This window comes from Cavia porcellus, unplaced genomic scaffold, assembly GCF_034190915.1.
Source record: "Cavia porcellus strain 051 isolate PalLab524CR breed Dunkin Hartley unplaced genomic scaffold, mCavPor4.1 scaffold_9, whole genome shotgun sequence".
Taxonomy (NCBI): Eukaryota; Metazoa; Chordata; class Mammalia; order Rodentia; family Caviidae; genus Cavia; species Cavia porcellus.
Window position 1 is genome coordinate 17,287,198 of NW_026947492.1, and position 60,948 is coordinate 17,348,145.

Here is a 60,948-nt window from a genome sequence, read left to right on the forward strand (position 1 = left end):
ATGACCTCAGTTCCTTGGTACCAATTCTGTATACTTGTGAGCTTTCTCACTTCTGTGGTAAAATATCTGACACAACTTAAAGGAGGAAAATTTTGTTTTGGTTACAGTTTCAGATGTGTCAAGTCACAGTCAGCTGATTATGCCAAAACATTACGGCAGAAAGACATCTAGGAGAAAAGCTACTCAACTCAAGGTATTTGGGAAACAGAGATATGAGAGAGGAAGACTAGCAGATGGGACAAATAACACTTTTCCGGGTCACATTCCCTGCAACCCACCTTCTCCAATGGAGCTCCTCCTCATAACAGTACACTGAGTTATAAACATCAGTGAATCCACTGAGAAGTACAGCACCTTTCCCAAAGTCTCACTACTGTACACATACATGAGTCTCTGGTGGACTTTACGGACCATACTGCAATACCCACACCATTGTTCTGCGCTGTGAGCCTGCAAAGAAATCTAAATATCAAGGCCAAATTTATAAGTTCTCAGTTTTATCATAAAGTTAGGGAGGAGGAGAAAGGCAATGGCTCCACTTCTATCTGTTTTCTGTCCCTGAGATAAGCAACCTGATATGCACAGCATAAAAAATGAAGTATTTATTTTGGCTCAAGATATCAGAGATAAGAGTTCCTAATTGCCTGGCATCAAAACAAATACTTAGTAGTGAAAAATCAACTCAGAGGACATCTTGTCGCTTCTTGGCATTGGAAGCAGAGCAATAGGCAAGAATCAGAAAGAAAAGAAGACAAACAGTACTCTTCAAAGCCATGTCCCTTGTGACCTACTTTCTCGAACTTTGCCCCATGTTCTATTAGATTCATCTATTAACTTATGAACTTATTAATAGGTTAAGCCATTAAGGTGGTTTGCAAACCTGTAAACTAATAATCTTCTAAAAATTTCATCTCTGAACTTATGAGCCTTTGGGGGAATATTTTTGATCCAAATCATAGCAAGTTTTAATTAAAATAATTTCATAAAGTGTACAATGAAAAACAAAAAGAAAATATTTATATTTTCTCCCTACCTGATTATTATGAAATTTGGAAACTCTCATTAAATTTTTTTTATTTTTAGGGCAAAGTGCATATTTTCATTAGACGATAAGAAAATATATTATGGTAGCCATTGTTGATTTCCTATTATCCTGCCTCAAAATTCTGTTCCACTGCAACCACTTTGCTTTGATTGGCTTAATTCTGTTTTGTTATGTTAGGTTTTATTCTCTTTAAAATAAAAAAGTGGGGTTTCCATGAGCCAGTTACTCTACATAAAGAAAAAGTATTTGCTCTCATAATAGGGCTTATCTAGGAAATCCTTGGTTTTGCTTTTCAGTGCGGGGAGATTTTTAAAGGGTTAGTTTGAGGTTTTTTACTACCAAGCAACTAAAAGGAATCACAGGGTTAGTTTTAAAAAGTCAGTAAACCCTACTAGCATTAATAAATCTTTGAATAGTGTCTCATTTAAACATATCCATAGAATTAACATACTCATTGAGATATATATATATATATATGAATTTTAATGAGCTGACTTAATTTTTAAAAGGATTAGCCTTATTGTAATTATTTTTGAGAAAATGAAAATGACTGTATTTTAATTAAAATTAAAAGTATATCTGTTAATCAAATTATAGTTCTATTTATGGGTTTTCATATTTCCTCATTTTACTCCAAACCCAGCACACACACACAAACGCACACACACACACACCCATGGATAATTTCATTTTCATCATGTTTTCAATAGCTCTTATTATTCTTAAACCATGAAGTTAAGCTCTCTTCCTGTAGCATGACCCATGCCTTGTGAATTATTAATAAAAATGCCACTATCCAGTCACATTACAATTGTGTAGATTTGACTGGAATTGATGAAACAGTGAAAGTATGGGGTTATTACTGTAAAAGTTCCAAATGGCTATGTATTCCTTTCACCTCTAAGAATATCAGTGGAATTTGCTTATTGTGTTTTAGTGCTCAGTCCCAGTTTTTTCCAGCACATGGAGGGAAGCAGAATTGAGCCCAGGCAATTAAGCTGAGCAGCAGGGCCAGGAGTGGCGATTTGAAACTTGCAACGAATTTCTTAAGGGAATGCTGAAGGCTCAATTTAACAACCCCACAGATTTCATGATTTAAATTAGCCTTGTATTTGTGCTCTCTTTCCAGATGGGAATTCAGTTAATACATACAACACCTCATATGAATGCACCCACATTCTAAGTGTTATATATACTTTACATTCTTTGTTACTTTCTAGGCTTATGGATTATTTACCTCATTTTGTCAAGTTTAAAATACATTAATTCAATATAGCATAGCAATAAGTGCATTACAAATTAGTGCAAATAATACTCTCAACAACATCAGTTATACATATTCTAAGAAAACTGTAGAAATGAGAGAAATACAAATGAGATATATTTTGTATATGTTCATTTATATGAACGTATACATGTTTAATCTTCTGAAGTGATAATGTACTCATGTGGTAAACAGAGAAATCTGTAATGAGAGGTAAACTGAGGACCACAAGATTGTGCCATCTGCTGGGGAAGAGAAATGTTCATTTCTTTTTCCCCATTTTTCTTCCTAGACAAGTTCTACAGGTCTCACTTTGAACAACTACCAAAGGAGTACTCAGCCAAGATGCATGCATTTCTTTTTTTTTTTTTTTTCAGATATATGTCAGTCTATTTTATTATCCTGTTATCCAGCACAAAATAACAGAGACCCTTTTGTTTTTTACAGTGAAAAATATATTAGTTGAGCTCATAATTTGTTCAGACCTTTTAAAAAAAAGCTTTATTGAGATATATTTAAGGTACAGTAACTTGCAGCTACTTAAAGTATATAATAAGATTTGGCATATGTTACTATCCATGAAAATCTTTACAGTTGAGAAATTTTTTTTTTATTTAAAGAAAAGGAAGCGAAAAAATACATGGAGATTTTTTTAAAAAGGGTAGAAATAATACAAAATTACAGACAAACAAAAGGTAAGAAATTGCCGGTTGATAAGTTACACATTGTCATCTTCGAAATAGCTGTTCAGGTTATAGAATTAAAGTATTTAGAATGACATTCAAAAAAGTGACCCTACAAACCATTCTGCTCTATGATCAAACAAAAGTTCAGTAATATGATTATCAGTCCTACACATTTGTTTTACATCTCAAAGAGGGTAAGAATAAACATATCAAAACAGAACAGAACATTTAAAAAAAATAAAAAAACAATTTAAAGAAATACAGATTTCAAAGCAAGTCCACTGGAGATCTTCATTATCTAACTGTCTCTAGCTTCTTACAAATAGTTGTCCCTATCTTCACCCACTTTATATACTTATTGCATATTATAGAACTAATCAAATCATTACAGGATGATGAAGTCTTTTTAGGTCCTCAAGTTCCAAATTAGGGAAGACATAGCAACTACCATTGCATCTCTCATTCTCTTTGTGATAGCCGTCCCCATCTCTGCATATGCTGAAGTTGAACTGAAGAAACCAGTCCAATGTCATTCTAATCAGCAAACAATAGATTGCTAGAATTTATATTATAATGCTACAAAATAAGCCTCGGGTTTCTCAGCGTCTCTTCCTCAGAGTATCTGTTCCTTACATCTTGCAATATATAATCTGTTCCCGTAAATAATTTAAAAAAATCCGTGTGTGAGTTTCTACCTATATATCTATCCTCTCTGTATTATAGGGAAAACCAAGTCATAGCAAGACAGCAAAACAATTTCCTAGAAAAACAGATGCATGCTATTCTTAATGAAAGCACTTCATTTCTTTATGGCTACTGGATGTTCATTCTTATATACAAGATATAAAAATATTTATTTTATACACGCATGATCCCTCAAACATGCACATATGTGTACATATATAATATAGTCAGAGGAAAACACTATTTTTAACAATTGAAAAGTAGAATGACTTGCATTGCTTTAAATAAAATGTAAGTCCTTGAGGATAAACAATAAAAAATCATCTATGTTAAAAAAAGATAAATGCTTATATGCTTTGAGATGTGAGTGCATGTAGATAGCAAAAACCTTAAAGCCATGAAAATCCATTAGTTTATCTGATGAAACAACAGATCTAACAACAAACAATAAACACAAAATAACATCAAGCAGGAGATTAAATGAGGCAATTTGTTATTCCAAAAAAATGAATTATAATTTAAGTCAGTATAGAAACCTTTCACTGGTCTTGTCTAGATTAGAATAATATTTTGTTCTCATCTCTTTACTTATGTTATTGCAGAAGCTTTGAACTCCCCAAGAACAAGCACCATGTGCCTGCATATGTCACCTGTGATTAATCTCATCTTTGGTCCCCCTGCAGTCATTCAGAGGCTGAGCATGTCCATTGGAATACTGAGTTGGATATCTCCTTGGAAATGTTGTCTTTATGTAGTGGCCTTTGGCGCTTTTCCAATTCCAGTATTTATAGAACTATTCATAACCACTTGGAAGCTAATACTGAGTAGAATTAAAGAGAGCATTTTAGACCAGACACTGAAACATAAGTGGCATAAAGGCGCAATGGTTGCACTTTACTTTTGATTCATGATTATAAAACAGAAGCTTTGAATTATAAGGGCCTTGAGGGATGATTAATGAAAACACAGCTCCTAAGAGTAAGAAAAATCTCCTACATACTGAACTATAGAAATGAGTGTGCAAAATTGGGAGTTCTGCATTCCATCAAGGATCTGAAGTCCTAACTAAATTTCCAACTATTTCTGCTGGCTGATATTTTAAAATAGCAAACATTCATTGAGAATATGCTGTGATACTAGGGTAAGTAGGAGATGTAAATCATAAAATGATGAATCAGGCAGAGCTGTTACGAATAACTAGGAAACAAAAGTGCCCTGATAGCCAAGATGATGTGTGGGCACCCTACTTTCATGAAACTAAGGAGAATTTGACAGAAGAAACTCAGTAAAACTCTGGAGGCTGAGCTTGATCAAGGTCAGCTTTCCAGTCCAGTCAGTGCCAAGAATGCAGAGGGAAGGTATTGTATTCAGGGTTTAGAAGGCAAGAAATTTAATACAGAACACATGATTTATAGGAGTATTTTATAATGTTCACCCAAAGAGTCAAATGTAAAGAGTGCACGCAAACTCTTGACACACTAGAACCCAGTGAATCCAGCTGAGGTCCTAAGCCACATGGCACCATCCTCCATGATCCAGCTGGAGGTGTAGAGCCCAGGCAATACCCTGTGAAAGTCAGTATCAAGTATCTGCAGTTGGAAGGCCTGAAGATCAGTGGCAAAAGTTAGAAAGTCTGCACCACTGGTATGAATGAACTGTGAGAGCAGGCTGAGGGGTCTGCCCTGGAGCCAGGAAGCAATGCTCAAAGTTACTGCCCCAAAGAGAACTGTAGTCATCCTCAGAGACGTGGAGGGCCCAAGCTCCTCCAATGATGAGAGTGGCCAGGTTCATCTCAGGAAAGCCAGCGTGACAAGCTTTTCAGGAAAATCAACAGCACACTGTCTTCCCCTTCAGTTCTCTCTTTATGCTGCTGGTAGCAATCCTGCGGTGGGCCTTTCACATCCAGAACCTCCCTGATTCAGTTCTGCTGAGTGTTACAAGTTGACCATTGGTTAGTCCACCACAGAAGGAAACTTCATTAATTATTAGAGAAGCCTCTCCTTTCTGGTAATCCTGGGGAAGTATAAACCACCACCAGTCTTTGTGTCACTAGACACAATCCTTACCAGCCCAGCCACTCACTTCCAGTGGTAATTTCTCATGCACTATCAGAGGTCAGGCAGCACCTCATGGTTGTGCTGGGGTTGGATCAGCTCTCTAGTGTCTCTGTCCTAATTCTATCACGTCTCACTAACTTTCTGGTTTTTTTTTTTTTTTGTTTGTTTGTTTGTTTCATTTTGCAAATGTGAATGAATGCTGCTCTATTCTCTTATGGGTTATTATGTACAGCCATATATATTATACTATGTGTTAGATCTAGATATGTTCTAATCGTGATTAGGTCCCCTCCTCAGTGTTGGTGTTAATGCTAGGGACTCCAGTTTGAAGGGTAAAACCACAGGGGAACTGAGTGCCCACCATTATTAACATATTCTCTCAACCAAAAATAACCCCCACCACAGTGGACAGATATTGGCTTTATTGCGCAGAATGTCTCTGAGTCAGCAGGAAGGCGGTGGACACTGTTGATGTTGCAGTACAAGTCAAAACAAAAACAAAAACAAAAACAAACAAACAAACAAAAAAAAAAACGTGCTGTGTTTCCAAGTCAGCTGCCACAAACCCAGTGATCATTATCACTGAGCTTCTTTATACCATCTAACCACTGCAGTCAGGGGTCTGAAACCACTCTCCAATTCATCTATTTTGTCTACTTTATTAAAATTATTCTTTACAGTGTTCTCCAGTACATAACCATGATGACTTTTTATAGCTATATATTCCTTAAAATGCCACATTAATTATCCTCTGCATGTTACATCAGGGTTTTTTCTGTGTCCCTGATTAACCCTATAGGACGTTTGCTTTATATTTTAATACTTGATTAACTCCTTCAAAATCCATTTAATGATTTGATTTTAAATAGAAGTAGTAAAGATTAGAGTGGTTTATGTTATGAAAAATGCTATTAAGGAGGATATTTTACAGTTTACAGATAGCTCAAATTTTTATGTATTTTTAGAATTTTTTCTTCTTTAATGCTATAGACCACCCTTTCAACTTTAATATATGTTATAATTATAGTTAAAATATTTAAAATATATATTTTGTGTTGTAGGCTTACCAACAGGTGCTCTGTTATACTTAGTGAAACAGTTACTACACTCAAATTTAAAAAAAAAAACATGACTTATTTTTGATTATATAATAGAAATCTACTCTCTTGGTGCACTTCCTGTGTGTGATACAGTCTTATTAACTACAGTTGCCATGTACAGTAGATGTCTAAAGCTACTTATCCTAAATAATTGCAGATTTTTGCCCTTTGACCTATATCACTCATGTTCTCCATTCTAAGACCTAACTTTTTACCATTTCTGTCTGTTCAATACTTAAAGTTTGACATATTAGTGAGGATGTGCTGTGTTTTGTTTTTGTGCCTGGTTCTTTTTCTTTCTTGTCCTCTCACCTGTATTAAAATAATAATGACAAATGAAGCATAGTTTCCTAAGAATATCTGGAGTTAAAGCAGTCACATGGAGTTTGCCTGTGATCTCTGGGTTTGTCACTCAGTTGAAATTGTATAGGCTGACATTGATTGGAACAGCATACCAAGGTTTAGGTAGCTAATCTATGTGCTCAACTGGTCTCTCTCCATCTTGGATCATATCCAGGACACTGCAGATTCTTCTAAAAAAGAAATGACATTAGGACTATAGCCACAGAAGGAAGGCCTACACTTATGATTGCATATGTAACAGGAAACTAATTTTTGTGAGTCACAAATGACAAAAATATATCCAAGAAGATACAGATAATGTAAATAAACCCCTAGCCATTAAAGAAACTGAAATTATAGTACAAAATCTTTCCACAGATCCTGTTGAACTCCAAACTAGTTGCAGAGAAAAAAATGTAACATTCACTGTGTTTTATCTTTTTTTTTAATCCATAAAACAGGACTTAAAAATTATACGACATCCTCACAGAAATTCATTACAATTAATTGGCACATAGGAATGTGTTTATGTAAATACCAGTTCTATATAAGTGAGGGGAAATTAGGAACTGAACAACCTGACAATTTGCACAGCCTTTTGATGCAAAACGTTGAAGTAGTGTTACACACTGCTTAATCAGAGGGCACTTTCTGAGAAGTGTGACTGTCATACAGCACACTTACACTACCTGATGGTTGCAACATGACCTAATGAGATGATCTTACGGGGCCAGCCTTAAATACATGGCCCATCATTGACCAAAACGTCATTATGTATTGCCTACTTTATATGCTGCTTATGACATAATGAAACTGCATTTTTCCCTTGAAAGAAGAGTTTATTTCTACACACAGCTCCTTAGTATGTAGAAGGTGTTAGAGATCATCTCATGCCCTAAAGTTACAGACTCGTGCCTACTTCAGATGAGTGGTTATTGAATTACAACAAAGATGACAGAATGAATCTCCCTTCCCTGCCCTGAGAAACAAGTGCATCAAGAGCAAGAGCATGGATCTGTGGATGGATGTGCCATTGTTTGTTGTGCATACTAATGGAACTGGCTTTAGTTCAATAATAGAGAAAAAGACAAAGATGTCATTTATGTGTGGTGATAGATACTAAGAATAATTTAGATTCAGTGCAACTAGACTCATCCTGATTTTAATATATACCCTGGAAAATTGAAGTTTTAACATAAACTTCAATTTTTTCTTATTTTTTTCTTTTTTTTTTTTTTTTTTGTCTTTTTCATTTTTTATCGGTACTGGGGATCAAACTCACGACCGCCTGCTTGCAAGGCAGGTGCTTATGTCGCTGAGCTAAATCCCCAGCCCCCGTTCTTATTTTTTTTTTTTTTTTTTTTTTTTTTTTTTTTTTTTTTGGCTTTTTTGTTTTTTTTACCGGTACCAGGGATCGAACTCACAACTGCCTGCTTTTGAGGCAGGCACTTATGCCGCTGAGCTAAATCCCCAGCCCCCTTATTTTTTTCTTAAGGATGAAGTCAGTATTTTCTAAGAAGTTGAGAGAAACAACACAACTTTATAATTCTCTCACAGTTCCTGACCTCTTGATAGCTCAATGAAGGCACTGAGGTCTCCTTTTTGTAGTTCAATCCTTGAAGAGGAGTCTTGGTCTCAGAATCCGGCTTATTTTGGGTCTAAGGACATTCCAGAGAAGAGACTTGATGTGACACATTATGGAGGATGGACAGTGGGAAGTTCCACATTTAATAATGTATTTTTAAAACGCCTTCAAATCACAAAAAATGAGAAGACCCGAGTGAGTCTTGTTTCTAGGCTGAGCTGGAAATCCCCAATCAGTTTTAGCTTTTACAAGCTTTCCATTATTCCTGCTTTGGGCGATGAAAGTCTTTCTCTTTATTTATTGTGCCCCTTTGATGGGATTCCATCAATGTCATATTTGTGCACATACGTTTAAGGGTTCATATGTTGTATTCAGCTCCAGTTCCTATCGATATTTGCTATCTTTACTCAGTATTATATGGCTCACTTTAAGATTGGCCATTGCTGACCTGAAATTTGCCATTTTAAGAAACTTGGTTTCCAATGTCTAGTTCCCATTGATGGGTTTTTGTTCATTCATAAAATATGAGTACAGTGGTTTCAGAATGTCAACCTACTGTATGGGAAATGACTCATCAGCAACTTTGTCAACTGGAGTGCAGTGGTTGTACAGTCCATATTTGTCTTTAATCCTCTGAGCTCTACTCATTTAGAAAGCTTTTTAGGTCAACACCTTTCATGCTCAGTCCTTTCGGTGAGATTATTCCATAAAGCATCCTGAAAACTCCAAAGAGCAACTTCCACTAATAATTGTCAATGATCAACTAGTTCTCCAAGGCTTGCATAAAAGAAATGTATTTAAATATTTCAGAAATAATTTTTGTATAAGAAGTTGCTGTCATTAAATCCTGCTAGAATCATGTCTGTTAAGTCTTTAATTTCTAGCCCTCAGCCAAATGACTGCTACCACCTCAAGACACCCAGACAATTATACATGAGCGAGGTAATGAGAATGTCACAGAAGAATGGAAAAACAAAATTCCTGGTGAAAGGAACTCTTGAGGTAGCATCGATCTCTGTATTTTTAAGATCACTCCGATTTGGAAACTCTTCATAAATATGCCATCATGTTATCCCTAACCCCTTGGGTAGTGATAGAAAGGAAACATGAGAGGCCATGTGACATTTAATTGACAGAATGTATATAAGCTGCTCAGAGCTTGGGATCTGCCTTTAGATCCACTAAGAAAAAGTATGCTCAGGAGTCTCTGTTTGGAATTTACATCAGTAACATCATCCAAAGTTCTGTCCCTTAGAAAGCAGTTACTCTAAACTCATGTGTGACTTGGCCTGAGGTATCCAAGCAGAAAAAGAGTGAGTATCTGAACTGTGACTTTCAACCGCAGAGCACTGAAGATGTTTCACGATTCCAGTGCAGGATGCCCTAGAGCTCCCTGAAAAGCACTACTTACACATTGCCATAACATAGCTCGTGACACAATATTCTTTTTAATAATTCGACACATGTGACTTTCAGAAATATTTATTGTCCCAGGTTTGTGGTAATGTGTCAGAATGCACCTCACCAACTATAGTTTCACTCTCATAGAAAGCACAAAGCAAATTCAGTCTTCATTTGTATTATTAGTCCCATTGAAAGTAGGGGTAAATTAGTTTTATCTAAATCTTCATCTTCCTGGGTAATTATAATTTATAACCCACCATGCTGACATGTAGCACACTCTCCTCCAGGTTGCCAAATTTGGCCCAACCCATCAGATGCTTTAATTTTGTCCACCTGGAACTTCTCTAATTTTGTACAATCTTTTAATGAGTGCTTTGAAATTATTGGTGTTTTGATTGTTTTTTTCTGGATCCATATTTTCTGAACATGAAAAGCTGATGTCAGTGATTCATAATTTGAATATTGTAAAAATTTAGCTTGTTTCTACTTATTCTTCCAGATTCAAGCTTTTCTGAAAAACCTTCATTAACCTCCTTTCTAAACTAGCACCATTGCAGCTGTGTTCCTGTGTGCCCTCCCAAGCATGGCATCCATTACACTATCCAGTGTGTGTCTCCTTCCCCTATAGACTGTAATACTTTGGAAAGCATAGATTCTGTATTATTTATCTCTCTCTCTTCAACACCCACAGCAAACCATTTGCCTTACACTGTTAAATGGATTTTAATATCAGTCCACTTGAATGAACAAGCATTACATTCATAGATCAGTATCAGTGTACACACATTCACTACAGTTCTCTGTAAATATCATGCTTTCTTCTTCCTTGACACAATCTAAGTTCTTGAAAGTATGCCTGTTTTTCAATACAAAACTAATTTATAAACTATTATGGAATAATAATTCAATATTTCTCAATTAGTGATTGGTCTTCACATGTTCTGTGAGTTCACCTAACTATGTTCACTTATAGCTTATAACTCTGCCACATGCATAAGGGACTTCAAGACACTGAACAAATCTTTCACTAAAATCAGTGTAACTAAGGACTACTTCATTCTTTTATTCCATTAATCTAATGGAAACAAAAATTCTGGGCATAGTATAACAAGTTCACAGTGGTTTCGAGTCATCACTGCTTACTTTCAAAACTGTTTATCTTCCCAAAAGGAAACCTAAAGATATGAAATATATGGGTGGATCCAGAGGGCAGTGTACTATGTGACATGAGCCAGTTACATTGGCACAAATGCTGCATGACTGTTTTTTATCTGATATCTCTAGCAGTTAACCTTGGATTACTGTGTATTTTTATTCTGAATGCTACTCCACTGTTAATTCAATTTAACGAGTGGTATTTTCTCTGCAGAACAGAGAGAATTACACATAAGGCAGAGAAGGCTCCGGGGTCATTCCATCAAAGTTATCCTAACAGCCTTTTGGGTGTTCATGGGCTAGAATACAACTAATAAACAGGCAGACAGCATGAGGCACAGCTAAGAATGAACTCTGTCTGGGGCTTACTGACATGTCCCATGTGTGTGGGATTCCAGGGTCACTGGCAGTCAACACAGAAGGGAAGCTGGAAGAGACCTGGGAATACATGGTTGAAAAGATCAGAGTTGCATAGTTGATTGTTTCATGGGCTAGTAAATGCCAGCATCAAAAGTTTGTAATTGATCGTAAGTAGAATTCCTGAAGGAAGATGGGAGAAGTGAATCATTCCCCGTGACTGAGTTTATCCTTGCTGGATTAACTGAGAAATCAGAACTGCAGTTGCCCCTCTTCATCTTCTTTCTAGGAATTTATGTGATCACAGTGGTGGGGAACCTGGGCATGATCATACTGATCGGGCCCAGTTCTCCCCTGCACACCCTAAACTACTATCTCCTCAGCAATCTGTCCTTCATTGACCTCTGCAGTTCCACTATCATCACCCCCAAAATGTTGATGAACTTTGGGAAAGAGAAGAGCATCATCTTGTTCTCTGAATGTATGACTCAGTTCTACTTATGCTGTGTATTTACAATTTCAGAGTGTCACCTGTTGGTTACAATGACATAAGACCACTTTGTTGAGATCTGTGACCCCTTGCTTTACCATGTCACTATGTCTCCTCAAGTCTGCAGCTGAAAATATTTCAAATTCTTTTTTAAGATTTTATACCACACTGAGTTCTCCACTTGAGCAATTGTCTGATTCTCTCCTCAACAGACTTTTGCTTTCCCAGCAAATATAAACAAAATTGTTTTCTGTAACAACAGCAAGAATACACTTGGCAAAGCAGTTAAAGGGTACAAGTAATACAGAATTTCAAGTAAAAAGATATACAGTAAGTAATCACTAGTTAATAGGTTACATATTGTCTTCCTAGAAACAGTTGTCCAAATTATAAAATTAAAGCATATAAAGTAGACATTCATACAGTGATACTGGAGATAGTTCCTTTCAACGATCCAAAACAAGCTCAGCAATATGGTTTTCCATCCTACACACTCAAACATACTTGCCATTATATACCTTAGTCCACCTTCCTTTCATCTCTTTTTTACAATAACAATTACACTTTTTAGGTTTTATTACTCCCACAGTTCTTATTATTTTTTTGGAAGAGAATAAAACCAAACGTGACTAAGCAAAACAGAATCAGTTAGAAGAGAATGGTAGGCGCAAATATGCAAAAATGATGCAAAAATAGAATACCAGGTGATCAAAAGTGGTTACCATTGTGCCTCTTGCTATTTTTAAATTGAGTTGCCTATATCACCAGGTATAATAGAATTGATCAAAACAGTACAGATCAAGACCAACAAAACCTACTCTGGACACCTTACAGGACTTAAAAAAAAGATAATATTCCAATCATAATGGGTACCATAGCACATCTTATTGCCTTCAAAGTGGTTGCCTATACCCTCAAACTTGATACTATCAAACAAAATAGAATATAGAAAAGTCAGACAGAACAAGATGGAGAGAGCAATACTGGGGTTCAAATCAGGTTAATAGGAAAATAAGTTACTATAATATGTCCCACTATTTTTAATTTAGTTTTCCCTTAATTAAAAAAATGAGAGAAAATAGATTAATTTTTTAAAAGGGGGCAGATTGAGATAAAAAAGGACATTGTAACAGAAAAACACAGGTCATAACCAAACAATTTAAGCATCATTGTGTTTCACTACCAGATAATCTAACATAATAGTAATTGCCATTGAATTATTTCCTTGAATTTTTTGAGTGTAATTTCATATGCTATAGCATCAAGATATTTTACAATATTTAAGTGGATGATGCTTATGTTTATATGGTTTAGCATTGCATCCAAGGACTCTAATGTGTTCAATGTAGTTAAAATAAAATGGATAATGCAAGAGAAAATATGAGATACATTATTCAATGTTAAGACCCCCACAAAAGTGGATATCCTGCTGGTGGGCAGAACCCGTAGTATCCTAAAAATTCTTTGCTTTTTCCTATAGCTTTGCCATTGTCTTTGATTCTTTCTCATTCTGAAATGGCTTTTGTCGCCATTCGCCAGTCTCATCTTCCAGTAGCAAATACAAATTTTTCATTCTAATTCATCTCTCACCAATACAGGCTCTAATAAGGCCCGTCCCAGGTTCATCCCTGTCTATTCTGATGATGTCTTCATTGATATATTTACAATAAATAAAAGCTCGAGGATGCAACACTTCGAAAACTCATTGAATTCTTGAAAACAGTAATCATTCCATGACAATCTTATTTCTAGTTTCCAGGGTAATTCATTATTGATGAGTAAAGTGTTTCATGACATTTCTGGATTATTCTGGTAGTATGTGTTCACACTTCAAAACTTACAGTGTGTAAGTAAAGCATTTTGCAAAAAAACAAAACAAAACAAAGCAAAAATACCTAACGCACTCATTAAACTTCACTTCTAACTGTAAAATATTCCAAAGCAAGTTTGCTAAAGAAAAATTGTCAATTACTATTTAAATTTATATAACATTTGATAAATGTTCAGTAAATACATTTATACTCGGAAATTAGTCTAGTATGAAATTACTTTCTATAATGCATGCTTCAACTGTCTGTTAGCTTACTTCTAAACTTATCGAAACAATTTGTGAAATATATTATTTTTCAACATTTCTCTTAATGTTTAGAGGATAATTGAACTATTTTTCATTAACTTCTAAAGCATACCTTGGTTGAGTTTTGGTTGCACCTACATTATTTTGTCTTGAAAGCTGCTTTTACTCAGTCTCTTAGTAAAATATTTCAAAATGGACTGTTTTGTGATTGTTTCGTATTATGTTAGTATGAATAGCATAGGTCAATAAAAACAAAAACTTTCAAATATTACAAACAACATTTGATGTTTTTGCATTTTTGTTTTTTTTTTATAAATCGCTTTGCACAATTCATTTATGTTCCCTAAATTTTGAATATTTTAAATTCCTTTTATGAAACTCAGAAGAACTCTAATGATATCATTCATGTTGTTCATTTAATTCATAATGAAACAAGAATGTGGACTTAAATATGTGCCACAACACTGAACACTTGAGAACCAACTGGGTAAAATCTAAGTGTTCATTTTCCCCAGATCTGATGCTTAAGGGACAAGATTCTACTGGGAGGTTATTAAAATTGTTTATTCCTAATCAGACCCTTATTGTCTATACCCAACATATAAAACTACCTATTGACCAAGATTTGCAGAGGGCCAACCTACACTGGGCACCAGCTGTGTCAGAGAACTGGGTTAGTGATTCATAGCTGCACTGAAACATTTTAAACAGCAAGAATTCTATGGAAGGATCTCTATACTGAATGCCCTCAGGGACCTTTCAAATATATTTTCAAAATTTTTGGGTCAGGGATTTAGCTCAGCATCATAAGCATCTGCCTGGTAAGCATGAGGTCATGAGTTTGAACTCCAGTACCAAAAAAGCTTCAAAACCCAAAAAACTATGTTCTGCTTTCATAGAATTATTAATGAGTTAAGAAAAGAATAAACATAATATTCAGTTTCATTAAAAGTTTTGGCATTCTGCTTATGATTCACTTATGTCTAAAATGGACCTGAATAAAGGAAGCTCAGAAAACTGACTCAGAACAAGTTATCTGGAAATGGACACAAGGTCAAAGGCATTCAAGAATCCAGGTGTAGCTCTCAGAGCAGAATAGGAAGCAAGGGAAGGAAGAATTGGGCCATTCGGAGTTCATGGGGAGCTGCTCAGATGAGATGGGTCAGAGTCCCACAGGTGCTGTCAGGATTGAAAAGACAGGGCAGGCTGTGGAAGGAGGAGGAGTTAGTGGGATGGTTTGCAGTGTGTGTGTGTGTGTGTGTGTGTGTGTGTGTGTGTAGAGGCTCTACATTTCTTATAAAACTCTAATGAGCACATTTGTCATAAAGACACAGAAATCCACCATGTAAAACATGGGGGTGCGAGGCTTCCAACTGGAGACGAATTAGTATGTTCTCATAGAAAGTTTTGTGGCGCATTTGGTATTATTATTATTTTCTTGTGGTTTTAACATTTATTGCACATTTTTACTGCATTGTAAGTGACATGCAATTCAGTGCTTTCAAGTTTACAGATCAGTAGGGGGATGGTAAATTTATGGGGTTGTACAAACATAACTGTGTTCAACTTGCATTTTCCATACCAAGCCATGTAGAGCTCCACAGCTTTAACAGTCCTATCCAGTGTGTCCTTGCCATGGCTGCTGGCAATTCCCAGCTTGTTTCTAACTCTATAAATTTGCCTATTCTGAATCAAACACATGAATTCTGACAATGGACAGGTCCTGAATGTGGTTTCTCTCCTCTCAACTATTTTAGGTTCATTTAGGCTGTGGCAAAATTCATTAATGTATTCATTTTATTGCAGAATTCTGCTTGTTTGATACTCCACATTTTGCTTCTCTGTCACCACTGGATGAGTATTATATGGATTCCTCTGTGGCTGTTTTAAGCAATGTCATTTTATATATGCACGTACAATTTTTGTGGGGATGCACGTCTTCTATTCTTTGATTAGCTGTAAAACTGCTGGACCACATCCTAACTCTGTTTTTCAAATTCTGATGACTACCAGTTTGTATCCTAGCAGTCTGTACCATTTTACAAAGGCACAAACTATATAATGGCTACAGTTTCTTCATCTTCTTGCCAACACTTACTCTCATTTATCTTTTGATTACAGTCTCCCTGAAGGACATAAAATGCTCTCTTACTGTGGTTTTGTTTTGAATTTCCTTAAACATCAAGGCTGATACAGGTGTTGTCACATACTTAGCAGCCACTCACATAGTTTAAATGGAGCGGTGTTTATTCAGAGTCTCTGAACATTTAAAATATTGGTCATTCATCTATGTATTTATTTAATTCTTTAGGTTCTGAGAATGGAGTAGTGGACGTGTACTCCCCAGGCAGGTGCCCTCCTGCTCAGGTGTGACATCCCTGGGCCCTGTCCTTCTAATCTCTGGGTTGTAAAAGTTTATTTTTAATGAATACTAACAATAAATTATTTTCCAGGTACAGCATTGAAATCATTTTCTTTTTCTGTGTGTTTTGTTTTCAAGATCTACATACTGTTTACTAAATTTTCTAATTTTCATGTTCAATTTCCTAATACTTGTTCTGCTTCTATTGTATTTTCTAAGACTTCTTTTCCAAATAAGGGATCTCATGTATCTCAGTCTTGTGTCATTATACTGAAATGATTAGAAAATAACTCTTACTTTTAGTTCTATGATCTATTTGGGTGAATTATAGGGAAGCATCTGTGAATGTGATTCAAATTAATTTTTATATCTTCTTTGCTAATTTTCCACAAATATTTGTTAAAATAAATTATTTATTCGCAGTTGAAATATGACATTTTAGTTCATTACACATGTGAGTTTATATTTTGTCATTGAGTTCCACTATGACAATGTCTTAATCAAGATAACTCAATAGAACCTTTCCAAAAGAGTAAGTATGAACCCTGTAATTCCAATCTTCTATTTCAGATCAGCTAGGATTACACAGGGTTCCTTATGCTTTCATTTATTTTTGTCACTAGACCCTCAAAATTTTTTATAACATGGCTGGGATTTTTACAGGGTTTCACTGAATTTATAAATCAATTTCAGAAGTATTAAAATTTCTCACTATTTTATATTTTCATACATGTACATGACTGCCAATTTATGAAGTTTTACTGCTAATTTCAAGTGTGTAATGATAGATTTTTGCTATAATTTTCTTCTACTACCCTCATTAACTTTTCCCTTACTTGTCATATTTTTTATACATTCCTTATATTTTCTATTTAAAGTTATGTTATTTAAAAATAGAGCAACAAATTATTCTTGGCTTTTGTAATCAGAAACAAGACATTACTCATAACAATGAAAATATAGGTAAATATAAATAGCTGTATATGATATTTATTTGCTGGCCTCATATTTCTGATATCTAAATTCTTTCATGGCTGAACAATATCAGAATCTGGCTGAGAACTAGAGAAAAGAAGATAAAAATGATAAAATTACGTTATACATTTCATTGTGTGCTATAACAATACCAAAGTATCATAATTCTTTTCTATTTTTCATGAAATTCCCAGAAGAAAATGGCAAAACAAAATCATTCCACGGTGACTGAATTTATCCTCACTGGATTAACAGAGAAACCAGAGCTCCAGCTGCCCCTCTTCCTTCTCTTTCTGGGAATCTATGTGTTTACTGTGGTGGGGAACCTGGGCATGATCACACTGATTGGGCTCAGTTCTCCCCTGCACACCCCCATGTTCTATCTCCTCAGCAGTCTGTCCTTCATTGACCTGTCTTGCTCTACGGTCATTACCCCCAAAATGTTGGTCAGCTTTGTGACAGAGAAGAATGTCATCTCCTACCCTGAATGCATGACTCAACTCTACCTCTTTGTGTTTTTTATTATCTCAGAGTGTCACATGTTGGCTGCAATGGCATATGACCGCTATGTTGCCATCTGCAGCCCCCTACTTTACAATGTCACCATGTCTCCTCAAGTCTGCTGCTGGATGGTAGCTGCGGTGTACAGTGCGGGTTTGGTTGGTGCCACGGCTCACACAGTCTGCATGCTGAGGGTGGATTTTTGCAGTGCTTATGTAATAAATCATTACTTTTGTGATCTCCTTCCACTACTGGAGCTCTCCTGTTCCAATACATTTGTTAATGAGGTAGTGCTTCTGTGCTTAAGTGCTTTTAATTTTTTCCTGCCAACACTGACTATGCTTTCCTCCTACATCTCCATCATAGCCAGCATCCTCCGCATTCGCTCCACTTCGGGCAGATCCAAAGCCTTCAGCACTTGTGCCTCCCACATCGCAGCTGTAGGTGTCTTCTTTGGTTCTCTTGCATTTATGTACCTGCAGCCTGCATCAGTCAATTCCATGCACCAGAGTAAAATGTCATCTGTGTTTTACACTATTATCGTCCCCATGCTAAACCCCCTTGATATATAGTTTGAGGAATAGGGATGTAAAAATTGCCTTAAAAATGTTCTTTGAAAACAAAAGTATACACCTGAATTAGTGAGGTTTTTGTTGCTGTGACCATAACATTTAGAAATGAAGGTAACTCACAGGATGAAACATATATTTTTACTTCATGGCTGCAGGTGTTTCTACCATGGATCACTGGTTTCACTGCAGAAGGCTCTGATGTCAGAGAGTGGCTGACTACGCTGCTCACCTAATGGTCCTCAGGAAGCAAAGTAAGAAAAAGAACAGGAGCGAAGGCTCACCTTCATAGGCTCACCTTTGCTGACCTACTTCTTACACCAGTCCAAAGTCACAAAAGATCATTTAGCAGTGACCCTGTTTGTGGTTCATCCATTGATGGAGTTAGCACCGTGCTAATCCAGTAACCTCAATTGTTATCCGTTAGTTGATTCTGTTGATAATCAAGTATAACCATCATATATGACAAAAGGAATAGTCTGATTAAGTAAAATTTCATAATTTCTGTGAATCCATGGGGGAAATATTCAATAACCACGTATGTGTGAAAAGTATGATTTTTTCCCCCTGTATTAGGTTATTTGGAGAACAATTGTAAGAATAGGACTTGATTCACAGGGTCTGACACAGAGGATGTGACTTCCGACATGTCCCAATATTCATTCACCCAGGGTACCTTTGAAAATTGACAACCTGTGTGTTTCTTCATGTGTCTAATATTGTTCCATTTATGTAATATTTATTTATCTTATTTGAGGTGATAAATGCATTTGGTTAGTTTCCTATGATAATCTGAATCTGACTATCGTGTTTATAATATTTTATTTTCTTTTCTTTTTTTTTTTTTTTTTTTTTGTCTTTTTCCTTTTTATCAGTACCGGGGATCAAACTCACGACTGCCTGCTTACAAGGCAGGCACTTATGCCGCTGAGCTAAATCCCCAGCCCCATTTATAGTATTTTCTAATCTAAATTATTATCAAACATTTCTGAAAATCTGTACTTTAAAAATAAATATGTTGACCATTTGGAACATATAAAATACAACTCAGAATTCTTACTACTTGTATAGAATTATAAAAAGAAATATTGAATCATATGATAGGTGGTAAGAAATTTTTTACCCACAAGGAGGTAACAACATACTTGACAATGTTTACATTGTTAACCAGGGGTGAATGCAATAGATATGTTTTAACATATGTTTACGTAATTCCTTTCCAAAAGTTGGGGATGATTCCGCCTTCTCATTTTCCTGTCACTTCTGGTTTTAATTTCTCTTATTCCAAAGAGATCATATTTTGTTTTTCTCCCAATTCAAACTCAGTTTTAACATTGGATTTCTTTCACTATTGCAATTAATGTGAGTTCTTTACTCTTAGTAAAGCCAGAGATGACAAATTCTTTTCTGCTTTTTTTTTTTTTTTTTCTTTTTGGCACCAGAAATCGAACACATGGCCTCACTCTCTTCAAGTAGGCACTGTGGCACTGAGCTACATCCCTGGCCCTCCTACAGTAACTTTAAAACTAACGAATCCTGTGCTAAAATTTATAAAGCAGTGTGCTGCCCTTCCTTTCTCTGTATCAAATGAAAACTTAATGTGCCACTGTTGTGTATGACATTAACAAATAATATACTATATGAGACAGAAGATCAGAGTACTCACAATATCCTTTCTTTGCTGAGATAAAAATCCAAAAAGTAATACTTTCATTTAAAATTTGATAAACTCTCTCAAATTAAAGTCCTTGAAGGTGTCTTTCCTGCTGTGAATGAGCAGAATCATCAATTTCTCCATGATTGCAGGAAATTTGCAAGAGATTTTTCCAGTGATTGTCTCCTCGTATAAAGATAATTTCCATGCAATCGTCCCCAACTGACACATATACATATGCACACACAAGGATAAATACATAAGTCAATTTTTTAAACAAATAATGTACTCGCAGTGATGAGGAATCAGTGATTAGACTCAGTTTTCCCCTGCACATCCCATGTACTATCTCCTCAGCAGTCTGCCCTTCACTGACCTCTACCATTCCATAATCTTCACGCCCAAAATGCTGGTGAGCTTTCTGTGAGAAGAGTGTTATGTCCTACCCTGTACGCATGTATCACCTCCACTTCTCTGCATTCATTACTGCAGTGTCACATGTTGGATTCAGTATCACGTAATCACTATGTTACCTTTAACCCCTTGCTTTCCAGTGCCATCATGTCTTATCCTTGTGCTACTGACTCCAGCAGGTGTTTGTATTTGGGGTTTCACTGGATCTACAATTCCCATAGGCTTTATGTGAAAACACATTTTGTGTAAGACCAATGTCATTAACTACTGTTTCTGTGATATGTTTTCACTATTAGAACTACACTTCTCCAGTGTCTTCATCAGTGAATTACTGGTTTCCTTCTTAAGTACATCTAACATCCTGACACCCACCTGACCCATTCTTATCTCCTACACCTGCGTCACAGCCAGCATTCACTCAACTGTCGGCAGGTCCAAAGCCTTCAGCACTTGCAGCTGTCATATCTCAGTTGGTTTTCTTTGATTCTGCTGCATTCATGTACCTGAAAGCCTCATAAAAAATCAGTTCCATGCACTGACAAAAAGTATTTTCTATGTTTCATACAACCTTTGTATGTATGTGGAACCCACTAATCTATAGCCTGAGGGGTAAGAATGTCAAATGTGCCCTGATGAAAATTCTGGACAGGTGAGCAGACTCATGAATAGAATAAACGTTACCCTGACATATTAGACATGAGCCTCTATTTTTTCCAGGTATTTAACTTATGTTTATTTTTTGAGGATTTTAAATACTGTCAATGCTTGTGTATTTACACAACTCCATAATCCCCTCCTGATAACTTTCTTTGAATTTGTATGCAATCAATGTATCAGAGTAAATACAAAGAATAAAAGCAAAGATTCTTGAGTATCAAAGAAGACGTGGTTTTATGTTTCAGCAACGACAAACCAACAACAAGAATAAGATGATAATGATAGAAATAAGATACTGTTGAGATTTCATGAAATGTCAAGAACTCTGTTTAGAACTATATGGGCCACTTCATTTAATACTTAGATTATCCCTCAGGGATTGTTCTTTAAAACATTACATAATTGAAGCTTCTTTGAGTGTATTCCCAGGATCTTCAACATAAGAAGACATTAAATCTATGAAGTTTGTCTCCAGGAGCTGTGATATGATTCAGGGTGACTCTTGGCCCAGATAATTTTGGAGATCTCTAAAGTATCTTGAGAATCCCCTTGTACACACTGAACATCTAGTTTCCTACATGATCGTGTTGCTATTTTCTGGATAAATTTCACATTTTCATTGTTACTTCACCCAATACCATAAAAATGGCCAAAAATCCACACTTACGGAAAATAATAGGGCACAACAGGGACTACCATTTTTCTGTTGCTGTCTCTCTCATGTGTTCTAGTGTCATTGGGTTCCATGAAGCTTGATTTTTTCTGATGTTAGGATTGCTAAATACAGGCATGGTCTGATTTGTGTATCAGCATCCACAGGTTGCATGTTTATAATTCATTTCTGCTGAGTTTATGTGATCAACCATTTTTTTCCTGTGATCCTCCTCCATTTCTCAAGCTCTTATCTTGCACATATGTCAGTAAACTGATAATCCTATGTAGGTTGCATCTACATAGGTAGATGTAGGTTCCTTTGTCACAGGAATTCTCAGTTTATGAACCTCAGGAGCAGTTCACCACTAGGCTACTTCTGTCGCTCATTGCTAAATTAAATGATTTATTAAAAAAAAAAACGAATTTTTGCATTCTAACTGTTACATTCCAGGACAAAGAATGAACAAGATGCCAGAATCTGTATTGGAAAATGGACTTATCAAGAATATCAGAATTTAAACTTACTTCCCCAGGAGACTCCTCTTTGACATTTCACCTAAATTGATTATGAGGAAATGACTGCAACTTTTTGCAGGGCTGCTTATGATAAGTACGTAAGACTTAAATATTCCTTGCATTTTCCCCACCTCACTGGACTATAATCTCTGGTGGAACAGATAAATACTCAAATAGGTTTTGATGGGTACACTAGACTTTTCTGGTTTCCCTGTTTTCCTCAGACTACCTTCCATTCAAAAGATATGAGACAGATAACTACTGCTGTAAAAACAGGATTTTACTATAAATTAAATCATAAGCCTTTCTCTTTCATTCCAGAAACATCTCCACACTTCCAGTACCCAGTTAGCCTTTGAACAAGTCAGCAGGGAAGTTCTTGTCTTGGTGTTTTCAGGAGGTTTTGGCAAAGCTGAGTTTCTGTTTCCCTTAGAAACTCCTCCACACCACACTTCTATATTGGCTTTCCCCAGTTCCTAAATCTGTAAAACCTCCTCAAATCAAAGGATTAAAGCTTTGCAACTCATACTGTAAAGCAATTTCTAAGTAAATTCAATTATAAGTACTGCAATTATTTTCTCAAAATTATATTTTTGACAATGTTTTCCTTAAGAACTTTAAATTTAATTTTTTTATTTCTAAACAAATAATCTTGCATAGAACCTAAAGAACTTTTGTAATGTATACATTTGCGTTCTTCCTCAGTATTCCATATTTACTTACTTTTGCGCCGATGGATTGAATATATGATCTCAAGGGGGCCAGTCAGGCAGTTGTTTTATTTCTAGAGGAAAACGAAGTCATCATCTCTCTTATTAGTGCGTTAAGGACCACTGCCAGTGGCTACCACAGCTCTCATTCTATAGCTACTATTCCAAGCATTTCTCTTTGTGTGTCTCTGTCTCAATCTCTCTGTCTCTTTCTCTCTCTCTCACTCTTCCAGCTATGGGTCAAACTTACAACTTCACATGCTGAATAAAGACTGTGAGCTATACCCTTAACCTTGCATTCCAGCTATATGATAAATCAGGATATTTAATAGACTTGGTGGAAGTTGATGAAAAGTAAAATTTTGATATAAATGCAAGCAGTGAACGGACTATACTCAAGCATATTAATTGCTTCTTGTTATTTATTTAGGGTGATAAAATCACTTACTTAAATATGCTCTCTTAACAAATTTCTGTCATATCACAATGCTAACCGCAGCCACCCTTCTTTGTCTTCCTGTTTATCTGTCCCCACTCATGCCTGGTATGGCGTGTTCATTAAAGGAAACGACACTGAAATTTTAACTACATATTTTAAATCTGACAGGCACTATGCTAAGTGAAATCTGTAAAAACTGAAAACATAAACCCAGTAAGTAATTTACCTTGTGTGTGAAGTCTGTGATGGTAAAGAATGTCCTAAGGACTTGTGTGGTGTCTCTTTCAAAGTCGAGTGTCTTACCTGTCACTGTCTGATCAATCTTCATTTGCTATCTTTGCTATTACTTACTTACCTGATATAGAACTTGCATGCTCTCTTTTATTTCTTTTATTCCTGTTTTATACGTAAATCACAATTTTTATCTGAAGTAGATAAATCAATAAACATGAAATCTTTTGAATCATTCTTAGAGAAAACCTAACAGCGAATGTAGTGACTCAGAGCAGCTCACTACTATTACCATACAGCTGGCCAGTGTGGAAGCCCAAATCCATCCTCAGTAGTTAGCAAACTGTCAGAGCTGGTTCCTTTGGGTCCTGGATGGAGGTGTCCTTTCCATGCCTTCATCAGCTCCAGAAGCTTCTGGAAGTCCCCTGAGCTCTGCCAAATTTCAGCCACGTGCTGCAGTCTGTGTATATCACACCTTGTTCATCCGGCCTCCCTTTTACTGGAACTCCTGGGATACATGAGTCCCAACCAGATAATGAGCTTCTCTTTATCAGCACTTTAAACCACCACACCTCAAAGTCCCCCTTACTATTTTCTAAGACGTTTGCACAGCCCTGGTTGGACTCCCTGGTTATACCAAAAGCCAGCTTAGGGAAGTCACCTCTAAACACCTTGTGCTGCTCACGGGTAAGCACAGTCACCTGGGTCTCGGGGACAGTGACATGGGGTCCTCCACAGGTGCTAAAAGACATTCATGCTCCACTGAGTTCCCGATTCTCATTCATTCAGCAGGCTCAGGTAGGAATCAGCCAGAGTCTACTGCATAAAGCAGTATGGGTGACTAAAAGTATTCTCTAAAAGGAAGCCCAGAATCCTGCCTGTACTACAATTACAAATGAGTCTTTCTGAAGCTTTGGTGTGCTAGGACTTGCTAGAATATGAAAATATTATACACTAGGCATATGTAAATCTAGAGATTGTCTAACATATTACTCTAAAAGAGGCAGTTTCCACAGGTAAGCAGTGTAGGTAAACTTCAGAGTGTGCTTACAAAATATAATCTCACACACTGTGACAAACCTGTAACCTGAATTCAAGTACAGTATTAATCAGAAACTTAAATGATTCTCTTCACAATAAAATTTAAGAAGCAGTTCTTTATGTTTAACTAACTTTCATATATACCCCTTGACTTACAGATTTTGGCTTAAATTTGTATTGCTTAGCACGAATATGAAGCTAATGACTTCATTCTCTTTAAAGATAAATGACTCTTACTGATTTATACCATTCTTTAGGGCTCATAATATGACTTTCCCAGATTTATTCAATTTATTTGTTAATATTTAATCAAAAAATTATTGAAAAAGAATGAAAAGTTATAAGAATGTGAGATATATTACATGTGTAATTATTAAGTAATTCTTTAGATTATAAAAACCAGGAATCAGTACTGAGATAACAAAAAGCCTCAATAATTAAATATGATACCATTTTCCCCAATGCTAATATTAGGATTCCTAAAATATAATTTAAGGTGGAGATTTTTAATTCACAATTATACCAGAGTCCTGGAATCTCTCATTTTGGACATGGGGCATGATTTCAGTTCTGGGCACGCTCCCAATGAGATTTAAATTTTCATTTCACTTTCATCCTAGAAATTAAACCTAGTTGTCAAACAGGCATCTTCACTCCCGTGTTTACTGCAGCACTATTCATGAGAGTTGTGAAACAGAAAGAGAATAGTCTTTTTTCTGGTGACTGGAAAAAGTAGATTCATTGTACATACACAGTAGAATACTAATCAGCCTTTTAAAAGAAATACTACCTTTTATGACAATACAGATGGCCCTGGAAGACGGTATTACACTGAGTGAAATCAAGTGGACACAGAGACAAAAATATTTCATGATGTCACTTACATGTGCGGAATCACACTGTAGTTCTGTTTTTACCTTTTGGAAGAACCACTGTACTCTTCTGTATGTTGACTGTATTATAGTAATTTACATTCCCACCAGCAGCATGCAAGGGTTTGCTTCTCTTACACCATCACCAACATTTGCTCTTTTTTGCTTACAGCCATCCCTAAAAGAATGAAATGATATAAAACTGTTGTTTTACTTTGCATTTCTCTGATGATTATTGATTTTGAACATTTTTTTCATATGCCTGTTGGTCATTTACATTTTGTTTTGATAAATTTTATTTTGATTCTTTCCCTTGTTTAATCATCTTCTTTTCTTTCTATTTTAATAAGTTGATCACTTATTAATTAATTAATAAGTTGATCACAATCATGTTATGACTTGTGCTTTTCCAAATATAGTTTTATTAAGCAAATTATTGCAAGTGTTGCCTCCAAATGCTATATTTAACTTTTTGCATAAAACTTTAAATATAAATTTTCTTTCCAAGCTAGTCTATACATAAACCCAAGATGATCTGTATCATGTGTATGTTTTAGTTAGTCCTCAAAACTTTAATTTTTAGAAGAAACAAAAGTCCTCATTTCTCCTTGTTTACAAGCTTAGGAAGTCCTTGTATGTTTATGGCAGTATCTCCTAGAGGCTCTCATTCAGCCACCAGGTTAAAGTTTCTCAAACCATATCACTGTGTTATTATATCACAGCATTTTGTGTAAGTCAGGATCAATGGAAATAAATATGTCCAATCCTTAACTAATGCATCTACTTAGTGAGTTTGTATCCTGAAATTCTGTGGAATTCATTTATTAACCTTAATAGTGTTTTTGTGCATAACTTAGACTTCTCTGTGTGTAAGTTTGTATTCTCTGCTTGCAGTGACAATTTTATTTCTTTTTCTTTCCTTATATTTTTATTTTTCCTTGATTGGCCTAGCTAGAACTTCTACAACTATACGGATTAAAGTGACAGAAGTGGGAATTCTTGATCCAGATCTTAGAAAGCTCTTAGTTTTTCTCCATTAAATATAATATCAAGTATCGGTTTATATTACATGTTTATTTTGTTGAGGTATGTTCCTCTTATACCTAAATTGCTCAGCAATATTTTCTTAGAAAGAGTAAAATTAGCTTTGTTCTGCCATATTTGAATTTATCCTCCCCCCCCCAAAAAAGTAACAAGAACTAAGGAGTAATAAAATCTAAAATGTGTAAATTTTGTTGTAAAAAGAGAGGAAAGGAAAAAAAAAGAGCTCTAACGGATATAACAGCAAGTGTGTATAGGGGTGTTGAATAGCTGACTATATTAATGTTTTTGGATCATTGAACACAGCTGTTTGTAGTCTCTCTGTTTGAATGTCTACTTTGTATTCTTTGATACTGTGATTTGAGCAACTATTTCCAAGATGATAATATGTAATCTATTAACAGGTGATTTCTTACTGTTATGTTTTTTTTTGTAGTTCTGTATTATATGTAACCTTACACTGCTTTGTTTTGTTTTGTGTTTTTCTCTTTTTCCTCTTAAATAAAAAAAAGTAAAATTAAGTTGAATTTTATCAAATGCCTTTTCTCCATCTATTGAAGAGATCTTATGCATTTGCCCTTGATTATGAGGAGGTGATTTTATCACATTTATTGTGTAGAGTGAATCGAACCATCTTGGCATCCCTAGGATGAATTAACTTGACCAAGGTAAGTGATCTTTTTAATATATTATTCAATTTAATTTGCTAATATTTTGTTAAATATCTTTGTATGTGTATTGAAATTCCGAATTTTTAGTTATATAGATATCATTCTGGAGTCCTAACAATGGCACATTCTAGGTTCTAACTCATAGTCAGCCAAACAAACAAATAATAGCGATGAGAAATATTAAGTAACAGGAAAAAACAGCAATAAAAGAAAACCTTGTTTATTTTCCCACGAGTTGATAATGTGGGGAAATGATTCTGGCAGGAAGTCATTATCATTGTGCTTATAATAAATTCATACACTTTATACTTTGAGCATATTTGAATATTTATGTTTGAATATAACATTATACCCAGTCAATCTTCATAGACGATTTGTAGTTCTGGGACAGTAGCTTTATTATGTGTTCACACAAATGACTCAATATAATTCTACAGGAAATATTAAGCTCTGATCCCATCAGAACCAAAGAACCTTGAAAGTTCAGTATTCAGTTTTCTCTTCTAGTATTCTCAACTGCCTTTAATCCCACAGTGGAATGAAATTCCATATAACTTTGCAGAAATAAGAAGAGGTTCATCTGTGTTCTAATCGCTGACTTTTATAACCTTGGGGTCCTCTATCTGACCTTCCCTGCCAGGGCACATAGTGATTCACATGGTTATTTATACCTACCTGCCCACATTCCAGTAGTGACAGAGTCTGATGATGACTTGTTCCCTTATATTTAGCATGTCCTGGAATATTAAAGGAGGTACACACTGCATGCTTTCTCATTTAAACTGAAATAGGGAAAAAGGTTTTGTTTTTAAGATTAAGCTAACACTAACTTATCTGTAAACTTCTTTCAGAAATTCCACGTAACTTTTTTATTGAGACTTTCTATATGCTAGATACTGGTAGGCACGATATTCAATTTATAGTCCAGTGTAAAATTATAGTCAATATTTCATGACAATAGAAAAATTAAATAACTATTAAACATAAACTTGAAAAGTGTATTGAAGAGTACATAAGAAATGGTTTGTTAAAACTTTTGTAGCTGCTCTTTAACTGTTAAGTGGCATTTAACAGGATGGAAAGTTTGGAGAATTAGAAAATCTGAAAGAAAACAAAACTGAGAAACTTCTGAATGACTTCTTATGGTTTAGCCAAAGAATGGGATATTTGCTGAGCTATCAGATATACTCTAAATACTCTCTGTTAGATTACAAAAATTTTTCAAAGGTAGAAAGATTGGTTTGTTCTGTATTTGGGTATCATGAAAAGATGATGATTTTTAGGTTGATATTTGGTAAAAAATATCCTGAATTTATTGATATTAAAGGGAATTAAGGTAGATAGGAGTTTCAAGGAATAGACACAGAGATAAATCAACTACCATTGCTATTTTTGGAAATGAAAATGTTTGAGAAATGAAAGATGTTTCAGGTAGAAACACAATGATTTATAATAAAAATAACAATTATAACATTTGTTAAGTTCTTACAAAGAGCAAAAAGATAATATATACCTTGCAAGCATCATTCTATTTAAAATTCATGATTGAAAATACTTACATATTTTATTTTAGCTGGAAAAATATTAAAAACAATGAATGAAAATTCAAAACAAGACAGTAGCAGAGTAACAATGGTTAATATGTTGCTTATTGTTATCTTTAATGCAGTTGCTCATATTACAAGATTTAGGCATGAAAGATTGATCAAACATAAACACAAAACTTTCTTTTCAGTGAACAAGTACAAATCAGTAGTGTAACTATCTTAAGTATGTTGCATGTAGGTGTGTGTGCATTTGTATTATTATTAATCAGATGCAAAGTGAAAGTAGTTTTTCTACAGCCACATAGCAAATACGAGTTAGAGCTGATGTTTGAACATTGGTTTGTCTATTTTAATAAAAGTTGTTGTTAGTAATTTTCACCTCATGAAATAGAATTGCAAGAGATTTTGAAGATGATTTAACTACCACCCACCACTCTGTACAATGCCCTTGTTCATCATCGTCTCAGTGATTGCTATCAGTTGGGCTGTAACATATTTGACAGTAAATACCTAACACATATTAAGATATCTACTTCCATTCTCAGTTAGACCTATTGGTAAGATCTTTGTTGTGAAATAAGGTAAGTCTTCAAATGTTATTAGCAGCTTGTATTGTATCAGTCTTTTAGATTATGAAAAAAAAATGGAACCCAACTAAAGACATCATACTTCAGTGACATATACATACTAATGTTTATGACAGCACAATTCATAGTAGCTAAATCTTGGAGTGGTAAGAAAAATGTAGTACTTATATACAGTGTAGTGTTACTCTGCCATAAAGAAAGCTAAACCTGAGTCATTTTTAGGAAAATAGATGCACTTGGAGACCATAACTTTAAGTGAATTAAATTAGGCACACAAATCTAAATAGTGCATTGTTTCTTTTATAGGACAAATTCAAAGTATAAATAGAGGATAAAATATGTGATAGTGTACAGTAGGGAGATAGATCTTTTTTGGAGTGGAGGTAGATCTTTCTAAATGGGAAAAGTATCAAGGGATAGAAGGAGAGGGAACAGAGAAGATGAAAAAAGGGGTTAAGAGGTGTTATGTACACAAACTCCACACAACAAACATAAACACTAATGTACTTATAAAAATGAAACTAAAAAATAAAAGAATATGTTAAACATTGATGGTAGTTGCAGCATATTAAATGGGCTGTATCTTTGTTAGCTAAATTAACTTTAGTTCTTCCAACCACTCTCCAAATGATAAGGTTTCCAGAATATTTTTTCTGGAATTTTTAAGTTTTTCAATCTCACATAATTTATCTTATTACACACTGAACATACTAGTCCTATTATTTCAACTGTTAAATCTATGCATTTCTTTTTTCTAAAATCAATTATTTTGCACATTATAACTACAGGTAATATGCACTGTCTTCTAAAGAGCAGCATCATATAGTTGACTAGAGTTAAAATAGATTGAAATTTCTAATTGTATCTCATACAAATTTCACTAATCTAAAAGTTATCATATTTTTAACTTTCATAGTAATACACATAAAGTATAAATTATTAAAGACAAAAGACACTGATCCGTATAGAAGATAGCTAGAGTTCATTTTGTGAAACTCTTTTAGTATTTTGAGAATTTAAGCTGCTCTGACTTCAACCATGAAATCAAGTTAGCATATATGAATCATAATCCACTGCTGCCCTGGTCAGAGTGGTAAAAGTCCATGAGTTAAATACAGGACATTCTGTTACCTCCTGTGACTACTCAAATTAGCAAGACAGTTACTTGGTATTGGAAAAGTTATTAATAATACACATGAGAACCACATGTAATCTTTTTCGTTTGTATCGGTACCAGGGATCGAACTCACGACTGCCTGCTTGCAAGGCAGGCGCTTATGCCGCTGAGCTAAATCCCCAGCCCCGAACCACATGTAATCTAATTAATGATTTTAAGATCCTCAACCCAATTGCCAGTACAACATAACTTTCTAGTAAATGGCTTGCTGCTGTGAAATCTGTTAGTAGCTAGGGATATAGTCTAGTGGCAGAGTTCTTGTCTTGCAGGCTGAAGCTCTTGAGTTTGATCCCAGAACCACACACAAAAATAGAACAATCAAACATAAAATAAAACCTGCTAATCACAACATGTTTGAGAACCTTGACATCTTCTAGGAGCTGGTAGCCCATATAGTCTCAAAATCTACTTAGACTCATTAATTCAGGGCATGCATTTTTAGAAAGTCCATGGCTGATCTGTATGTAGAAGTCTTTATTGTAATTAACAAGTTAAGATTCACAAGAATCCATTTAAAGAAATAGTAGACAATTAGAAAAATTTAAGTTGCAATCCCTTCTCATTCCCTTCTTCCCTGACACCAGGGGCTTTATTCACAGGAAACAAAAATCGCTGGAGACTATTTCTCTCTGTGATATATTTGGTGCCTGGATTACTTAAACCAAGGACAAGCCTTCAAAACACAGCAATCAGAACTTTTCAGGTGACTGTGAAAGAGGGGAATGTTTAACAACATGAAGATGGAAATGTGCAAATTGAAAATTAAAGCTCAAGCTGCTGACTTGTGATGCAGATAGGATTAAATACTCTGGACTGAGGCCAGACCATGCACTCACTGCTCCAAACTGGGTGCCTGGGACTCGCACTAGCCGCGTTCATGACATTCTCCTACAGGGCAAAGAGAGAAAACTGCAAGCAAAATTTGACATTAAGGCATCAGACAGACAAAGGTGAGTTCTTTACTCTGTGGCTCTGATTTGGAACTATTAAGTAGGTCCAGAAATAACCATTGTGAAATCTCAGGCAAATGTTCCTGTATTTATTTATTTATTTATTGTTATTTTTTACGCTCACTGTTATGTGTCAGAAGTGTAACTGATACTGGAAAGACATAGGAGGAAATCTCTGGGATACCATCAGCCTTTAGTTGCTGCTAGTTACAGACCTGGCTCTTGGGAGACTGGGACAGGAGGATCACTTGAGCCCAGGAGTTTGAGATAAGCTGGGACATCACTAGAAGAGCCCCTTAGGGAAGAAAGTGCTGTTTAGAAATTAAAGCAATCAGAGCAAGTAGCTGAAAGGCCCAATCAAGGATAACAAGGATGAATATCATTTTAGATGAAATACAAAAGGAAATAAATATTTACCAGACAACAGAGAAAGTGTCTGTTAAAATCATTTGGGGTACAAGGAACAGGAAATAAAAAATGTGAACAACAGAGTAAATGCGACGTATTACAGGAAATGAAAGAAGCCAAAATTGTCATTGCAAAGGAAGAGGATGACATCTTGTGCTATGTAAGGTTGGAGAAGTGATAGTCAGTATTATTATAAGATCACTTAAAAATCTTTTTTCCCCATTTTCTAGTTGATTATCATTGTTTGTTTTGCAATATCTTCACCAGTTTCTCTGTATGCTTTGTCTTATCAGTGTCCACACATACAAATAAATTCATAGCTGAAAATATAATACACTATGCTCAGCACAGGTCTTGCTAACCTCCTGCATGCATGGGAAACAGTAATACTTATACCAGTACAAATACTGTGAATATTGGGCATATCGTGTAAGTAGTAAACAGTTTATGGCAAATATAATAGTTTTTGGGTGTTACAGGTACGTCTTCTCTAAGAGCTAAGGAAAACAATTCCATGACATAATGACATATTGAAAGAAATCCAATTCTATGGCACATGGTTTTGGAAACTAAGTTATAGCTTATGGCAATTATTGTGCAATAAAACAAACAATTTAGACCATCCACTGTAGTATATTTTTAAATGAATTCCAAATTTCCAATTTTTTTCAACATATTGTTTTCCATGGACTTCATTATATTTCATAACATGAGCAACTACTTTGAAGATAACAATACCTAATGTACAAAGCATTGTTACTCTACTATGATCTTGTTTCAAAATGTTGTATGATTGTTATTAAGCTCTTTAAAAATGAATAAATAGAAGAAGGAGAAGGAGAAGGGGAAGAGGAAGGTGAAGAAGAAGAAGGAAAGGAAGAAGAAGAAGAAGAAGAAGAAGAAGAAGAAGAAGAAGAAGAAGAAGAAGAAGAAGAAGAAGAAGAAGAACAAGAACAAGAAGAACAAGAACAAGAAGAACAAGAACAAGAAGAACAAGAAGAAGAACAAGAAGAAGAAGAAGAGATGCTTTTATGTCTTGTTGCTTTTATGTCATGAGGTCCCTGTTCTCTGTTGAGGCAGAGTTGGGCATTGCAGGTCCCCTCTGCCAGGCTCTGGTGTCTGCTCTGTTTTATCTAACTGCTAGTGTCTGGAGCTTATCACAGACAACATCCCCCAATGCTTACCACTCTTTATTTTTAAAGGACCCCTGTTGCATCACAAGGAGTCAGTACAGTGGAGGGGCCTCCTAGACTGAGAGGTGCTCAGAGTGCTTTTTGTAGAGCAGCTGCAGGCCTGATTGGCTCGGGGATCCAGGCCAGGCTGAGCTGCCCTGGTGGGATCCTATGAAGGGGCGGAGTTGAAATCAGGGAAGATTCTGAAATGCTAGCTGGGGACAGGGAGAGATAGGAATGTTAAATATGGTCCCAGGTATCTCCCTCCCTGATCTTAGCCACACCTGGCTGCCCCCTTGTTTCTTTAAAATGGCAAGACTAGCACCTGAAATGGCAGGAGATGAGGAGGGGAAAACTCAATGACACTGCACCCATGCTGAGAGCCAGAGTGGAGAGGACTGGGCTGCCAGACAGCCAGGGAAGTCATAGAAGGCAGGGGCTGCAGCCCACGGAAAGGCAGAAGAGACAAAGGGAGGGCAGGGAGAGGGAGTGACAGCTCCAGTCCAAACTACTGCTCCTAGAAGACAAGGAAAACAGGAAATCAGGCTCTTGTCTGTCTTATTCTATATGAATTATCTCAACCAGGATGTATTGTTTGTAAAGAATTGTTATTTAAACTAAATTTAGAAGTTAACAAGTATTTTTTGTTTGTTTGTTTAGTTTTAACTTACTTGTTTCATGAGTAACAAAGTGAGAACACCCTAACTACAGTGTCCCACAAAAAAAAAAAAAAAAAAAAAAAAAATGAGCCCACTTGAGTAACTTAGCTAACTCAAGCAGCTAAGCCAAGGTTAGAGATACAAAGATAAACATAGAAAGAAGCAATATAAAAAGGAGAGGAGAACCCTTTCTCCTGAAAGAAGCTATGCTAAGCTGTTTGACAGCCCTTCCCAACCTCAGATTTCTGGACTTCCAGTGGATTTTGAGACAACATTTGATATGCAAGGGTATTAGTTGTCTTTTGAACCCTTTGAACTCACTTCTTTTGAAACAAGTCCCCATGCCCTATGTAAAGACAGGACAAAGAAAATATTTTGCACTTTTTCCCCCTCATTTTTTAAAAAATTTTTAATAAATATCCTCATAAATTCTACCTGTTGTTCTCAAATGTATTCTTCACTTTTGGGAGGCAAAGAACTTGGGTTTATATAAAATTAGCTGTTTTTCTATGTGAATCAATCAATTAGAGCTGTGGAGATTATCTTTAGAAATAAAAACAAATGACCAAATTCTACAGAGATGAAGTTGTCTGGGGAACAGGGCCAAGAGAAGTGATTCATAAACCCTTTTCATTTATAAATGTGTACCTTTCACCATGCATTACTAGATGCAATAATCTCCATGAGACACCCTAATTATCACCTATCCTGAGAAATCTCTGCTGTAATATGTTGTATTTGTTTTCAAATTTATTCCACATCTTGTTGTAAAACAACACTCCCTCTACCTTCTTCTAACCTTAAAAACCTGTATCAGTTAATTGGGTGAAATGAAAATAAACTCTGTCTGTGTCCTATTCACACTGAGGAACTAAAATGTTGGCTCTGTCATAAAATTCCTTTCTCTGGAACCTGCTGGCTGTAGAAAGATGGGCATTTACTAATCTTATATATGATGTTGATCCAAGACAGAGCCATAAAACAGGGTTTATGGTTCCAAGGACATCACATTATTACACTCACCTGTTCTGAAAGCCCAATATTAGTAAATTTTTGAGAATCAACATTTTGATTCTTTAGCAACAGTAGACTAAAACTACATTTTTCCATAAATTCTAAAAGCTAAATGATTCCTTCAAGATTCTACTATTGGCTTAAGGTGTCGGTTGAAAGGCTTGTTGACCCACCCTGGACACTGTAGCCAGAAAAAGCCTCAGCCAGAATTAGAGATCTCCTGTCTTCCCTGCCCCTAGAGATTTACCTATAACCCTTATACCCCTCACCCTTCGGACGGAACCTGCCCCAGGCGCCGAACGTGTGCCAATGAAATACCTGTGCATCTCTAATGGCCTTAGGGCAATGCCCTAAGTTTAGGCTAATTATATTCCCCCATGCCATGTGTACCCGTGAGAGAGATCGCCAGATTCCAGTGGCCAGTCCTCTTGATCCCCTTGTTCCCAGAATAAAGGCCTCTTTTGTTTTATACTCCTTATCTTTTGGAAATATTTTTCATCCTCTGGAAATAATCCTATCATCGGTTATCTGTTGAAGTATTATATCCAGGAATAATATTTGAATCTAAACATGTGTTTGAAGATCTTAATGTCTTTATAATAATGAATCTTTTAATCCATCAATATGGTGAATCTTTCCCCTTATTCTTTCAACTTTGACTCAAAGTGATTTAAGTTTCTGTGTGTAAGCCTTATGTGTATCTTGTTGCTTTTATTTCTAGGGCTTTGATGCTAACTTGTTAATACTTTATGTGACACTGTTTTAAAATTTTCTTGTCATTTGATTGTAGATTTTTTAAAATGTAGTTTAATGTAAGAATACAAAAATTCTAATGGGAGATAAGGAATGGTATGCGACCATTAACTAAAATGAGTGCTGTTATAAATTAAAATTAGAAAAAAATACCTGTTAAACAAGACACATTGTCAAATATAAAATGAGCTATTTCAGAATAACAAATGGTTCAACCTAAAATTTGAATATCTGAGGGAGAAAATAATAAGGAATTTTAGAGGTATATTTAGGATAATTTGATGAATAATTATTGCAGCATCAGATGAAAATGTCACAAAACATACAAGCATAATTGGTGAATTAAGAATAACAGAAATAAATACACCAACACATATATGTGTGTGTGTGTGTATATATATATATATACATATATATATATCCTCATAACTAGACAGTATAGTCTTTAAAATGAATTGGAAAATGTATAAAACCTGGTGATTCTGTATTAAAAAGTAAACCTCAGGAATTGGCAATATTATAAAATTTAGTATGTGCCCATTGACCACAAAGAAGTTGAGAGATTTTTAAAACAGAAATAGGAAAAAAAAACCTATAACATAAAAAGTTACTAGTTCTCTTTTACATAATACATGACTCAGTGAAAAAATAAAAAAATTATACAATATTTTGAACTGAATGATATTGTAAGTTTAATACATAAAAACTTTTGAGATGTAACTAATTGAGACTGACAAGGGAATTGATAATGTATACGAATATAGAAAAAAGAAGAACACAAAGTGTGAATTTAAGATTGCATTTCAAGAAGTTAGGCAAAGAAGACAAAATCATAACAAAGAAATATGTAGAGATTGGAATGAAATAATTATAAGTAGCTATTCCATATTTCATCCTGTTTAACATTCAAGTTTAAATCACTTGGAACTTTATTGTTGTATGATATAGTTAAAATATCTATTTAATGTTTAATAGAAGAGAAGACCAAGTTTATAATTTTAAAAATTAGATTAAATATATAATCATAAATGATTATGATTCTAATACTTTCCTAATCATGTGTCTCCATGTTCTATGTTTTCTAATTCACAACAAAAAAATAGAAATACTAAGATTTTTCCTTCTATAATTTGGAATCAAAAAGTGCCACACTTTCTAGTTGGTACAGTGTTAATGTTTATTAATGCAGTGACAATTATGTTTTCTTTCTGCTTAACAAATCTCTTACCAATTATAAAATACTTAATACTGTTTTCTTAAAGATTTAAAAATCATGAGGCGAGCAGGGAATTTTACTGGTCCTGTGTTATCAATGAATTAAAGACGAGGTTGGGATGTGAACACAGTAGCTTTGACTTCAAGACTTAGATATTAAGTGAATAGTCCTGCTTCCCTCAAAGGAAATCCGTAGTAGTTATTATATGAAACAACCACAAATAGCTAAGTGTGGGTTACTATAGCCTGATAGATTTGTACAATGATTGTTGCAGGTGTTGATTCTTTTTAATAATATTTGAAGGGCACATTATTTTATGCAGAAACCCTAATTTCTTAATATTGTATGAAAATGGAAAATTTCAAAATAATGAGATCTCTGTTCACTCTTACCAAAATTAGTTCTCTCTGTTTAACATTGTGGCCAATAGAACTTATTATCATCAGTTCTAAATCACTATAATTCATGAACATTTCTACATATTTAAGTTTGCAATACTCAAGTCAGATATATTGGCTTGAAATTATTGAAATGTCCAAGCCATAACAGTCTGACGATTCTGAATTTTTACACACATAAGGAAATTATGTTATATAAAAACTCTATTACATTTGAAAAGGCATATTAATAGACATTAAATTGATACAAATTCTGCTTAATTAATTGACTAGACTGAAATGATCATATAGAAACCAAGAAGGCACCTTATCCCCCAAGAGGTACAGCAATCACATCCCTCCAGCAAAGACTTTTTCTCTCCCCTTCAGAAACTGCAATGAAGACATGGAAGCTGGAAAGCTTCCCACAGTCACTGAATTCATCCTGGCTGGGATTTCACAGCAGCCAGAGTTTCAGCTGCCCCTCTTCCTCCTCTTTCTGAGAATCTAATTGTTCACAGTGGTGAGGAACCTGGGCATGATTACCCTGATTGGACTCAGTGCTCACCTGCACACCCCCATGTACTATCTCCTCGGCATTCTGTCCTTCATTGATCTCTGCCATTCCACTGTTATCACTCCCAAAATGCTGCTCAGTTTTGTGACACTTATTAACAATAAAAGATACTGCAAAAATCCCACAAACACATGGAAACTGAATAACACACTCCTGAGTAATCAGTGGGTCACAGAGGAAATTAAAAAAGAAATTAAGCAATACCTCCAAACAAATGAAAATACAGATACAACTTACCGGAATCTATGGGATGCAATGAAAGCTGTCCTCAGAGGAAAATTTATTGCATTGAGCTCCCACATCAGAAAAACAGAATGAATACAAATAAATAACATGATGCTACACGTCAAAGAGCTAGAAAAAGAAGAGCAAGTCAAGCCCAAAGCCAAAACAAGAGAGGAAATTATAAAAATCAGAGCAGAAATCAATGCAATAGAGACTAAGAAAACAATTCAAAGAAGCAACGAAACAAAAAGTTGGTTCTTTGAAAGAATAAATAAAATCAATAAGCCTCTAGCCAACCTTATTTAAAGAAGGGAAGGAAGAGCTCAAATACATGCAATAAGAAATGAAAAATGTAAAGTCACTACAGACTCAATAGAAATACAGAAGATCATGTACACCTATTTCGAAAACCTCTACTCTCAAAGGTTTGATAACACAGAAGAAATAGACAGATTCTTAGAAACAGATGAAGTATCAAAGCTAGATCAAGGGGATGTAAAACTGCTGAATAACCCAATCCCTATCAATGAAATTGAACATGTAATTAATTCCTTACCTACAAAGAAGAGCCCAGGCCCAGACAGATTTACTGCAGAATTCTACAAGAAATACAAACAAGACCTTGAAAGTACTAGGCAGAGCAATTAGAAAAGAGAGAAAAATAAAATGGGTAAAGATAGGAAAAGAAGAAGTTAAATTGTCATTATTTGCAGATGACATGATACTCTACATAGAAGATCCCCTAAACTCCATTGAAAGACTCTTAGATATAATAAATAAATTCAGTAATGTAGCTGGGTACAAAATCAATACTCATAAATCAATAGCATTCTTATACACTAACAACAAAATCACAGAGAGAGAAATAAGAGAAGCCACACTCTTCACACTAGCAACCAAAAAAAAAAAAAATGAAATATTTAGGAATTACTCTTACAAAAGAAGTGAAAGACCTATACAGGGAAAATTATTATACACTGAAAAAAGAAATTGAAGATGATCTCAGAAAATGGAAAGACATCCCAAGTTCATGGATAGGAAGAATAAACATTTTGAAAATGGTCATTCTCCCAAAACTGTTATACAGATTCAATGCAATCCCAATAAAAATAGCATCAACACACCTGATAGATCTAGAGAAATCACTTCTAAGGTTCATCTGGAACCAGAAGAGACCTAGAATATCAAAGGCAATTCTAAGCAACAAAGGCAAGGTAAGAAGCATCACAATCCCTGATTTGAAGTTATACTACAAAGCAACAGTAGTAAAATCAACATGGTACTGGAATCAAAACAGAGCAGAGGATCAATGGAATAGATTAGAAGATACAACCACAACTACAAACACACTCAACCACCTTATCTTCGATAAAGGAGCCAAGCAGTTTCACTGGAAGAATGACAGTCTTTTTAATAAATGGTATTGGAAAAACTGGCTCTACATTTGCCAAAAACTAAAACTCAACTCAAGCCTATCACCATATACTAAATTAAAATCTAAATGGATTAAAGATCTGAATATTAAAACAGAAACACTAAATCTATTCGAAGACAAATTAGGTAGAAACCTTGAAGACATAGGGGTAGGTAGAGAATTCATGAACAGGACTCAAACTGCACGGGAAATACTTCCCAGAATCCATAACTGGGACTACCTCTTATTAAAAAGTTTCTGTGAGTCAAAAAAAAAAAAATCTCCAGCATAGTGAAAATAAAACCCACAAATTGGGAAAAGATCTTAGTGAACTCCCCCTCAGACAAAGGACTTTTGTCTAAAATATATAAAGAATTAAAAAAAAAATCAGACCCCCAAAATTCAAAGACCCAATCCCAAAATGGGCATCTGAGATGAATACACACTTCTCAGAGGAAGAAATACAAATGGCAAATAAATACCTGAAAAAATGTTCATCATCATTGGTTATTAGGGAAATGCAAATTAAAACCACACTGAGATTCCATCTCACTCCGAAAGGATGGCCAGGATCAAGAAAACCAACAACAACAAGTGATTGAGAGGCTGTAGGGAAAAAGGAACCCTCCTACACTGTTGGTGGGAGTGTAGACTAGTACAGCCTTTGTGGAGGTCAGTCTGGAGATTTCTCAAAAAGCTGGGATTGGAAGTCCCATTTGTTCCAGCTATTCCACTACTAGGCATCTTCCCAGAAGAACTGAAAGCATCATACCAAAGTGATATATGCGCACCTATATTTATAGCAGCGTACTTTTTAATTGCTAGATCATGGAAATAACCCAAATGTCCATCAACCGAGGAATGGATAAAAAAGCTGTGGCACTTCTATACAATGGAGTACTACTCAGCTATAAAGAAGGATCACATTGAGGTATTTATCAATAAATGGGCACAGCTGGAAACCTTGTTGATAAGTGAACTAAATCAAACTCGCATCTGTGAACTCTGAATAGTTTCCCTAGTGTAGGAAATGAATCAAATATATAAAAGTATGTGATAACCATGATTCCCCATTATATGGCCTTGAAGCCTTATAAAATTTTCACTCATTAATTGGAATTCCTTTATTCTGGGATGTTTGATATTATGGCCAGTAATGCGATGAACAGCTACTTTGAAGAAAATAAGACATAATAACAGCCAGTGCCGATTTAATACCATCTTGTCTTAAAGCTGCACCAAACTATGAATCTTCTTTCCCCATTGTTTTTATCATGTTGTAATTTGCTGGATTTTATCGTATGTGGTAGTATAAACAAAAATTGTCATAGGCAAAGAGATAATATTGAAACCATTGATCATTTTTTCTGTTAGCTGGTTCTAAGTACTCTACAATGCTTTCATCCATTTGAATGGTGTTACACAGTCTTGATATGTTTGATGCTATAGCATATGAAGTTATATTCAAATATTTCAAAGAAAAAGTCACTATGGTAACTACTATTAAGCTGGGTTATTTGGTGGTGAAGCACTAGGTTGCTGAAAGTGTCATGCTTTAACCTGTATTGTTATGCTGTTATGTCCCCTTTTATCTCATCCTCTCCCTTATTCATTAAAAAATTAAAAAAAAATATCAACCAATAAAAAATGCTGCTGGGTCTGTAGGGAAAAAGAAACCCTTTACAACTGTTGGTTAGAGAGTAGGCTAGTACAAAACTGTGGAAATCAGTGTGGAAATTCCTCAAAAAATTAGGATTAGAGGTCCCATTCAACCCAGGTATTCCCCTTCTGTGTATCTTCCCAGAAGGATTGAAAAACATCACACCACAGTGACATATGTGAAACCATAAGGTTCAAAATATACAATAGTCACTGTGAAATGGGAGGAAGCTGTTCAATAAAAAGAAGAAACTAAGATAGGGGAAAAGAGAAAGGATAGAAGGGAAAAGAAAAAAAATGCAAGTTAGTTATACCATTAGTGTCACTTAGTTCACTGAATAGAAAGGTTATGCTAATATTGATTGAAGAAATTTTTATGCCCATATTTTGTACTTGAGTGACTAAAGATAGTGATGTGTAATTTATCAACAATTGTTACTTTTTCATTATTTTGTTGTGAAAATTTGTTTAACCTTTTCTTCTTAATATTTACAAATAAAGTAAAAGAAAAAAAATAAATTCCACAATTTTCCAAAGACAGCCTAAAAGTAATGACTTGGTATCTGTTTTGGCCTTTTACTCAAGCTGATATATTTCTACGAAATTATTCTTTCTATACATTATGTAAGGCATATCAGTTGCCTGAAAATAATATCTACAACCTATTCTTGCCCTACTCCAGCTTAAAAAATACTCATGTAAAATAGAGAAGCCTAGACAATGTACAATGCTTCTTTTGAATCGAAGGAAGCCAATAGGTCTTGGAGCAGAAAGATGTAAAATTTACATGTCTGATCGTAATACTGGTGCTTATTATAAGTAACACATTTATGCGCCTTTATAGCAACTCTGCAAAGTATATAATATGAAGCAAAGGTACCATTTTTATACAATGACAACACTGGGTTGAGCTCAAAATATATCCTGCTTTCAAGAATTTGGATGTGTGTTTTGTATAAGATTTTGAGATTTTATGATTCACATAACTTTAAAATTATTTTTTCTGTGCCATGCCTTTGTCAGTACTGTAAGAATTCCAGACTGAATACGTGATATTCGAAATAATCTCCCAGATTCAGTGTTCCTGAAATTCTCTGGTAGGCTAAAGCAAATGTCTCTCAAATATATCCATGGTACTCAGGAAATTTACTTTTTATGAAAGAGGGCGGAGCTTTCCAAAAGTACTGCAGTGAGGATCTTGATATGGACAGATGTATGATCCAGACTGGTCCTTAATCCTAAATGCAATCATGTCCATTCTTACAACTTTGCATAGTAAATTTCACTCAAAACTGTCTCTTCTTTTGAGATAGCAAAAGGCAGAAATAAGAGTGATACAACTACAACCTAAGCTGGAACAGACAATGAACCATCTATAGGTCTTCCTGAAGGAATGAAAACAAATCAAAATTTTACTGTGGGCCCATTATCTCTATTGTAGGAGAATAAATATCTATTGGTTTAAAATACATCATTAGTGGAAATTTGTTCCATATAAAACTACTAAAGAGTCCAAGAGAATATATTTTCATCAGCACCTTGAAGGAAGAATTTCCCCACACACTGCGTTATAAGTTGTGTGGAGCTCATGACACTGCAGGCTAAGACTGCAGGCTGTACTTGAATTTATCCCAAATGCTTGTGGTAGGAGAGATCATATATGTGGGAAGTTGTTATAGAGTCTTAACGATAGAAAGCTCATCTACTTCTATGCTTGTCTACTTGAAACAGTAAAACCAATCGAATACACTATTCCCTTACTTGCAGTAAGGACCACTTTGCATTTTTGTTCAGTGACTAGACTGATGTCTTAATGTTCTTTTAATATTTAATCTAAAACTTGCATTTACAATTTGACAAATTTATCAAATCATTTTTAATATTGAAAAAAGATTCAATCAAAAGTGCATACACAGTTCAGGAGAAAAATTTGTATAAATAGTTTAAAATTAAATTTGTTTAAACATCATGAGATTAGTCCAAGTTACCCTTAATCTCTGTATATACAAAAGAAGTTGACATGGTGGCCATTAGATCCCAGACATTTATTAATTTTCTTCTGAAGTATGTATACATATTTTTTTACTCTGTATACGGTATGATTACATTTTATCTTTTTAAAAATGTACCTAAATCTTAATTAAGCACTTAGTTCTACTTAATTCTGAGGCTTTCCCAAGGAAATTAAATCCCATTTTTTAAACAATGCTTTTTTTTTTTTTTTTCAAATTGAATGAATCTATACAGCTCTCCATGGAAATTTAATATTAACTCAAAGTGCATATAATTCATTCAAATACATTCTTGTCCCAATCCTCAGGAAAACCCACCCTCTTACCCATTTAACTATATTAGCTCTGGTTTCAATCAGGAAAGAACAATATTGTCATTATAATAATAAAATCTGTGATATTTACTTGCCTTTTCTCTTCTAACACCTATTTTTTCTGAAACATTTCCAGACTGTCTTATCAGAATATTTTATTGCTTTGTTCCAAATATCATCAAGTCATACTTTGACATTTTTCTGTCTGGTTTCTTTTCTTGGCCCTGATAAGATCCCACTTTATCAGTTACCTACATCCTCCCAACAACTTTCTGCAATGCGTTCTTCACATCCTTGTTCCTCAGGCTATAGATCAGGGGATTCAGCATTGGAATCACTGTGGTGTAGAACAGAGAAGACACTTTCTCCTGGTCCATAGTATTGCTGGAAGGGGGCGTGAAATACATGAATTTTATAGACCTGAAAAAGATGCCCACTGCCATGAGATGGGAGCTCCAAGTGCCGAAGGCTTTGGAACATCCTTCTCTGGAGTGAATATGGACGATGCTGGAAAGATTGAAACCATAAGAGATGAGGACAGCTAGTGTAGGTCCTAAGGTATTAACTCCTCCGATAATAAACAGCAGTACCTCGTTAATGTGAGTGCTGGAGCAAGACAGAGTCAGTAAGGGCAGAATATCACAGAAATAATGACTCACATAATGAGACCCACAGAAAGACAACATTGCCATACGGGTGGTGTGGACTGTGGCCCCAAACAAGCCCAGTGAGTATACTACAGCCATCATTATGGAGCTGACCCTATGAGACATAATGATTTTATAAATAAGCGGCCTGTAGATAGCAACGTAATGTTCATAGGCCATGGTCGTCACAAGGTGGCCTTCTGCAATGACAAAAACAAGGAAGAAGTAGAGCTGAGTCATGTACACCAGGAAGGAGATAATGTTCCTTTCTGACAAAAAGTTAACCAGCAAAATTTAGGGGTAATGACTGAGGAGTGGCACAGGTCAATGAGGGACAAATGAATGAAAAAAATAATACAATGGAGAGTGAAGTTGAGAGCTGATGATGACCAAGAGGATGATGCCCAGGTTGCCCGCCACTGTGACCACATTCTCTCTTTTCCAAGAAAAGAGAGAAAGCGTTGCCACTGAAGCTCTGGGCATTTTGTTAACCCTTCAAGGATGAAATCAGTCACACAAGAGCAGTTCGAAGGAGCAGTTTCTTACAAAATATTATCTGCAGGAAGAATAAGAGAGAGGAGGAACATTAGATATATTTTTTAATTCCCAAAGCAGAAAGATCTTTCTGATTATTTTCTGCTTGATGGCTTGTTATGTGTCAGGATTTTGTTCTTTCCAAGGACCTCTTGAAAATTCAAAGAGTCTGAATGGAAGAGGCTTGGTTCCAATCACACCCTTCTACTTCAACATTCCAGTTTAAGGCAGTGCCCTTTGCTTTTGTAGCTTCATTTTGAGAGGTGTTAATTATTACATTTGCACAAAAAACACAATCTTCACAGACTGCTGGGGACCTGGTCAAAATTCCCATCTTCCTTTATGAGGGGTACAGCAAACAGTGAAAAAAATACCCCTCAAGACAATATGGAACTGTAGGGCAGGCCTGGAATGTCAGTGCCTCACGATGGGCAAAGACCAAGACCTCTTTTGCTGCCCCACTTTTATTTTTTCCAGGGAGAAGTGCAGAGACAGGGTGAAGAGACACTTCCTAGAACATAGATAAAGTAACAGAAAAAGTTAGAGGTCACAAAGAAAGAAGTTAAGGCCCTTTGCCATACCTGGGTACTTGCCCTCTCTGTATGGTCCTCACTAGAGTTCATCCTGCTCTGTGAGCACCACAGCCTCTGAGCATTAAAGTCTCAGCAGTGGCCAGGAGAAAGGGGAGTTTCCCTGTTCCAAACCAACCCACAAGGCAAGGCAAGCCCTGGCTTTGAGCAGACCCTAGCATCAATTTATTATTTGTGGTCCCCAACATTTCTCCTTTCTGTGTATTTGATTGTAGAAGTTGAGTCAGAGTTAGCTAGGGCTGTAGAACCACTAGACATTGATGAGTTTAAGCTCTTCCATGGCTAAGAGTAAAATCAGATGACATAAACAAATCACTATGAGTGTAACAATATACAACCGGAAGTAAGCCTTGAGATATTTAAAAGAATATAATTGGTGGAGGGTATCAGAAAATTTACCTCAATCTTGTATTTGTTTACCAAAACCTTGCATTTGTTCATCACACTAATTTGTAATTAGAGCTTGGTATCTGTTTTGTTCTGTATCTTTTAAGCCTGCATGTAGGAAGCATGAGCAGCAGAAGAGACAGCCACCCAGATCTGCAGCACTGAAGAGATGATTTTAGCAAAATTAGAGTTTGTATAGAGATCATGTTAATCTACATTTTTGTTTACAGTATTAAAATACCTCAGTACATGCCAAAGCATCTTCAGACTCTGACCTCAGGGTTTCCAAATCTAGATCCGAAGTTATAAAAGTAGGATATTTCAATTTCTCAACCCGCATACCTGAACCAATATAATTAGCATTCTATACAATTGGGAGATGTCCTCAAAGACGTCTATGAAGAGGTCTCAAATGTAAAAAGCACTGGTAGAAATGGCTACAAACCACTTCAGATTCTGGTCTTCTTTCTTCTGTCCTCTGAATGAACATCTTGTGTGAGCCTAGACTTTTTCAGGGTGGATGTGATGGAAAAAAGTGTGGTGCCATTTTTTTCTTACAGCAAGTTTAGATTCTTCTAGTTACAGAAGCAGTAAAGCAGTAGGGTTGACTTTCAAGCATTAAATAAACAGTACTGCCCATCCTGATGCATCCCTCCTCCTGTCCATCATCCAAGACAAACCCTCACTGACCATCCTTCCAAAGGAGGTAGAATAAAACTGAAGGTTTTATGGATCACTGACAATTTGTTCCTAAGTTTCAATAAGAGCAGAAACATTTCATATTGTCTAAAGTATCAAGAGTGATAATTTTTCATTGAGTCATTTGGATAATAAAAATTGTTACTTTGATTCATAATACAGTGTTATCACTGTAACATGGCTTTAAACTGGTTTTTCAAAATGAGAAAGATCAATGTATATATGCCATATGTAAAACAATAGCTTGGTTTTATTTTTGCAAAAAATAATATTTGTGATCAAAAATGTATGAAAAGTTGCTAAAGATATATTTTCATTGTATACCTTCTGTAACTGTGAAGGATTCTCAATATAGGTGTTGATTTAAAGGCACAATTAGATAAGGCTCTATCTCCAAGAGCACATGAGATTGCAGCAAGTTATATAATATGCTAAGAGAAAAGGCTCTTGAATATCAACATTCATGTCCAAGTAGCCCATCAACAACTGTGAAGCTGGACCATCTGTAGGCAGATGCTCTGACCTTGCTCCTTGAATCTTAAGAATCAGGGTGATAAAACAGATTCAAACAAATGTCAGCACACTGTGAAAGTCAGCCCAGGTAGAGATGGGCATTTTGGCTTTAGATCCATTCAGTGGGTACCACAGTTTATGAATGGATTTACACAAGCTAACAAATTGCCTTTCATAATCCCAAATGATACAGAATTTTTCCATGATGAAGAGTGGTCTAGAGTCAGCTCCACAGGATGTATGTCTCTTTGTGATACAGAGATATTCCTCATGATTTTGAGACTAAAACTACTGATCTATTAGGGTGAAAAAAACTAATCCGTGTATGCTTTGATGAGCTCAGTAGTTTGAAGAAAGTACCAGAGAGGTAGCAGTATTTTATGTGTCTATAGATAATTGCTGAATCACTTAAAAATTTCAAAACAAAATGTGTGTGACTAAATACATTTAAGAAACTAATGTAGCACAGTATCCTTTTATTAAAGTTAATTCACTTGGCCCACATTGGCAATTTGTAAGAGCTATGAAGAAATAATTTTTCATATGCTTGCAGGCATAAAAGAATGAAGCACTGAAATTGAAAGGGGTGGGGAGGGTGAAGAAGTTGTTAGAGAAAGCCGTGGGTAGCAAGAAGAGTGGTTCATAGCCACATGGAAGGTCTCCAGAAAACTATTTTTTAGTGGTAAAAAGAGACCCTCAAAATAAAAAGTTATCTAATACGCCAGAAAATTTGATCATGTGAAAATAGACACAAATCCTTATGATAGTTCATGTGCAAAACAATTGGTCCCCCACTTCATGCAGATGAACATTTTGTTTTGTTTTGTTTTTAATATATTCAGCTCAAAGAGGCAGGGGAATATGAAATGTGAAACATTTAAATATCCTATGAAAGTAACTGAGTGAGTCCCTTACGGATGATCAAGCATAATAAGGGATTCACATCTATGCCATTTCACTGAAAATGAACATTTTTTGCATGCAATGAAAATAAGCAACTACTCTTTGTTGTACTTTCTATAAGCAGATAAAATGATGCTTTATTTTTCTGCATGTTTGTCTCCCCTGCGTTTAGTGACTTATGATGTTACTATCTTTGAAGATTTGTCTACAACTATAGTATAACACATAAAATTGACTGCTCCCATTTCTGAGACACATAAAACCATTACCAAGAAAAGTGACTGGATTTTGTAGTATCTGCTATTTAAGAATGGAAGATTACGCACTGCTCATTACATCCATCATGAAATCACTCATAAATTTACTATATGTAAAAATAAAGTATGTATCTGTTTAATAGGAGTAAAAATAAAATTTGTTGTAAATGTATAACTTTACAACAATTCTCATAAATCACTAGTTTTTAAACATACAACTCTCTAGAGTAGGTATTGATTTATTACTTTCATCCACAGGAAAAATAGCTTTTAATAAAAATAAATCTAAACTAATTTCTTTAAGGCTACAAAATACATAGTTACAGTAATTGCAGAAACCCCACTGTTGTCCCTTTTAAGGTATACTTTCATTTAAAAGACAGGAAAATTGAACAGACAGAATTTTACATTCCAAAGTCTGTTAGACTTTGTTAAAGCAGATGTGTTTATCAAAATAATAGAATGCTTAAATTGAATCCTTTAGGTAGAGAATGAGTTCGGAATTTGCATGAGATTCAAAGACAGTGGGAAGGAGGTCTTCCTATACAGCATGTGCTGATCTGTCCCAAGATAATGTTATGAAACACCTGCATGGAGGTCATCAGAACAAAATCTTTATTAATTTCACATCTTCTACTCTGTGGCTGAATGGTGGCATCCACAGAAATGTTTCTTACTTGGAGATAGAAGGATGGACTAAACCCTGACTCCAATCCAAGGTGTAGGTCTGTGTGACCCGAGTATGTTATTTTCCTTGGGGCTTCTTTCCTCCTACCACTGAAGAAATAGCTGATAAGATAACGTCTGCTCAGAATCTTACAAATATTAGATCCCCAGGATATTATCAGTTACTGTTCTCTTATTTTTTAATTCATGCAATGCTTCATGAATTTGTTTTATGAATTATTCCAAAGGAGCAAGTACCCTTAACTAGGGACTTGGACGGGAAAGGAAGCAAGTGCACTCATTGATCGAGATGATCCAGAGAAAACAGTGTTTGTTTCTGGCTCTCAGCAAGAAAAGCACTCTTGCATTTGGAAAAGCAAACAAAACTAAACTAAAACCAAACAGTAAAACACTTAGGATTATTTTGAAATACATATGAATTGAAAGATTTCTGTGGTTCCTACAGTGACTGTGGAAAAATTGTCAAAATTCAATGTTCAAGGAAGGCTATAAATAGGACTCATGAATTAGACTGCAGAATCTCTGACTGCCTTGGGCCACCTCTCTCTGCCCTGTTAGGGACCTTTAGGGCAGCAAACTGCTCACATTAGCACTGGGAGCAACAGGAAGATACAGACACAATTGCTGTCTGCCTAGCTGAACATGTGTCAGCCTTTCCACATCCAAAATGATCTCAGCCATTTATTAAACACTCACCACATGGTTAAGAGCCCAGACATAGCTTTGTTTTGTTAATTTAGTAATGTGATTGCCACCGGTGCCTTTTGCTTGGCATGATTTAACTATACAAAGTCATCTACAAAAGTAGATGCACAGGCAAGCCAGTACGACAGACATCAGGACAATCAGAGATTGAAATACTTATTTCTGCAAAATGTGTTTGACTCATTTGCAATATTTCCAACAGGAAATAGCAACACCAAAATGCAGATAATGCAAAATTGAGCCATTGAAATTAAGACATCCAGGTTATATACAGACAAAAAATAAATAAGTAATCTGTGTTACACTCAGTGTTATCCTACTCCAGTCAAAGTCTTTGGGTAACTTATTGCTTTTTACAGTGTTTTGATGTCATTTAAAAATAAATAAATAAAATATAAAACAATAAATGAATACTGCTAGGAGTCAGTCTACCTGGAATAAATCTTCACTTTGCCACTTGTCAGTTGTGTGACTGAGGTCAAATTATACTACCCAAGATCTATAATGTCCTCAATATTCTAACCTGTAAAAGATTGGATATGTGTGTTTTTTATAACTGAGTTATAAGAAGTTAAAAAGTTTTTAAATTCTAGTATATATTAATTGTAATAAAGTTGGTAATACAAATATAATATAATGAATAACAAATTTCAATTAAAACAATTCAAACACCCTGAAGGACCACATGACCTGCTGAGACAGTGAAACTCACCTTAAGGCAATCACCTTCAAAATTTGGCATTCTAAATTACTCAGAAATGTTTTGATGGGATTCAGAAATATACAACAACTAGGTCCCCAAAGGCTTATGAAATCTCTCAAGTGTGAGCTCCATGTGCAATATATAATTAATAAAAATGCAGACTAAAGTTCAAATCTCAAAAGCTTTCATCGCCCTTGGGATTGGTCCCTATTAGTCAAAATGAATGATAAAGTATATTTTGTCCATGTAAATAACACTAGAATTTACTAAGTGTTTTGCCTAAAATTATCATTCCTGACAAAGTTTCTGTCCGTATCTTACTCTAGCTTATCACAAAGAGCTCTGCCCGGGAAAGCTCTTGAATTCTTCCTGTTTAGTAGCCCACCTGATTTCTGTCTTATATTCAGCAAGGAAATACCAGGTGCCAAGTAGAGTTATCACTGGAACAAATTTAGTTAAAGCATCTCTCTTCTGTGAAGAATGATTTTAATATTTTGATTAGTTAAGGGTACTTGTTCAAATCCTAACTTCTGACTCTGTGCACCGTTATCAGGTTATGTACAGATTTCTGTAGAACAACAATGTAAATAAACTGTTGATCCTTTCACACATGTAACTCATCAGCACTCCCTTCTCCTTATCTTTGCATGTTGTTTCTGACAAGTTAATGCCACCTCGTTTTTACATACCCACATGTACTTCCCATACTCTGTGTACAGTGGGCACCTGCTTAAAGCCACCATAATGTTTACTGCTTGCTACTCCATGGTTTTCTGTCTCAGTGCTTCATTCCTGTCTCTGTATCCTTAACTTTAAAGTGAGTCTGTTGAAGGTTCTTGCAGTGAGAATGTAGCATAAAGTGAAGGGAAAGTCCTGGGTCTTCCTCTGAAACTATTGGATTCACCAGGATTCATCAGCGCTCACTTCCCTGCACATAGGACCCCAGACTGAGTGCTTACCTCCCCACAGCCCAGAGGACATGTAATCTCAGGGCTGTGGACTGTGTTTTTGCTCTAGAAACTTTTCTAACTCTGTTTCCCTTTTATGTAGAAGTTTCTCTTTATGTGTCTCCTGCTCTTTGATTCTTGCTGTCTATTTTCTTTGGAAGATACCAAAATTTTGCTATAGTATCTGCAGTTGTGACTTTAAATTTACTTTTTGAGGATGTATAAGAATCCATATGATTTTAAATTTAATTCTGCCTTTCGGGAACTTTTTGAGGGATTATCAGAAATCTTTGTCTTTCTTTTGCATCACTTAGGTTTTTTGTCACATTGCTTTTTTTGTATCTTCTGCTGCTCATAATATAATTTACTCAGTTAATATTTTATTTGTTTATTCTTCAACTATGTCTAACTTATAGCTGTATTTTTTCCATCCACTTTTTAAATTTTAACATCTAGATATTTCTTTCTAGAAGAGGCATTTAGTTATAATTCAAATATTATACCAACTTTTTCTAGATCCTCAGTTATTTTTAGTATCTCATCAATTTTTTTTACAATCTTATGTTTTTTCATTGCTTTAGTATTTTCTGGTACACATTGTTTGGGTTTTCTTTCTCTTTTTTACTTTTCTTAGTACATGCTTGCAGTAGATATTTAAAAGTTTAATGCCTAACATCACAGTCTTCTGAGTTCTGAACTTGCGAGAAGTACAGGATGTATTTTAACACATACATTTGGTGATTCTATCTTAACAAAATTTGGCTTCCTGGTGCTCTCAAGCACATGATTAATTTTGTGAGGTGGTGGCTAGGCTCTTTCTACAGCAGTGTAGTAAATGCTTCTTTCAGGATGACTAGTTTTCTAAAAGAGGAAGGAGAAAGAGTGAAAGTTATTTATTCCTAATCAGTCAGAGACGTTCACAGGGAAAGAAACTGCAGCATCTAAGTATCCACTTAATGGTTCACAATAACCTTTTACAGGTCCTCAGCATGCAAACAAAATTCATTGAGTTTTTAATGTTCCTCTTTGTTGTATGTAATTCTTCTCACTCATAATTGATCATTTTTTGTTTGTCAGTTATTTACTTTTTCTGAAATAATCTTCTGCAGCTTGATTTACTAAAAGTTTTGAATTTTTAGGCAGCCAGGCTTATTTCACAGAATGTTGGAACAAAAGAATTGCAAAGTAATGAAGGTATAAAATAAAGACACAAATGTGAAAGCTGTCAAGAATATTAGAAAGAAAAGTTTCTAGGGGCAAAATAGAAGTGTCCCTCTTGGAGAAAATGGTGAAGCTTTGATAAAGGCAAAATTATGAAAGGCAATATTCATCATGACACTACCTCAATATCTCTGCTCATTGACTGTGATTTTTAATTTTACTCATGCTATCTTAGGTCTGAGTCACTCTCTTGTCTCTGAGGAAAATGTCACATATTCACAACCTGAAGAGAGTTTTTGTGTTTTAGCTGATGATTTTAGTCCATGATGAGCTGACTCTGAGATATAAACAGCACAGCAGAGGAAGATAGTGAAGGAAAAGATGTTCAACTCATGGCAGCCACAAAGACAGAGAGCGAGGAGGAGCTCGCCACAACAGGGCGCCCTTCCTGGCCCAGCCCCTGTGACCCACTTCCACCATCACATTCAGCTACTGAACTCTTCTGTGGAGGAAGCAGTCTGCTGAGGAGTTTAGCACACCTGTGCCCAGAACATCTGCCTCACATGTGAACATTCCGGTGAGCGTTTTACTCTAAATGGTAGACCTTACTCTACCAAGCAGTGTAGCTAGGAGTCCTCAAAGGCTGTGTCAAATGATTTGCGTTTAAATGACAAGGCAAATTTGGTAAAAGTAATAAAATGTCAGTGTCTTGAATAATGATCCTCAAAGTTTTAGGACTTCTTGGATAGTCTTTCAAGATAATTGTCTTCTATCTGGTGAAATAAAGCACTGTTTTAGAGCAAAGAGCTTGTTTTCACCATAGAGAAAAAATTGAAAATTGCTAAAAGTGTCATTGAAGAACTGATGTTCCACTGCTTTCTAAAATTTCTTTTTCACTTATCTTTAATAAAGTTCCTGGTTCTCTTTCCCCTGCACAACTTCTCTGAAAAAAATATGCTTACATTTGAGAAATCTACTTTTCATTTTCCAAGAAGCTCTAGAACAAATGGTACTTAGCTAATATCCTGCCAATATGCATGGGAGCCAATTTTTTGTCAGAATTAAAGAATCACCTTCACATATTTTATTTGTACCTTAAATTATGCATCTGTAGCAATTTTAAAATGATTTTCTAAGTTTCATGCTCTGAATCCATAAAAATAACAATACACATCTATGATATATGCTGACTTTCTGAAAAATTAAAATGAAAGCCCTTATTAAGAATACATGCAAACATAAACAGTACAATGATTTTATAAGTATTGTAATTATTTCTTACAGTTTTACATTAAGCAATTTTAAAGTATTCATTATATTTCATTTTGCAAAAAGAAAAAGTGAGTTTCATGTTTTAAAAATCCAACAACTCTTTTTATACTACATTTAGACTATATTTTATACTACATTTTATACTATATTTAGAATACTAATTTTGGAGTGACTTCAGACTAAAAAAATGTGGCAGACACCAGCACACACATATGCAGAGATAACATCCATTTCTCCAGACATTCATGGTTTGTTAAGGGCATCAGACAAATAAATCTTACTCAGAGTGAACTATGTAAAGTGGCAGTGATTACAAAGTGCTAAGAACTGTAAAGGGAAAATAACTTCATACTGTGTGGGTTATTTAAGACCAAATCACCATGGGGTTTAATTTCAATCCATGTACACTTTGTCTCGCATTTTATGTTTCCTGCTAACAAGGATAAGTTCTAACAGGAATTAATGCATGTAATGCAACTGTTGGCAAAAGCAAAGACTAAAGAAGCAAATTACTATTTTAATTTAATGACCCAATCTGGAACAACATTTTTTATCACATGAACTCTTTTACTACACAGAAGATGCACCTCGCAGAATCAGGCTATCATCAACATGTCAGGGTGGTGTGTGGGTAGATACTGTGTGATGTTACTCAGTTATGGTTTTTCCAAGGCATATGCACAGGCATAGATACCCGTGCAGCCTATGCCTTAGTTACAGAGATAGGGTCTCAACAAGCCACTAAGTCATCCAAGATGGTCTCAAATTTGCAATCCCCCTGCCTTTGCTTCCTGGAGCATTGGGATAACAGGTGTGCTCCATCACTTCTGACTTAGAAATACCTTAAATAAAAAGGATTCTGAATTAAAAGACCAATGTCTTGTATTTGATTGAAGTAAATATCTAGCTATGAAGAAATCCTGGTAAAAATCCCAAAACTTCCTTGCACAGTTTCCTTCCACCTGCTCAAGAAAATACCTTTCTTCTTAGACTCTTCTTCAGAGCAACTTTGACATCTTTGTTCCTCAAGCTAGAGATAAGGGGTTCAGCATAGGTCCCACATTTGTGTACAAGAACGAGGCCACTTTTCCATGGACCATAATCTCTACATCAGAAAGTTGGAGGTACATAAATGATGCTGCCCCAAAGAAAAGCGTAACAGTCACTATGTGGGAGCTGCATGTGTTGAAGGCTTTCATTCTGCCCTACATTGAACTGATAGGGAGGATGTTGGAGACGATAAAACCATAGAAGATAAAAGTGGTGCTGACAGATGTTCAGGCCAACCAGAACAAAGACCACAACTTCATTCTCATAAGTGCTGGTGCAGGAAAGCTAGAGAAGGAGGAGGATGTCACACAAGTAATGGTTGATGGTGTTGGAATCACAGAAAGTCAATCTCATCATACAGAGAGTGTGGACCAGAGAACCCCAACATCCCATCACGTATGCCCCAAATACGTACAGACCACAGACCCACGGGGACAGATTAACACTGTATAGCAGTGGCTTGTAAATGGCAACATAGTGATCATAAGCCATTGCTGTCAGTGTGTAACAGTCTGTGCTCACAAGGAAGCAGAAGAACTAGAGCTGAGGCAGATACCCTGGGTAGGAAATGGTGTTTTCCTCCAGTAGGAAGCTCATTAACATTTTGGGGGTAAAGATAGAAGAGTAACAGATGTCAATGAAAGACAGATTAAAAAGGAAGTAATGCAGGGGTGTGTGGAGGTGTGCATTCAGTGAGATTAAAGCAATCAAACTCAGATTGGCCACCACAATCACCACATAGAGCCCTAGGAATATGGAGAAGAGAGGGAGCTGGAGCTTTGAGCTTTCTGTTAGGCCCTCCAGGATAAATTCTGTCACCAAGGAGTGATTTCTGTCTGTTGTTTTTCTTCGGGAATTCATCTACAAAGATGGAAGAAGAGCCAATTAGAGGACAAGTGAATTGTCTGAGTCACTTCTTATACATCAAATATCCACACTCAAGGGCACTTTGGACTCTGGGTGCACAGTGACGACTTCTGATTTGTGCAAACTGCAGCACCAGAGGATGTTTCCGGGTGCCTGAATGTGAGAGATTTGAGCAATTGAGGTTTGCACAGAGCTTCTGGAAGGCTTAGGATTTGAGAATAAGTTTGACATCAAACAAACACATGATAATTTGGTGCCACTACTTTAATGGGGTTGATATTTTAACCTGCACATCTGTTTCATAATGTCAAAATATTAAATGTCAGCAATTTTATAACCACTAAATTTCTCCAGTCCATAGCTTTCACTTGGATAGGTGGACTTCCATGGCAGCGTGGATCAGATCCACAGAGGGTGGACCTCTGAGGGCCTGTGGTCAGGTCCTTAGATAAGTGAGGGTTATCACTGTGTGAGGTACATGAGGGCAGGGAGAAAAGATGGAAAGTTCAAGGATGGCGTAGACCTGGAAGATGTGGTGATTTACAAAATGAGTTCTGTAGACAGGGAGAAGGACAAACCTGAGAGAGACTGACAGGTGAGGAATGGATGGACCTGGAAAGTTATCTAAGGCTCAAGGTTAGCACAGAGTTCAGAGGTGGAGTGGGGGATACAACAGAGAGTGAGAAGGGGTGAGTTCATAATTCAGGACAATGGATGGGGTTAAATCTGGAACGCAGTAAGAAAAGGAGATAGAATAGGAGCCTAGGCAGAGTGAAGGACGAGGAAAAATAAGGAACAAAGTGTAGAGAGAAAAGTAGGTTTTAAAGTGAAGGACAGAGGAAAATGTATGGTAAGATAGTGAAAAGTAAGGCAGGGTTTTCAAATGAGTGGTGTTTGTGAGACTCTAATGATAAACAGAGTGTCAGAGTTGGGGAGGTATTTTTATAGTGTCTTACCTCTTGAAAGACTGTAACTTTGCTCAAGACAATCTACATCATTCACTATATATACCTTTTACACAGCATAGTCCTGACACAGAGTAAGGGTGAAAAACTTATGTGTTGTTACCTGGGGAATTAAAGGTCATTCAAATGGCCCTTCTGCAGACTGGCCCACAAGTGTGTCCCTTGTTTATTTTCAATGTCTTTGTGTTATTCTTTTTAGCTCTGGGCTCTGCAGAGGTAAGTGTCATCCCTACCTCAGATATGATTGGGTTAGATAAATACTGGACCTTGCTCAAAGTCAAATAACTAGAATACCAAGAAGTTTAGATCTTGTCACCTGGAAAATCCTCAAGAGACAGAGAATCTGTCTCATCTCACAGTTACTGAAATTTTCATTTTATGCTGTCCATCCTCCCACCTCACTGCAGGTGCTATAGTGACAAAATTCTCAGTGCTGCCCTCAGAAAAAGCACTGAGGGTGCCCGGAGCCCTTCATGCCATCGGTTATGAGGTCAGAATACAAGAATTTTTCTAAGAGGTATGAGATTAGGATAGTCACAGATTTTTTCTTGAGAACTTGGTGCTGGTCCTTATTTTCTCTCTGTGGCAAGTGCTTTGGGAGAAAACAATTTTAATAATGTTAGCAAAAAAAAAAAAAAAAAAAAAAAAGTCCTGTCAGATTTCTTAGGTACCCAAAGTGCTGAGAGCATTGAGACACATGTGGAACAGTCGTGCGACTAATTAGGGAGAAATGTGAAGAATTCATCTCACTGGGCTCTTGCCAAGGAGTCGGCCCAGTTGTAATAGAAGAAAATAATCTCTTCAGTATGTGAAGAATAACCTAGTGATACATCACAGAAGACTTAATTTCACATTTGCAATGTTGCTATAACTGTTTAGTACGCAGAGCCAGAGCCTCAAACTGAAAGCACAGTTTATGTCTGACTGTGATAATCAGTGTCTCCACCTTTCACTCAGATAGCACCTCTGCTCTAGAGATCACCTGGTCCCCCGTTCCATGAAGGAATTGTCTTCTGTTTTAGAATCCCTAGGTGATAAACATTAAGGATGCACCGCACCCCCAGTACTTGACATATATGAAAATTCAACACTAGCATTTTACAATAAGTTGAAATTTGTGAAGCCAGCATACAAGACCTATAGATGCCTGTCCATGGACACACACAGATCATGCCCAGCCTGGTCATCGGCTGTTCCCTTGTAATTGTATCTCATAGCTCTGTCTGCTCACTGCGCTAGAATGGAAATGTCTGTCTCCTGTCTTCTTACAAGTTACAGCTGCAGCACTCCCAATGTTATCCTACATCAGAAATCAAAATTTAATAAAATTTATTCTCAATTAACTCAACTTACCGTCCTAATTGTCCTTTAAATTTTCTGAACATTTGTGTTAGAAAACGTGCACAGCATGTATCAAACATCAGAGTACCCTGCTAATATAAATATTTTATGGATTAGTTAAAAATTTAAAAAATAAATTTTCAGAAAATTACAAAACTAAAAATGTCATAAATGTTTTTCCTTAATAGATGTGATTGAAGAGGCACATAGAATAGTCATTTGTTCCTACCCAATGTTCATAAATAGCACTAAGATAACAACACAGGCCACAGAGTAAGAAACAGGTATTTTTAGTAAACCCATTAAACAAGTAAAAACAAATGGGTAAAATTAATTTCAGTATGTTGTATTTAACCTAATCAATATGTTGCACCAATATCAAAATGTTTGTTCAGATTGTGTAATAAGAAATGGGCATATTTTGTAAGTCTGAAAAAATTTGTTTATTTTATAATCAGTGAACATTTCTGTTTACACCGTCAGCACTGTAATGGCTCTATAGAGCACAGAGCTGGTGCCCTACATACCACAGTTCTAGAACTGTTTTGATTAAATGATAGGAATTATGACATTTCTATGTGTTAAATAAATAATAATAGCATATGTTGTGGTTATTTGAAAATAATATATGGAACTCTTTATTTTGTTCTTGTGTTCATTTTTCCAGGTTTATTGAAATATAGTTGGTATAAAGAGCGGCATCTCATTAATGAACACACTCTTGTGAGTTTGGACACGCATACGCCCTCATTTTAACATCAAGACAGTCAAAGTAGTAATCAGGCTCATCACCTCCAAACTTTTCATACGACTTTGGTTTTGTTTCTGTTGTTGATTTCATTTGATAAGATTATTTAACATGAGGCTTACCTTTTCAATACATTTTAAATGCTCAATATTGTATTTTTAAATCTAGGCATTGTACTGTATAGGTGATCTCTGGAATTCACTGATATTATATATTACAATTTTATACTACTGAAAAACCTCCATATCGAATTTTTCCTGACCTTGGAGGCCATCTTCTCTTTTTGTGTATCTTACTATTTAAATGAATTATACATGTGGAATCTTACAGTATTTATTCTTCTATTATTGACTTGCTTTGCTTAACATAATATTTTCCAGGCTCATCCATGCTACAAAAAGAATTTTCTTTTTCAAGGATGAATTTTGTTCCATCGTAAGTGTATTCCATATTTTACATAGCTAACCCTCCATGGTTGGGCATTAGGCTTGCTTCCACCTCTAAGCTGCAGTGAACATAGTGGTAAACACAGCACTTTGAAATCCTGGTTTCAATTATTTTTGCACGCAATTTCAGAAGTGGAATTGTTGGATGATGAGGCATTTCCATTTTATTTTCCATCTATTTATCAAATGCAAAGCATGGCTGTACTGTGCGCTGAGAAGAATACAGAGGAGCATATCTAAATTTCCCAGTGAACTGTAAAGTCTGAAGGGAGAAATCATGAAAATAGCAATTTCATTATGAGATTTCCAGAAGAAAACCACTACTACACTTAACAGGCTTTGAGAAAGGGTTGAGAAGCAGAGTCAGAGGGAAGTCTTGAGACAGTGGTCAGCAGACGGTCTGTATAATAATGAAAGTATAAAGAGCTAGGACCTGTGAGTCACAGGAGGACCTCACCTGACACATAAAACAGTGAGCAAGGAAAAGGTGCAAAATGATTAATGAGGTTGCCATTAGCAAAAAATGAGAAGATGATAACCGAAGTTAGTTCCATGGGGATGCTGATGAATTCACCACTGTTAATATGAAGAATGAGAACAAAGCAACGCATTGTCTGGTAAACATGGAAAGGCAAACAAAGGTGCAGGTTGAGGTGTTCACCTTCCCTGCCCCAGGGTCATAGCTAGAGGAGCTTCTACTGTGCTCAGGTCCCGATTGCATGTTTTCCTGGCCTTTTCTTGTTTGATCAACTATTTGTGGCAATTTTTTCAATTGCCAGCTTGAGAGAAAAAAATTGCATCCTTTTATATGCTTATTACTAATGAATTTGGCTATTTTTCATATACTTAGTAGCAATTTTTATTTTTGGAATAAGTTTATCTTACCAAATTTTTATGACTTCCATATAGATAGATACAAACATTGATTTTGTGTTGGTTTCTAAAAAAATGATAAATATTTATTTTGACTCGTATTCAGCTTTTAATTTTTTTTCTTTATCAGGGATGGAACTCGCAACCTTGAGCTTGTCAGGCAGGTGCTTACACCACTAAGCTAAATCCCTGGCTCAGATTTTAATTTTTTAAAATGTTATATATGTTAAATGCTTATATATATGATATGGAAATTATAAGGAATAGTAATAGAATACAAATTTGAAACTACCATTCATCCTAAGAACAAAAAACAAATACCAAAAGTAGTAACTATATTACTTATTTATATCAAAGATACTGAAGACTGAGCAATTTTTAAATTTACAAGAAATGTATTTGTCATGGTTCTGAAGACTGTGAAGTCCTTGTTCACGGCCTCAGCAGAACTGGGACTATATCTGGTGACACGTTGCCTCGTGAGTTCTGGAAAGCCTTGTTCTGGTTGCAACTTCACATGAACAAAAGCAGAGACAGAAAATAAACACAGCTCTGTCCTTTCCTTAAGGGCACTAATCCTACCAGGTGGGCCCCCCCTCATAGTTTATGTACTTCCCGAGACCTCACCTTGCAATACCATTTCACTGGGCCTGGATTTCAATGTATAAATGGACTGGTGTGCATATCCCCACGGCAGAGGGCCAGACTGGATGAAGTTTTCAGTGACACATCTTTCTCTTTGGTAACACATATTAACAATATTTACCACCTGTAAACTCTGAGAGGTGTGTTACAAAATGCGCTGTGTCACATGCAGCAAAAGTTCTGTAAACTGCTGTCATAATCACACCATCTTCTCTTTCTGTCACTATCAGGCTGATGCCTCCAGGGCAGCTCTGAGTAGGAGCACTGTCAGTGGACATGTTTACCTTGGTCCTGATAGTGAGGGGTGCATCTCACACATATTAAAGCAGATGATCCATTTAGGGTTTTGGTAGCTACCACAAATCCATTTAGAACCTTTTTAGATTGGCCTATG

At 35.7% G+C, this 60,948-nt stretch overlaps 1 protein-coding gene and 2 pseudogenes across 1 annotated transcript; 1 reads left to right on the forward strand and 2 right to left on the reverse strand.

The window, feature by feature from the left end:
- The first annotated feature begins 17,783 nt into the window (after window positions 1-17,783).
- LOC100729275 (olfactory receptor 8G50-like) lies at window positions 17,784-18,656 on the forward strand. The gene has a single exon (XM_003472732.2). It carries the CDS (start codon window positions 17,784-17,786, stop codon window positions 18,654-18,656), a length of 873 nt encoding a protein of 290 aa, XP_003472780.2.
- Window positions 18,657-43,865: 25,209 nt separating this feature from the next.
- Window positions 43,866-46,112, reverse strand: LOC100718322 (olfactory receptor 8D2-like; annotated as a pseudogene).
- Window positions 46,113-54,585: 8,473 nt separating this feature from the next.
- Window positions 54,586-55,530, reverse strand: LOC101787917 (olfactory receptor 8B3-like; annotated as a pseudogene).
- Between the last annotated feature and the right edge of the window lie 5,418 nt (window positions 55,531-60,948).

Excerpts from the sequence above, each read along its gene's own strand:
- LOC100729275 (XM_003472732.2), top strand. The coding sequence starts at position 17,784 with ATGGCAAAACAAAATCATTCCACGGTGACTGAATTTATCCTCACTGGA.